This window comes from Hemiscyllium ocellatum, chromosome 13, assembly GCF_020745735.1.
Source record: "Hemiscyllium ocellatum isolate sHemOce1 chromosome 13, sHemOce1.pat.X.cur, whole genome shotgun sequence".
NCBI classification, from domain to species: Eukaryota; Metazoa; Chordata; class Chondrichthyes; order Orectolobiformes; family Hemiscylliidae; genus Hemiscyllium; species Hemiscyllium ocellatum.
In genome coordinates, this window is record NC_083413.1 from 27,790,731 (window position 1) to 27,862,819 (window position 72,089).

Sequence of the window (72,089 nt, forward strand, 5' to 3'; positions counted from 1 at the left end):
CTTGAAAGGGTTCGGGAGGGCAGAGCTATGGAGAGAGGCTGAATATGCTGGGGCTGTTTTCCCTGGAGCATCAAAGGCTGAAGGGTGATCTTATAGAGTTTTATAAAATCATGAAGAGCATGGATAGGATAGACATAGGCACAAATAGACAGGTCTTTTCTGTGAGGTATGGTAGTCCAGATCTAGAGGGCATAGGTTTAGGTTAAGAGAGGAAAGATTTAGAAAGAACCTCAGGGTCTACTTTTTCACACAGAGGGTGATGCATGGGTAGAAGATGCATGGGTAGAATGTGCTGCTAAAGGAAGTGGTGGAGGCTGGTACAATTATAGTATTTAAAAGGCATCTGGCTGGATATGAATTTAGAGGGATATGTGTCAAGTGCTGGCAAATGGAACTAGATTAATTCAGGATATCCGGGCAGCATGGATGAGTTTGTCCAAAGGGTCTGTTTCCGCGCTGTACATCTCTATGACTCTATGTCCTTTCTTACCGAATACTCGTATTGGAATGATAGAATCCCTCCTGCTCAAATAGAGGATATTCAGCTGATCAGGTCTGTACTGAACCTCCGATTAGCAACCCACACCAGGACCCAACCATCCTCCTCCCTTACCATGGCTAATCCACCAAGCCTGCACAAAACTGGACGCCATGGACAACTTTACCTAGGCCAATCTACCTCACCTGCACATCTTTGGTCTGTGGGAGGAAACTGGAGCACCCCACAGAAATCCACGCAGAAACGGGGAGAACATGCAAACTCCACCCAGACAGTCACCCCTGGGTGGAATCGAACCTGAGTGTCTGTGAGGCAGCGGAACTAACCACTGAGCCACCAAGACGCCTCCTCTGAAGTTCTCATTAAGGGTCACCAGACTCGGCTTTCTTTCCACTAACGCTGCCGGACCTGCTGAGCTTCCCCAACAACTGCTATTTTTTTTATTTATTGCCCATCCCTAGTTATCATGGTGGAGGTGGTGATGAACTGCTGCAGTCCGTGCAGACCTACGATGCCATTAGGAAGGGAACTTCAGAACCTGTTGACACGATAGGAATGGCAATATATTTTCAAGTCCAGAAAAGTGAGTGATGGGGCAAGACATGAATTATTTGTCTGGTGGCTTATTTTTCTTTATTTTTTATTTTTCCACTTTAATTTTTCAAGATAACAGTACTCAAGAAGGATGTGGAACACATTGTCCACCGATTCATATTTTTGTCTCTGTGCATAAATACTAAAATGCAGCTTACCTCTTAGAGAATCATACACATGGATCGTATGCTACATCTTAATTCTACACTCAGCAACAAAAGGGTTTTTGCCATTATATTCATGAATTCCAGAAACAGCTAGATCAGGTTTCATGCTGTCCCTGTCAACAAAACAAACCTTCTGCTCCACAGACCCAGATGCTACATAATACGGAAATACCCAGGGGACAGAGGCAGAAATATGTCAACAAATACATTACTTTCCACATGAAATTTTCTTTAAGGGAGCAATCCCCTGTAGTTCCTTTTTTTTTTGTAAATATATTTATTATCAAATTTTTTTCACTTTACAAACATATAAAATTATTGAAAAATGCAATCAATATAATCAGTATCATAAAAAGAAAAAAAACACAAATTACAATACAACTACTGTCTACTAACTACTAACCTACCCTATAATACAAAACAAACCCTAACACTGTGCAAAGCAACACCAAAAAAAGAAAGAAAAGCAAAAAAGAAAACACAAAATACAGAACAGCTATGCTCAGCACAAAGCTCCCAAACAAAGGAACGGGAGCATTGTATATTCCCATATGAACTCAGGAACCCCCTCCAGGGCCCAGGGCTTGACAAATCTAACCATCCTAGTTAACCAAATGCCCTAGTTAAGATAGCTGACAAATCTATATCCAAATAACTCAAGTAGGGCTGCCATGACTTATAAAAATGGTCTGTTGTGTGGTGCACCATGTTTGTAAAAAAGTCCAAGGGAATGTGCTCCATAATTAATTTCTGCCATCCCAGCAAGCCCAGTGGGTTCTCAGACACCCAATTCATCAGAATATTCTTCCGTGCACAGTATGCAAGAATATTAAATAGTTCCTTCCCATGCCCGTCTAAAGATGGTAAGTTTCGTAGACTTAAGAGGAGAGATATTGGGTTTACTTTGACTTCAGTCCTCAATACCTCCCTCTTTCTCCCACCACAGCGCTCCAATAAACATGGAGCCTGTGGCATGTCCAGAAGCAATGGGTAAGAGTTGTTTTACATTTGGGGCAAACTGAAGATGACCCTTTTTTAAACTTCGCTAGATGGTCTGGGGTCAGATGAGCCCTGTGCAGAACTTTTAACTGCGTAGCGCATGTCCTATTACAGATTGTGATCTTTCAAGTATTCTCCCAAATGTTCTCCCATGTTTCAGAAGAGATCTCCACTCCTAGCTCTTGCTCCCAGACCTCACATTAACTGGTTAATATCCTGCAAGGCCCTGTCACCCAGCCAGCAATAGAGGGGACTAACTGAAAGGGTGCTTGTGGAACATAGCAACAACCCCTCTGTATCGGGCTTATTGAGCTTAGTGAGAAGCGTAGTCTTCTTCTGGACAAAATCCCTAACCTGAAAAAAATGTAAAGGTCTCTACTAGGCAACCCATATTTGTGGCTCAGTTGCTCAAAAGACATCATAGCCTCCCCCTCAAACAAGTCTCCCAATCTAGAAACTCCTCTCGGTGCCTATAGTTTGAACCCTGAGTCCATCATCCTTGGTCGGAACCCTGGCATGCCAACTATAGATGTAAGTGGCGAAGTCTTGGATAAACAACTCTCACTCTGACGCATCGCCCTCCATGCCTTGACTGTACTAATGACAATGGGGTTCCGGCAGTGGTCCACAACTGTCCTCATCTTATCCATGGACAACAGGTTAATAAGAGGCCACTTTGCCTGGGAGGCCTCAATATCCAGCCATATTGAGTTTGGATCGTTACCTACCCAATCGCAGACAAAGGACAGCAGGGAACTCAACTGCTACCTCCTGATGTCTGGGAAATCAACTCCTCCCCTTCCTTGAAGCAACTGCAATTTAGTAAGTTTGATGAGGGGCCGCCCACGATGCCAGACAAAGGAACCAAACCATCCCATAAGCTTCTGCAGTGTTGACCTGGGAAACATTATAGGGAGCATGCGCATGGGATAAAGCAAGTGAGGAAGAACACTCACCTTAATGAGAGATATTTGGTCCAACCATGAAATTGGAAGAGCCTCCCATCTCTGGAGATCCCGCCTAATACTCGTCGAGCAAGTGAATGAAGTTAGTCCGAAATAACAGATCAAACTTGGGGGTAATAAAAATGCCTATGTATCAGAACCCTGCCCATGACCACTTAAAAGGGAACTTAAGGATACCTTCAAGTTCTGGCACATCCTTAAGGTTCCCCAAAGGCATAGCCTCCGATTTTGCAAAGTTAATTTTTTATTCTGAAATAGCCCCAAATGAATTGATACGTTGTACCAAATGGGGTACTGAGGTCATTGGGTTCGCTAAAGACAGAAGGACATCATCTGCATACAATATAATCTTGTGTGCACTCGATCCCACTTCTGGAGCGTTTTTGTGGACGTTCTGACGAATGGCCTCTGCCAGCGGTTCTATCACCAACATAAACAACACCGGTAAGAGGGGCAGCCTTGCCACTACCCCTACCAATCCTAAAATTCCCAGACTTCACCCTGGTGGTAATGACCGCTGTCAGAGGGTGGCGTAATAAAACCTCCACCCACCTAGTAAAGACTCCACCCAACACAAACTGTTCTCAGACATAAAAAAGATATGGCCATTCCACCCGGTCAAATGCTTTCTCTGCATCTAGGGAAATCACCAACCCCTGAATCAATCGTTGCTGACAAACTTGGACCATATTCAGCAACCTTCTAGTATTATTAGAGGACCCACGGTCCCTTATAAAGCCTATCTGATCCTCTTTAACAATATGGGGCAACACCTTTTCCAATCTTAGCGCCAGGATTTTGGACTGAATCTTGAAATCTGAATTTAATAGAGAGATGGGCCTGTATGAGGCACAATCCTCAGGAACCTTCCCCTTCTTATGAATAAGGAAATATTTGCTTCTCTCAAAGATGATGGTAAGCATTCATGTATGTAGGAATGATTGTACATCTCCAACATCAGCCCTGACAGAATCCCGATAAACTCCTTATAAAACTCACCGGGAAGACCATCAGGGCCAAGCACTTTCCCACTCTGAAGTTGCCTAGCTGCCTCTTGTATTTGCTGAACTGAGAGAGGCCTGTTCCAAGATTCCCCTGAGAGGTCCAGGTTCTTAAAAAAGGTCTCCATTTTAGCCCTCCTGTCCTCCCAACCTTCAGCCTGATACAATGCAGAGTAAAAGCTCCAAAAAGCCTCATTAATCTTTTTAGCATTGTATGTAAGACCCTGGCACTGTCCCTGATTGCAATAATGGATTGGGGAGCACGCTTTTGCCTAGTCAGGTACGCTAAATACTTCCCTGGCCTATGTCTGTATTCGAACAGCCTTTGTCAAGCAAAAGCAAGTTCTTTCTTTGCGTTTTGTGTCAGTATTAAATTCAAGGCAGCCCAGAGGACCGTGATCCGCTGGAGCTTAGTCACCAAAGGCTGTATAAAATATGCCGCCTCGGCAGCTTCCAACCGCGTCTCAAGTAGACACTGCTGTTCCTCCTACTGTCATTTCTGGCTCGCCGAATAGGAAATAATTAATCCCCTAGCAAAGACTTTAGCAGTCTCCCCTAACATAAATGGACTAGCCGTGTCTGAGTTGATAGTCAAGAATTCCTGAAACCCCTTCAAAAGGTATTCCACAAATTTGGAATCCTTAAGGAGAAAAGGGTAAAATGCCAGTGCCACAAATCTAGCTCTTCACTCTTGGCCTTAAATTCCAAATATACTGCCGCATGATCAGAGATAGCTATATTCCCAATTTTACAAACCATAATCGAATCCAGAAGGGGCAAGGGAGCCAGAAAGAGATCAATCCTCATCTAACATATATGTGAATTTGAAAGAAAGGTGAAGTCCCTGCCGGTAGGTTGAAGACATCTTCAAATATCCACCAGCCCCAACTCCTCGCATAAGCCAACCACCTGCTTGGCCTGTGAAAAAATATTTGGGGGCCCACAAGGCATCCTGTCCACTGTAGGATCCAAGAGACAAATAAAGCCCCCCCCCCCCCACAAATAACGTGCCGTGTTCCAAAAGCACTCAACTTCGAGAAAGCACTAATTACAAATTTGAGGGGAGGAGCCGGAGGACAGTAGACATTTAAAATGCCATATTCCTCCCCATGTATCAGGGCTTTAAGTATCACAAACCTTCCCTGCTCATCCTTCACCTGCTCTAATAATGTGAACAGAAGATTTTTCTGGATAAGTACTGTCACTCCCCTACTTTTTGTAGTAAAGGATGAAAAGAATACCCGGTCATAAATCCCCTGTTGTAATTTCAGAGGTTGCTCATCATCAAGATGAGTTTCCTGACCCTTTCCCTCTTAAGGCTATAAAGCACTTTTTTCCTTTTAATAGGTGAATGACTTCCATTAATGTTCCAGGTGCACCATTTAACAAGACATTCAGCCATATCCCCTTTCAGAGACCCTTGAATCCCTAAGAGGGAGAACCCTGCTTACAAAGTACGAAGCATAATTAAATAAAGACTCATAGAGTCAAATAATTATATATACAAAAACTACTCTATCATAACTATAAACAATTATTACCACCAAAAAACTACAAAGAAAGCCAACTATAAAACTTGAATGGAAAACTCTTCCCCCTGTCCATAGGGGCACTCACCCTACGATTCCCCTCCCCACCTTCACATGTCCTTCAAATCTGGACTGTGCCCCAGCCTTAGGCCAGGAAAAGAAACAAGGAGATGATCCTTAAATCAACAGAAAAAAGACAAAGTCAGGATAAGCACTCCACCCATCCCTGGCTTCATGTCACCCTGACTTGTGACTAAAAGAGAAACAGAACAAACAAACAAAAAAAAGGGGAGAGACAACAAAGAACATCCACAAAATTTCCCATCAGAAAATCCAGTTATTAAAAAAAAGGAACAACTTATTCCAAGGTATTTTCCCCCTTTCCAAAAAGGAAATTATTAGGAAGAAAGAAAGGAATTTTAAAAAAGGAAGGGAAAACACGGGGAAACAAAGAAAAGAGAACAAACATTAATCATATTTTTCAGGCCAATCTGTCTATTTTAAAGTGTCCACAAAGATTTTAGCTTTATCCATTGAGTCAAACATATAAACTGAGTCCTCATGGCTGAAATGGACCACTGCAGGATATCTCATGGAGTACTGGATGCCCAGGTTCCTCAGCCTCTTTTTGACTTCATCGAAGGTCTTCCTCTATCGAATTACAGCTGCAGAGAAATCCTGCAAAAACATGATTTTTGACCGCATGTGCAGCAGTGCCTGTGGATCTCTTCCCCGGGATCTGGAAGCTTCTATGATTTTTTGCTTGTCCTTATATGAGTGGAAGTGCACTCGGACTGAGCTGGGGTGCTGCACTGTAACCCAATACGCCCTTTCTATCTGCAGCCTGATGGACTTGATGTGAAGGCCCAAAAACTTAGGCAGCTAGCTTTCAAAGAAGCTGACTGGCTGCCCACCTTCCTCACCTTCAGGGAGCCCAACAATTCGGAGATTTATCCTCCGACCTCGATTTTCAAGATCGTCAATATGGTCTCACAAGGCTCACACCTCTCGCTCCAGCACCTGGATCCAACTGGATGAGGACTCCATCACAGCTTCCGTGGCCTTAGTTCGACCCTCTACCTCCTCCAGCTGCTCCCCAAGACCGTGGATCTCCTGCTTATGCTTCTGCAGCATGGATGCAATAGGTTGGACCTGGGCACGAATCTCCCCATGGATCTCCTCAATCGCAGCCCCAACTTTCAAAGTAAGTATCTCCATCGCCGCAGCCAATTCCTGTGAGTTTTTCAGGTCCCCAAGGAGGTCAGGAGAGGCTGCTGTTGTTGCTGTCTTTGGTGTGCTTGGTGCGGCTGGGGAGTGTCCTCCCTGCTGCTGTTTGCTCAATCCTTTTCCCTTTGGCATCCTTCCTACTCCCAAATATTAACAAATATGTGCTCTGTCAGGTTTTAAACAAATAATTCCACCACATAAGTTGGCCAGGGATGGCAAAAAAAACATCAGCATGCCTTGGCTGTTAGGCAGAGCTGTCCACAGCAGTTCTACAGAATCACTGCCATCTTGCCAAGTCGTCCTTTAGTTTCTTTACATGTGAATATTATACTTCACTTTTGGTCTTGGTTTTGCCACATCATGCATAATCCAACAATTTATCAATCGTCTCCCAATTATACCATTCAAGCAATCAATGGACAGTATATGCAAACATACAAATTCAAGGAGGAACAGCCCACTCAGCCAGTTAAGCTTGGCCCAACATTAAATGTTATCATGGCTGAACTGGTCACTCCACATTCCTGCCTATTCTTGATAACACTTCATACTCCTGCTTCATAGAGTCATAGAGATGTACAGCACGGAAACGGACCCTTTGGTCCAACTCGTCCATGCCAACCAGATATCCCAACCCAATCTTGTCCCACCTGCAAGCACCCGGCCCATATCCCTCCAACCCTTCCTATTCATATACCCATCCAAATGCCTCTTAAATGTTGCAATTGTACTAGTCTCCACCACTTCCTCTGGCAGCTCATTCCATACACGTACCACGCTCTGTGTGAAAAAGTTGCCCCTTAGGTCTCCTTTATATTTTTCCCCTCTCACCCCAAACCTATGCCCTTTAGTTCTGGACTCCCCCACCCCAGGGAAAAGACTTTGTCCATTTATCCTATCCATGCCCCTCATAATTTTGTAAACCTCTATAAGGTCACCCCTCAGCCTCCGACGCTCCAGGGAAAACAGCCCCAGCCTTTAAATTAGATTAGATTACTTACAGTGTGGAAACAGGCCCTTCGGCCCAACAAGTCCACACCGACCCGCCGAAGCGCAACCCACCCATACCCCTACATTAACCCCTTACCTAACACTATGGACAATTTAGCATGGCCAATTCACCTGACCCGCACATCTTTGGACTGTGGGAGGAAACCGGAGCACCCGGAGGAAACCCACGCAGACACGGGGAGAACGTGCAAACTCCACACAGTCAGTCGCCTGAGTCGGGAATTGAACCCGGGTCTCAGGCGCTGTGAGGCAGCAGTGCTAACCACTGTGCCACCGTGCCGCCCACTAAAAGAGAAATTTGAGAAATCTCTATAAGGTCACCCCTCAGCCTCTGACGCTCCAGGGAAAACAGCCCCAGCCTGTTCAGCCTCTCCCTATAGCTCAAATCCTCTAACCCTGGCAACATCCTTGTAAATCTTTTCTGAACACTTTCATGTTTCGCAACATCTTTCCGATAGGAAGAAGACCAGAATTGCACGCAATATTCCAACAGTGGCCTAACCAATGTCCTGTACAGCTGCAATATGACATCCCAATTCCAGCACTCAATACTCTGACCAATAAAGGAAAGCATACCAAATGCCTTCCTCACTATCCTATCTACCTGCGATTCCACTTCCAAGGAGATGTTGCCAGGGTTAGAGGATTTGAGCTATAGAGAGAGGCTGAACAGGCTGGGGCTGTTTTCCCTGGAGCGTCAGAGGCTGAGGGGTGACCTTATAGAGATTTACAAAATTATTAGGGGTATGGATAGGATAAATAGACAAAGTCTTTTCCCTGGGGTGGAGGAGTCCAGAACTAGAGGGCATAGGTTTAGGGTGAGAGGGGAAAGACATAAAAGAGACCTAAGGGGCAACCTTTTCATGCAGAGGGTGGTATGTGAATGGAATGAGCTGCCCAGATGATGTGGCTAAGGCTGGTACAATTGCAACATTTAAGAGCCTTTTGGATGGGTATATGAATAGGAAGGGTTTGGATGGATATGGGCCGGGTGCTGGCAGGTGGGACTAGAATGGGTTGGGATATCTGGTCAGCATGGACAGGTTGGACCGAAAGGTCTGTGTCCATGCTGTACATCTCTATGACTATGACTCTATAAGATCATAGACATAGGAGCAGAAATTTGGCTATTCAGGCCATTGAGTCTGGTCCACCATTCAATTATGGCTGATAAGTTTTTCAACCCCATTTCTTCCCATAACCCTTGATGCCCTTGACAATTTGTAGCCAGGCAGGCCTCTCAAAATAATGAACTTTTGATGGAAAATGGTGAACATATCATGGAGCTATAAATGATGGACAATGATTAAAGCGTACTGGAAATAGAACCCAGTTTGATTAATGTGACTGTGCGAATAAACATTCTGCAGAATCCTGTCAGGCTGTAGCTACCAACAGGCAGTTTGTAAACGAACTTGGTAGCTGCAGACCCTACAATGCATACTCGAATTTGGGTTTGAATGAAGTCCATGGAATATCATCCTCAGGGTGATCAGAATCATGAAGATGTGTACCAGACACGGACGTGCCTTACACCTGTATTTGGAGGAGGCATTGGCTGGCTTCCACAGCCTTCTGTGGCAGTGAATCATCGATTCACCACTCTCTGGCTGAAGAATTTTCTCCTTATCTCTGTTCTAAATGGCCTATGCCCTTGAGTCCTGGTTCTGGAAGCATCACCCAACATCCACACTGTTCAGGCCATTCAGTATTCAGTAAGTTCAATTAGACTCCCCCATCCTTCTAAACTCCATTGAATTTTATTGTTAGATTAGATTAGATTACTTACAGTGTGGAAACAGGTCCTTCGGCCCAACAAGTCCACACCGACCCGCCGAAGCGCAACCCACCCATACCCCTACATTTGCCCCTTACCTAACACTACGGGCAATTTAGCATGGCCAATTCACCTGACCCGCAGGTGAATATAGTGCAATAAATGCTGGCTTGGCCAGTGATGCCCTTATCCTGTAAGTGAATAAAAAAAACCTGCTCCAGAACCAATACATCTTTCCTGGGATATGGGGCCCAAAACTGCACAATACTCTGACTGTGGTCTGACCAGAACCTTACAGAACCTCAGATGTATATCCCTGCTTTTATATTCAAGTCCCCTCAAAACAAATAACAACATTGCATTTGCCTTCTTAACTACTGACTCAAACTGCAAGTTTACCTTGAGAGAATCCTGGACTAGAACTCTTTGCACCTCATTTATTTTCTCCCCATTTAGAAAATAGTCCATGCTCTATTCTTCTTACAAAAGTGCATGACTTTACACTTTCCCACATTGTACTCCATCTGCAACTTCTTTGTTCACTCTCCTAACCTATCCAAATCCTTCTGCATTAACTCATTAGCCCCTGCAATAACTCATGTCTTAAGGTTTTAATTTGCTGTGTGCCCACTACAATCTGAAATTTTCATTAACAGAAAGTTGTGTGTTAACATCTCTTTTGCAGCAGGTCCTCAGAGTTATAATTACTTCATGAATTTTGATAAAGGAATACAAATTGGTCATTGTTAATAAAATGAAGTGAGGGTCGAGCTTTGCAATGTTTCACCCCATAAAGGGGTTAAGGTGGACCATAATTAACTAGGAGTATGACAAAAATCGTTTAGACAAGATTGCAGTCCAGAATGCATGTACTCTCTTTCAGGCTATACCTTGCACAAGAATGCATAGAATTCTTTGAAATATCATTTCAAGGTAAGTTGGATAGTACATTTATTTCAATGCAAGAGGCCTGACAGGGAGATGAACTTGTGACATGGTTGGGAATGTCATAGCTGTTACAGAAACATGATTCAGGGAGGGGCAAGACTGGCAGTTTAATGTTCCAGGTTTGGATGCTACAGGAAAGATAGAAAGCGGGGTCGGGGGACAAGAGAGGAAGGCAAGTGATGTTTTTGTTGAGTATAACACTACACTTGTACTGAGGGAGACTACACAGGAATCTCGATTATCCGGCGTATGATTAACTGAATTTCAAATTATCCAAACAAGATCGCAAAGTCCTGATGTGTGGCTAACTATGTTGTCTGGCATCGATTATCCAGCATTCAATTAACCAAACAAAATACTTTCCACCTGTGTCCTTCAGATAATCAAGGTTCCTCCCTATTCTTTGGAGAACATCCAGTGAGGTTATCTGGGTGGAACTGAGGGGAGGCTATGGCCTAATGGTATTATTACTGGACTGTTAATCCAGAAACCCAGGTAATATTCTGGGGACCCAGGTTTGAATCCCACCATGGTAGATGGTAGAATTTGCTTTCCACAAGTGCCTGGAATTAAGAGGCTAATGATGATCATGCATCCATTTTGATTGTAGCAAAGACCCATTCGTTCATGAATGTCCTTCGGGAAAGGAAATTGCCATCCTTATCTGATCTGGCCTATGTGTGACTCCAGACCCACAGTAATTGACTCTTAACTGCCCTCTGAGCAATTAGGGATGGGTAATAAATTCTGGCTTAGCCAGCAATGCCCTCACCCTGTGAATGAACACTTAAAACAGAGAAATAAGAAGGGGATGATTGCCTTATTAGAATAGTATATAGGCCCCCCAAATGTTAGCAGGAAATTGGGAAGCTAATATGTAAGGAGATCTTAGATATCTGTAAGAATAATATGATTATAACAGTAAGGGATTTTGACTTTTCAAACTTAGATTGGGACTGCCTTAATGTTAAAGGCTTGAATGGAGAGGAATTTGTCATGTACGTACAGGACAATATTCTTATTCAATATGTGAATGTACATAATAGTGAAGGAACAAAACTTGACCATCTCTTGGGAAATAAGGCAGGGCATGTGACTGAGGTGTCAGTGGGGAAGCACTTTGGGGCAAGTGATCATAATTCTATTAGTTTTAAAGTAAAGGAAAAACATCTAAAAGTTAATTTTCTAAATTGGAGTAAGGTATTAGGTAGGAACTTTCAAAAGTTCATAGGGGAAGGCTATTCACAGGTTGGTGAGAGGGAGAGCTTCAAAATGAAATTACAAGAGTTCAAAAACAATATGTTCCTGCTAGTGCGAAAGGTAAGGCTGATAGATGCAGGGAATGTTGGATGACTAGAAAAATCTAGGCTCTGGTCAAGAAAAAGGAGGATGCATGTATCAGGTGTAGACAGCTGGGATCAAGTGAATCCCTAAACGAGTAAAAGGTTAGTAGGAATATACTTAAGAGGGACATGAGATTGCCTTGGTAAGTAGGCTTAAGGTGAATCCAAAGAGATTCTACAAATATATTAAGGGCAAAAGAGTAATTAGAGAGAGAATAGAACCATTAAAGATCAACATGGACATTTATGTATGGAACCACATGAGATGGGTGAGATACTAAACAAATATTTTGGGGCAAGTATATAGGGTGAAGAAGGATATTGAAGCTAGGGAACATTGGGAAATAAGTAGTCATGTTATCAAATTTTGAGAAGATTTGTAGCTCAGGTTGAGGTTCTGGATGTAAGTTTGTTCGCTGAGCTGGAAGGTTTGTTTTCAGAGGTTTTGTTAACATACCAGGTAACATCTTCAGTGAGCCTCTGGATGAAGCACTAGTGATGTAGCCCACTTTCTACTTATATGTTTGAGTTTTCTTGAGTTGGTGATGTCATTTCCTGTTCTTTTTCTCAGGCTGTAGTAAATGGGATTCAAGTCAATGTGTTTGTTGATATAGTTCCAATTGGAATGCCAATGCTTCTAGGAATTCTTGTGCGCATCTCTGTTTGGCTTGTCTGAGGATATATGTGTTGTCCCAGTTGAAGTGGTGTCCTTGCTCATCTATATCCCATTTGCCACCCCCCTGAGTAGAGAACAGGAAATGATATCACCATAGGAAATGATGTCACCACAAGAAACGACATCACCAATCAAAGGAAACTCAAACATATAAATAGAAAGCGGGCTACACTACCAGTGCTTCATTCGGAGGCTCACTGAAGATGTTACCTAATATGGTGAGGAAACATCTGAAAACAAACCTTCCAGCTCAGCAAGCAAACCTACATCCAAAATAGTCATGTTTTCAGAAGCATCTGTATTACAGAAACGGTGGTACTGGAGGACTTAAAATGCATAAAGTTAATATTGCATTCCAGAGGCAATGGGCAAGTCAGCATGGTGAGTGGCTTGAAGGGGAGCTTGCAAGTGGCTCTATTCTCACGCATCTGCTGCCCTTGTCCTTCTAGATGTAAGTGGTCATAGGTTTGGAAAGTGCTGTCTGACAATCTTCGGTAAATTTCTGCAACGTATCTTGTAGATTATACACACTGCTGTTACTGAGCATTGGTGGTAGAAGGAGTGAATGTTTGTGGATATGAGTTCTAATCAAGAAGGCTGCTCTGCCCTGGATGTAGTCAAGTTTCCTGAGTGTTGCTGCAGCTGGACCTATCCAGGCAAGTGATGAACATTCCATCACACTCCTGACTTATGACTTGTTGATGTGTACAGGCTTTTTAGGGAGTTAGGGGACTTCATGAGACATGTCATGAGATTTGTAATTCATATCTAATAACATTCTGTGGACTTTGGTTAAAATTCCACAACAAAAGTTGGTGAAATTTAAATTCAATTAATTGGAATTGAAACCTGGTCTCAGGACAATGACCATGTAACTAACATTGATTGTCATAAAGCACATGTGGTTCACTAATGTTCTTTAGGGGAGGAAATCTGCTCTCTCTGCCTGATCAGGCCTATATGTCTCTAGACCAGTAGCAATGTGGTTGAAAAATTGAATTAACTGGAAAAGAGATTATAGAACCATACAAATTTTGTCAAGGAATATGATTCAAGATGAACAGCATTGTGGTTAACTCCTAATTGCCTTCTGAAATGGCTTATGTCTAAAAGGGCAATTAGAAATGGGTAACAAATATCAGTGGTTGCCTTTATTCCTTAATGGCAAGCATTTAACCATTTAAATAATTGCCAATTATACTGCCCTTCTCTGTGATGGGTTGCTCGGCCACATGTCTTTACAACAATCAACAATGGTTCAATGGTCACCATTCATCAAGCATTTAATTTCAGATTTTAATAACTGAATATAAGTTTCACCAAATTTGACCCCACATCCCTACAGCATGAGCCTTGACATCTGGACACCGATATTTTCATTGTCAATGTCTCTGTGACCCATATATCTAGTGAAATAATAAAGATTCTACAGAAATAGATTATGAATGAAAACAAAATAATCACAAACAGAAATTCAAAACTTCATTAGCATGCAGGCTAAATGTACACAGCCAGTCAAATGAATCAGAAGAAAGACACTACTTTAATATTTCTTTTTATTGCTGATAAAAGCACTCAGTACAACAGATTTCTGATACACTTGTACTGCACAAAGCCAAATATCTGTGTCAATGCCAAACTATTCTAAGTTCTAAGAATTGCACATGATTGATTGAATAATGTAAGAACAGCAAAGAAATAATTAGGAGATCAAACCAAGAGTGACATTAAAGGCATTTAGCTAGAAATCATATTTTCTGCTTATTTATTGCCAGTCCATGATTTTTCTATCTAATAATACAATTAGACACAAAAAATATGGATTGAAATGTCACAAGCAGAAAATTCTGGCTGAAGAATACAAAACTGGGCACCAACAGGTGACCTTTTTTCATGTTCGTTCATACTAATTAGACAGTCGCTGTGCTTAGACCAAATGTTGGTAGCATGACGTGTGATTCCAATTGTCTCGAATTTTAAGTTGCATTTATGGTCATCTAGTGATGGACCAGTCAAGATTTCATTAATGATTTGAATTTCAGATATTGACAATTGGAGGTATTTCTTCAAACTCCTGAACTTCTGATGAAGATAACTCAATTCATAGTCCATCACAGCAACTGCAGCAGATATTATATAAGTTCAGTTATGCTAACTCCAGTATAAATTACAATTGAGTAAACTAAAATAAGTATATTTTGATGCATTAAAATGTTTTATATGTTTTCTGATCGGTTCTTATGTGCAATCTTCTTGATTAATTTTCACAAAGTCATTAGTGTTAATCTTATATTTTTCCAGAACACCATGCAGGTACTGTGTGGTATTTGCTGACAGCTGTCGTTCTCTTGAAAAAGTCCAGGCATAAGGTGTGTGCATTATGCCAAGGAAAGATGCACAGGAGAATACCAGAGAGTAACTTGTATAGTCAGTGTCTAACACCCAGTAACGCAAAACATTTCCATCTGAAATGAAATAAAAGAGTACTGAACATTAATCTATGAAAGAACAAGTAGCTAGTTAACTAGTTTCTTGGCTCACTAGTTAATCAGATTAATTGCAATTTTGGAAAAGAATTCCAGACAAACTGAAACACAGCATTTCCAACAGTCATGTGATAACTATCTCCATTAGTTGATTGAGGACCATCTCACTGCTGTCAGACTGCTGGACCAATTCTTAGCACCATCCTACTACACCCGATAAGCTAGCATTATGTCTTTGGTCTTACAGAACTTATGCTGATTGATGTCCCAAGAGTTCTTCAGATCCCCTCTAAATCACCTACTCTTCACTTTAAACTCACTTCTCTCACACGTTTGTATATTTCAAACAAATCACCCCTTTACCCTCTTCTGCTTCAAGGAATATGACCCTGCCTATCTCAATCTCTCCTCCTAACGGAGATTTTCCTTTCTAGGCAACATCCAGGTGAATCTCCTCTACACCCTGTCCAATGCAATCACATTCTTCCAAAAATGTAGAGAGCAGATCTGCACACAGTATTCCATTTGTGGGTTAGCCAATGTTTTATAAAATTATAACAAGTATTCTTTGCTCCTATATTATACACTCAAGCTAATGAAGGCAAGCATCCCATATGCTTTCTACACCACTCTGTCACCTTTGCTGACACCTTCAGGTAACTATGACTTGTACATCAACATCCCTTTGTTATCCATTACTCCCTTGGGACTGACCATCCATTGTGTATAACTTCCTTTATTACAACTCTCAAAATGAATCATCTTACACTTATCAGAATTAAACTTCATTTGCCCATTGCTCTGCCGATTACCATGTGATCAATATCAGACTGGAGCCTGAGACCATCCTCGTCACAATCAACAACTCCACCAATTTCCGTCATTCAAATTTCTACTTGCACATCCAAGTCGTTAACGTATGTAACAAACAGCAGGGGTCCCAGCAACAATCCCTGTGTTATTATTACTGGTCACAGGCTTCCAGTCACAAAAATAAAACCAATAATCTTTGCCCCTTTGCCTCCTATCTGCAAGCCAATTTTATATCCGGTTGCCAAACTGCCTCAGGATCTCAAGGGCTCTTACCTTTTGGACCATCTTCGATGTGAGACCACATCAACAATACTACTCAATATACTGAGTGACCTTTTCAAAAAACTCAAATTTGTCAGACAGCATCATCAACACAGTTTGCCAGTGTTCTAAACTTAATTCTTACTACTGCATATGCAAATAGCTAGTTTGCCAAGTTGAAGAACATTTGAAAGACTACCTCAGTTGGGTTCTTGATACTGAAATTATGTGCAAAACCAGAAAGTGAAGCCTGCTCAACTGGCAAGAACATGCCACCCAACACAGACAATAGAGGTCATTCAACCCAACCGGTGGGAAGTTGTTTCGCCATAGCATTCTAATCAAAGACTCAAAGCCACAATGTTAAAACCTTATCGCAGTTCACACCTATTGTTTGCCACATCCACTGGTGGAACAGTGGCTCAGTGTTTCACATTGCTGCCCCACAGCACCAGCGATCAGGTTGAATTCCAGCCTCAGGTGACTGTGCGGACTTTGCATGTTCTCCCTGGGTGTTCTGGTTTTTCCTCATAGTTCAAAGAGGTGCAAGTTAAGTGGATTGACCATGGTAAATTGCCAATTGTATTCAGGTATGTGTAGGTTCAGTGCATCAGCCATGGAAAATACAGGGTTACAGGGAAACGGTAAGGAGATGGATCTGGGTGCGATGTTCTTTAGATGGTCAGTATGGTCTCTTTTGGCCAAATGGCCTATTTCCACACTGCGGGTATTCATTCTATTCTATCTAGTGAGCATAGATCTACATCAGTAACATCACAATGTCAAATAAAATCTCTACCTAATGTCACAAATCAATCAGAGGCAAAATAAATAAATACTGGAATTCATAGCCCTTGGAAGTTTATCATTTAAGATTCAGGAATTTGAGTGTTGCTGTAAAAGGACAGATTTTGTCAAAGCATTCGCTCTTACATGTATGGGACATTCACAAGAAGACCAATATGAATGGGAATAAAATTGTATTCTGTTTGAGAAGACAGTGCTAACTGGTTGACAAGTAGACATTGCCATTAAAATGCACGAATCAACACTCTCTTTTCACACAGCATTCAATGTTGTTTCCCTTCATATTGATTTTCATGTGAATGCTCTGATAAGTGCATAATAAGAAGTTTCAATGAAATGTGTCTTTTTCAGTAATAATCTAAACCGGTATTATTAGGGAACATTTCAAGTCTAATGACTTTTTTTTTCACACACATTAAAGAGTTAAAAAATTTCCCCCATAAACTTTGGTTTTATACTCTGCTCCATCTCATGATGTCAGTGATCCTGCATACTATACTTGTATTCATTGTTAATGGCTGGTATTACACGAGTAATATTCCACTAGTGGAAATGCTATGGTAAATATCTCATGTTAGTTATTAGCTAGCAGCAAAGTTTTATTCAGCAAGTTTGTTTTCTCAGTAAAGGTCCAACATCAATTTGTATGTTTGGAAATTCTGTTGGAAATTATTTGCCAGCTTTATCCCCAAGAAATGATGATGCCAAACTCAAAAATTAACAAAATGTTTAATCACTGTCAATGTAATGAGAAACAATCAACAGGAGTTACTAGAAAAATGTAATCAGTAGTCAAAATACTGAACATTGTATTACATTCCCAAATAGGATCAGATTTTCTTAGTTACTGTGTAACATACTTATTACTCAAGGAGTTGTACTTTTTAATACGTACGATCTAAAGGATCTTGGACTCCGTGTTCATCTGCTGAGTGAAGAAAATAAAAAATAATCACAAGTTACAAATATTGCATTCATTTTCAAAGAACAACAAAATGGAAGTTTGCACTCTACCACTTAAATTAAAATATTTCACAATAGACAAACAACAAGTTTTATTTATCCATCACCTTTAACAGAATAAAAAGTGTCCCCAAGGTGAATCACAGGAAGAAAAGATTATGAAGTCATAAAGTCTCTAATAATACAGGAAGAAGTTATTTAAAACTTTGAGTCCATGTTGATTGTTCCAAAACAATCTAGTCAATCCTGGGTCTTGGTTCAATTCCTGTAGATCTACAAGTTTGCTTCCTTGAAATGCTAATCCAATTTCCTTTTTGAAATTATTGATTATTCCCATTTCCACCACCTTCACAGACAGTGAATCCCAGGTCTGTACAAATCACTGCATACAAAGGCTCTTTATTATACTTCCCTGTACCTCTTGATGAGATGTCCGTCTGTGTCACTGAGAAACACAGTTTGTCATTGACTATCTGATTTTGGTCTGACATAATCTTACACACTTCGAACATATCTTCCCACAATTTCCATTGTCCAATGACAACACCACCAGATTTTCTAACCTAACCTTGTAACTAAATTCCCCCATGTCTGGGACTATTGAGGGTAAAATCTCCTTAATATTCATATCCTCTCTTAACTGTAAGCTTTATTATCCATTTCCTGAACATGTCCTAGCACCTTCAAAGATCAATAGATTTTAACCCACAGCACCCCTGCACCTGTAAACTCTTTAGAATACTGCTGTTAAGTCTATCTTGCCTCTCCCTCCTCTCTGTGCCAAAATATATCATTTCACACTTCTCTGCTCTAAATTCCACCTGCAACCTGTCCACCCATTCTGTTAACCTAACTATATTCTATTGCAAGTAATTTGTATCATTTTCACTTTTTGACACTCATTCAAATTTCATAAAATGGCAAATTTTGAAATTTCCCTCCATTCCAAGATCCAAAGCATTTCTTCACAACAACATAGAGAGTGGTGGTACTAGCACTGGCTGATGGGAAACACCACTTCCTGTTCTTCCTGCCTGAAAAATAACTATTCATCACAACTTACTGCTTAAATCTCAAAGCCAATTTTTTTAAAATCCCACTGGATACTGACCCTTTAATTTAATGATCCTTTTTTTTTAAACCAGCCTTTTAGGTGTTATCTTTTCAAATGCATTTTAAATACAGAAATGCTCTTTCAAAACAAAAACTATAACCTCTAGAGAATGAAACCCTCTGTACAAACAAAATACTGTTTCTCCCATCGATGGTCCTATTTACTGGAAGTGAAAAGCCTCAATATTCTGCAAAGGATGAAGCAGTGGGGTTATGGTAATGTGAGTGGTGTAGATCGATTCTCTGTGAAGAAAGGTTCAAGTCCCATCATTCCACCATGGAATTTAAACTCAATTAGCAAGTCTGGAATATAAAGCAACTGATCCACAACCCCTCCCTCCAATTATATTGTTTACGGCCCTAATTTTGTGCTTCAACAGGATTCTGGTGCCAGCATGAATCAGATCGAGCCCATCCCATTGGAACAGTTCCCTTTTTCCTCCAGGTGCCAATGTCTTATGATTTTGAACCTATTTCTCCCACACCAATCTTGGAGCCATGCATTTACCTTGTACATCTTGTTAAACTTGTGCCAATTAGCTCATGACTCAGGTGACGCTTTCCTTGTATAGTTTTAGCAGGACCTCCCTATTTTTACCCTCTATTCCCTTTGAAATAAAAGCCAATATTCCATTTGCCGTTCCTATTACTGTTGAAATTGGGTCCTAGATTTGTGTGATACATGCATGCAGATTTTTAAAACCTTCCCTGTTGTAACTCTATGTAGCCTTTAACCCATTTAAATAATAGTTAACCTTTCTCATCTTTGTGCCAAAGTGCAGAACATCATGCTTTCGTAATTTACATTCCAACTGTCAAATTTCTGTACATTCACTGGACCAGTCTATACACCTCTATATACTACTTGTGTCATCCTCACAAGTTCACATATTTATGGGTCACCTTCAAATTTAGCAATCGTATATTTACTTCTAACAGTCAATAATAAATATTGTTAATAATTGTGGCACTGATCCTGTAGCACTCCACTCATTACAGCTGCCATCCTGAAAACTCCCCCTTTATCACAAAATTCTGATTTCCGTTAGTTTACTACTGACATTACCATAATCCCACTGACTTATCCTTTGCAGAATATTGAAGCTGTTCACTTCCAATAAATAGGATCATCAACAGAAGAAACAATATTATTTCATCCTCTATCCATGATAACATTCTACCTTCAAAGTTCTTATCTTATGAAATAGTCTTGTGTTGTATCATATCAAATGCTTTTATGGAAATCCAAATATACTACATCTACTGCTTCCCCTTTACATATCTTCCTTGTTAATTTAATCTCCATTGTTTTTCCTAGTACTTTTTCTCTCAATAGTGTTTTTTTGTTTATTTCCGGTCAGTTTGACATTTGTTTGCTTGAGCATTCAGTGTTATTTTTGGAATGCTATTAGTGTCTTCTATTGTGAAGACTGACAGAAGTATTTCTTCAGCCATTCTCTGGGTTCCTTTGTTATTTCTCAGCTTTGGTCTCTGAGGGACCTGTGTTCACATTGTCCTTTCTTTTGTTTTTCATATATAAAAATAACATTTTATTGACCATTCTAGCTCATTCTTATATTATTGCTAGTTTGCCTTTATAGTTTTAAAAGCTGAAAAAAAACAGAAACAAAAGATGGAGAAAATAAACTATCTTACATTCTCTGGTTTGTCACTAATCTTTGCAACATTGTAAGTTTTTACTTCCAATTTGGTACTATCCTTAACTTCCTTGTTTAGCATTGTTAGTTTAACACTTTACTAGAACCCTTCTTCCTGACTAGGAAATATCCTTACCATGAATCTGAATGATTTTCTTAAATATCTGCCATTGATCCTCAACCATCCTTTCTACTGAATTTGTTTGCTAGTCCAGTCCAACCAACTCTGCCCTCAAACCTATGTAATAATCTCTATTTAAATTTAGTACTGTTAGTCCTGACCCAGGTTTCTCACACTAAGCTGCATGCTGTATCCCATATTGTGGGGACTGTTCCCGAGGGGACCTTTTACTGTGAGATCTATGATTCCTGGTTGGATCCACAACATAATTTTTCAGTGAAACTGCCAAAAATAGTCTATTAATTATTCCTTGCCAATTAGCTTTTCCCAAAATACGTGAAGATTATTTTCTGCCCTTTTTACATGCCCTCCTGTTCTGATTTATTCACTGCCCTTTATTTATATTATTTAAGAGACATTTTATCCCATCGATCATACTTGCTTGTTTGTTCTGCTCATTCCAATTCCACTCTGAGTACCATTATAAAAATTATTGCTGCAGTGCTGTCATTTCCTTTTGCATTATAAACCAACATATCTTCCCTCCTGAAACTTTCCCCTCTAACTAAAAGCCCTCCAAACCCTCAACTTCTGCCAAATAGAAGGACAAGGCCTGTGGATACTTGCGAACACTTATCTGCAAGTTCAGCTTCAAGCCACACACCATCCCATCTTGGAACAATATCACAATTCCTTCACTGCCACTATATCAAAACCCTGGAACTCTCTTTCTAACAGCACAGTGGATCTATCTACACTCCATGACTAGATCAAGAAGGCAATTCACCACCACAGTGTTTACAGCAATTAAAGGTGCGTAATAAATGCTGTCCAAACCTCATGAAAAGGTAAATAATTTTTAAAAACTTACTAAGTCTGAAGATTAGTTTTGCTTGATCTTTGGCTGTCTCGTCAGGTGGAATTAATTCTGCAGTGCGTTCAGTCACCTCATTACCCTTCCTGCAAACAACAGAAAAGCTGTGTATATATAAAGATGAATCCTGTACTTCCACCTTGTCATGAATTCACCTGAGGTAAAGAAGTGGAGTGATGGGGCAGACTCACCTCTTCAAGGCAGATTTCCAGTGGGATGGATTTCCATTATACCCCTTCACATCAACCACAGGAAAGGATTGATGTAAATAGGGAGGGGATACTGACTTATTGTGGATGGAGATGAATGATTAAGAGTGGTCTCTCCATTTTATGAGGAGGAAATTTGCTCCCAGTTTTGAGAGACATGTTGGAAAGTCATTTTTTCTGGGACTTTTTAAATATCTACTTAGTGATCGCAATAGAGGATATTTGGTATTTGCATGAAGACATTGCTAAGTCCAACAATAAACAATGAAAGAAATCAGATGGATGAATAAAACAGAGCAAGCAGAATGTGAGTAGAGTCCACTGTCCAGTTAAGGTCAAAGGAGAAAGAGGAAATGCAAGTACAAACACCAGAGCACTACATTCAATTCAAGTTTGCGCAAAACCAATAGGTTTGCGCTGGGGACTATTGAGCATTGAGTTCTAAGCTGAATTTTTAGATTAGGCTCAATGGCCTAATTCCATTTATTACTTCTGTGAATTTTCATGTGTAAGTCCAGCTTAATTCCTTGGGTTCATTTCATATGAGGGAAACCACAATGAGGAAATGTGGGAATGCCACAGTGAAGAACATCACAAGTGGTAGAAAAGTGAGGAGTCCCCTCAGACCAATACATATAATTGTACCATAAAGATTGAAGTCTTCAGCCACAAGATCTGGGCCTGATACAAGAGAAGAGCTGGCCAATACAATCTTGTTTCCTCCTTTCAAGGAGCCTAGATCTCTTACATTACTTTCTAATGTATAGTGTGATCTTTCACATGGCAGTGCAAAGATGCCATGGGCATGAGCGAACTCTGCTGGGAAACCCCTCCCTCTTCACAATTTAGATTGTGACAGGCAAGGAAGGAGCCTCCAATGGCATTTGAGCTTATCAGGAATGTAAAGAGTCCAGTTTTGATTCGGTAACAAGATTTTTGATAAACTAGGGAAACAATGATTACAGCATACAAACAGGAGAGTGGAGCTGAGACTACAACCAGATCAGATTTGATCGTATTGAATAGTGAAGCAGGACCGAAGGGGAAGATGGCCTACTCTTGCTCCTCTGTCCTACATATGTATTTAAGTTGAAGAATCCATGAGCTGAATTCTCAAAAACAAATGAGCTGGAGTCATTTCAGAGGTTAGAACAGAAAACAAGTATGAAACACTGCAGGGAGGAGAATGGTTTATGACTCAATAACACTATCCCAGCCTCACTGGTCACAAACAAGCTCAAAGTGAGACTGTTGCCTCTTGGTGGAAGGGGCAAAATCCACTTGCAAAAACTAAATGGATACTAGACATGCGTATATCAGGGCTTTTTTAGGTAATGATCAAGCACCCTAGGGAGGAACAGGAGAGGAATGGGGAGGGAAGATGGTGTTTTCATTTCAGGGTGGTGCCCTGATGAACTTAGGGTATCCTAAAGGCAGTTATCCCTCGACTTTCTAACTTTTTTCCAGTGTAGTGTAAGTGTGGGCTGTCCACATTTGCCTAACCTTCTCTGCCAAACACTATATGGTATGGGTGGTGAAACATTCCAGTCAATTGGCTTGCGGCAAGCTCATTTATTCTAAAATTATTTTCCTTTGGCCCATGCCAAATTCCAAGTGCATTTTAACATCGGGTTTGCAACATCACGCTGTATTTGAAACATTCACTATCTTGATTTCCAAATGTTACATCCCAATCACTTAAGTCTTTTAATGAGACTGCAGCTTTCATTTACATCCATGTTCTTTTTAAGGCAGTTGAGTTTCCAAGGACACAAGTAACTCTGCAACTTAAAAGAAGCAAGGCTTGCTCAGTTCATATGGCAGGTGCCTTGGCAATTTGCTCGCCTTGGCAGCAGGAGTGTGCCATGACCTGTCTGTTTTCCATATCACTTCCAGAGCCATTCAAACACCATCTGCTCCCCTGGGTCTGCATCTACCAGAGGGCCCTCGCTGATACTCCAGGAGTGCTATTCGATCCAACATAACCCTACCCTCTCCACAATTAAGACCCCTATGACATTTTTCACACCCTTTACTGAAAGATGTTCTGCTTGTCGATTAGACTAACTTATGGGTGAGAACTGCAGAGAATCTAGAGCCATGTCATTTTTCAACAACAGTTAGATTAGATTAGATTACTTACAGTGTGGAAACAGGCCCTTCGGCCCAACAAGTCCACACCGACCCGCCGAAGCGCAACCCACCCATACCCCTACATTTACCCCTTATCTAACACTACGGGCAATTTAGCATGGCCAATTCACCTGACCCACACATCTTTGGACTGTGGGAGGAAACCGGAGCACCCGGAGGAAACCCACGCAGACACGGGGAGATAGATGACTAAAAGAAATAGAAACAAATGGGATTAAGATGGTGGATGAAGTCCCTCACAGATTGGTTTGGCCAGGCAACGTCCTTCCTTGTTATAATTTGATGTAATTTAAGACATTTCAGTTCCTGAGTAAGAGATTACTTATGTAACTATCACATTGGATACAGGAAAATGTTATTTAACTGATGGATGTTTGGTCTGTTGAGCCAAGGTTGTGATGCTGATTTTTACATTCAATGAAAGTAATTAGCACCATTGGTCTAATACATATCAAGGATTACTTAATGGAATCATCATTTACTGGGATCAGTATCAGTGATGCTCCACTAAAACCTCTTTCATGCCGGCCACAGTGAAGTGCAGGCCAGTTACAAAATGCCAACTTATCCGCATCTGAGAGAGGATGATCAGGCTGGCGCAGCAGAAACAGCAGCAGCAGTGCTGTACAGGCCCAGTTTGTTGTCACAGATATTGCTTCATCTTTTTAATCTTTCTCCTTAGCAATTTGGAAGAAGACTTTTAAGTATGCAATTGAGTCCTCAGTTGGGAGAAGAAAATTATGTACTACTTTCCCATTTTTCTGCAGTTCAATCCTTTCAAACTTGTTCAATTTTGGCTCCCCTGAGCCATTCTACACTTGGCACCATTCCAAATTTTCATTGCTCTAATCAATGTTGGAGCTTGTTGTTTTCATTTTGGTGTATCACACTGCCCTTTGGAAAGCTGCAGTGACACCCTGTACTGCTGTACCAAAATAGTTTTTGCTGTCCCTTTATTATGGTAGCTAAATTTTAATAAGGAAGCCATGACAATCATTTTGGTGTCTTGTGTGTACACAAACAGAATATACACAAACCTGCAGATACACACATACACACACACTCCATTTATAGTCGAACTTACGTGATCAAAGTGATAACCTCATATACGTTTCTTAGCCCATTGTATGATGAGGATATTGTTTCAGAAATACATCTGAGGTCTTCAGTGACATTATAAAATCGTTCAATTTCATACCATGTTCCCATATACTGCAAAATAAAGCCAAATGTATTTGCTTGAAATCAATACTTGAATGCAACAAGTCAAAAAATCTACACAAGATCCCCTTGAAGTTAAACACTTGGGATCATATATAACATGGTTCTGTAAACATGATTCTCCATGCACCAGTGACCAAATCTAGATTCATCAGATTTATCAGTCCTTTCAGAAAATAAACATGTACTTATTGTTCCTATTAATCCCTCCTGAGAGATAAATGCAAAGCTTTAATAGCAGAAAAGTGCAAATAGATCTTGATTTCACTTATTTCTTGTCGCATGTATTTTGTTACAAAACTCAGTGAAAAGTGTTGTACAGTGTATCCATTCACTAGCACTATCTAAAAGCAGAAAAATAAATAAAAATATCGAGTAAAGAAATAAAGAAGAAGTGTACCACTTAACAGTGCTTCTTGTCAAGTGCTCCGTCATGGAGTAGGGACTTGGTGACTAGGTAAGAGCTTGGCCATGCCACTGGAATGGAAATTACCACTCTTCGGTGGCATCTCACTTCCGCTGATGCTCTCGCCACTATGAATCATAACACCATAAAACATGGGAGCAGAAGTTAGGCCAATCAGCCCATCGAGTCTGCACTGCCATTTAATCATGGCTGATCAGTTTCTCAGCTCCATTCTCCTGCTTTCTCCTCATAAACCTTGATCCCCTTGACAATCAAGGACCTATCTATCTCTATCTTAACTATACTCAATGACCTGGTCACCACAGCCTTCTGTGGCAATGAATTCCATCGACTCACCACTCTCTGGCTGAAGAAGTTTCTCTTTATCTCTGTCCTAAAAAGGTATTCCTTTTACTCTGAGGCTCTACCCTCAGGTCTTAGTCACTCTTACCAATGGAAATGTCTTCCCAACATCTACTCTGTCCAGGCCATCCAGTATTCTGTTCAATCCAATTAAAATCTCTCCCATCCTTCTAAACTCCATCAAGAACAAATCCAGAGTCCTCAAATGTTAAGTTTTTCATTCCTGGGATCATTCTTGTGAACCTCCTCTGAACACACGCCAGGACTAGTACATCCTTCCTGAGATATGGGACCCAAACAGACACACAATACTCCAATCATCACTGGAACTCACCAATGCCAACGCCACCAATGTCATACCGCTGTCTCTTCAATATTAGAAAAGCACCCAATTAGGGTTCTCTTTCATAAAAAACGGCCATAAAAATGATGGTATCAAGGAGAAAATTAACATCACGTAGGGATTCATTGGTTCCACTTGTATGGTATTTCAGTTACTGACCAGAGCAAATTAAAATGGAAGTGCTTAAATACACAGTGCAACATCAAAAAGATGTTTATGTTTTGGGTGACAATCCTTTGTCAGATTCTCAGAGGGAGGCAAAGGCACCTTTACATGAACTACTCAAAATAGAAATAATACAGAAAATGCTCGATTGAGAATACAGGAACATCTATGTCCTAATATAGCAAGTGATTTTATAAAGAAATTGCTATTGGATTTAATGGGTGGCTATGAGATTTTAAAATTATGCAATATTTTAATGTATGGAGTAGAAAAATTGAAGATAAATGACACAGTTGTCATGTAGGAAAAGGTAGTGCACATTATTTGCTGACATGATAAAAGGCTAGGAGAGAAGAAAAACCCCAAGAAGAACAGGAGAGAGGAGAGCCCAGAGACAGACAGCAGCATATAAATGAATGGAAAAGAAAAGGAGACATTTATGAATACGAGTCATATTTGATTCAAAACAAGCTACCTATGTTCCTCTCTACACAGATGCTACCAGATCTCGTAGTCACAGAGAAATATAGCACGGGAACAGACCTTCGGTCCAACTCGTCCATGCCGACCAGATATCCTAACTTGATTTAGTCCCATTTGCCAGCACTTGGCCCATGTTCCTCTAAACCCTTCATATTCATATACCCATCCAGATGTTATTGCATATGCCCCCACCACTTCCTCTGGCAGCTCACCCACTGTCTGAAAACGTTGTCCTTTGAGTCCTTTTTAAATTTTTCCCCTCTCACCCTAAACCTATGCTCTCTAGTTCTGGACTCCCACACTCCAGGGAAAATATCTTGTCCATTTACCGTATCCATGTACCTCATGATTTTATAAACCTCTTTGGTTGCCTCCCAGCCTCTGACACTCCAGGGAAAACAGCCTCAAACTATTCAGCATCTCCCTATAACTCAGATCCTCCAACCCTGGCAACATCCTTACAGATCTTTTCTGAACCGTTTAAAGTTTCATAACATCCTTCTGATAGGAGGGAGACCAGAATGCACATAATATTCCAAAGTGGCCTAACCAATGTCTTGTACAGCCTTAACATGACCTCTAGCTCCTATATCCAATGCTGTGATCAATAAAGAAAAGCATACCAAATGCTTTCTATCTACCTGCGGCTCTAATTTTAAGGAAATATATACCAACGCTCCAAGGGCTCTTTGTTCAGCAACACTCTCCAGGACCTTACCAGTAAATCTATAAGTCCTGCCCTGATTTGTCTTTCCAAAATGCAGCACCTCACATTCACCTAAATTAAAATCAAGCTGGGAGTCTTCAGCCCATTGGCACATCTAATCAAGATCCCGTTGTATCCAAAGGTAACTTTATTTGCTGTCCACTATACCTCCAATTTTGATGTCATCTGCAAACTTAGACTTCCTACGTTCACATCCTGCTGGGTTTCTCCAGCACTTTGTTTTTATTTCAGATTTCCAGATGGGCCAATGGACTGAGGACTCCCAGCTTGACTTGAACCAGAGTAGAGACGACTGATGTCCAACCACCTTCACATGTGCCAGGTATGATTCCAACCAGTGGAGAGTTTTCCCCCCAATCACCATTATCAGAATACTGTAAGCAATTCTGGTCTCCTGGCTATAGGAATTATGTTGTGAAACTTGAAAGTGTTCAGAAAAGATTTACAAGGATGTTGCCAGGGTTTGAGCTATAGTGAAAGGCTGGTTAAGCTGGCGCTATTTTCCCTGGAGCGTCGGATGATGAGGGGTGACCTTGTAGAGGTTTATAAAATCATGAGGGGCATGGATAGGGTAAATAGACAAGGTCTTTTGCCTAGGATTTGGGAGCCCAGAACTACACGGCATAGATTTACAGTAAGATTGGAAAGATTTAAAAGGGACCTAAGGGGCAACTTTTTCATGCAGAGGGTGGTGTGTGTATGGAATCTGCTGGCAGAGACAGTGGGGAGGCTGGTACAATTACAAAATTTAAAACACATCTGGATGTTAATGAACAGGAAGGGTTCAGAGGGATATGGGCCAAGTGCTGGCAAATGGTAGTAGATAATTTAGGATATCTGGTTGGCATGGACGAGTTCGATGAAAGGGTCTATTTCCAGGCGGTACATCTCTGACTCCACAACTCCAGTTTTGCTCGGGCTCCTTGCTAGGGATCCTCAGTTCAATGCGGCCTTGGTGTCAAGGGATGTGACTGTCACCTCATTAGAATATTTGGTATTTGGTTTTGACTGGCAGAGACTCAATGGGTTGAAGGGCCCTTTACGGTGCTATAGATCTCTATGTCTCTTCTGAATGAATATGAAGGCATTCTTGGAAGTGGTGCAAATTGGTTGCTGCCTTTGCGTTAGCAGTAAGTTTCAGTGGTCAGCAGAGAATGATGAAAAGAAATTTAGTTAATTCTTTTACTTTAAAAATAAGTATATTTCAAACATTATCTTCTAAATTGGAAACAGGAGTTGGCCATTCAACATGTTCCTCAATCAATACAAAAGCTGTTGATCAAACTTCAATAAATGTTTTCCCCTACCATCCCTAAGATCATTTAAATATTTAGCAATCAAAAAGTCTCTACTTTAAACATTGCCAAAGATTGAGCTTTCTCAGCTTTCTTGGACAGATAATTCCCATGATTCACAAGCCTCGAGGTAAAAATAATTCTCCTCAGTTTGGTCCTAAGTTTGGTCCCCCTTAATTTAAAACTTCTTTACTTTAGTTCTAGACTCCCACACCCAACGCCTATACACAGATTTGGAGAGACTTCTTGCTTATCTCTCCCGGACTTACACTATCCCTTTAGGTATTTAATAAGATCATCCCGCATTTTCTGAAACTGCTTTCATTGGACAGTTCCTCCATCCTCAGAACAGGTCCTGCATGGAAACATAGGAAATAGGAGCAGGAATAGGCCATTCAGCCCTTCGAGGCTCCACTCACATCCCACAAGAGAATTTTACAAATCACATTTTCCAACACTTAGCTTATTGCCTTATATGCCTTGACATTGCAAGTGCACATTTATTTTTTTTTGTAATGTAATGGGGGTTTTTGTCTACTATCCTTGCAGGCAGTGAGTTCCAGATTTCCACTAGCTTCGGAGTGAAAAGATTTTCCTCACGTCTCTTCTGAACCTCCTGCCTGTTACCTTCAATCTGTGCTCCATGGTAATTGATTCTTCAGTCAAGTGTAAAATTCTTTCCTGTCTATCCTTTCTGTGACCCTCATAACTTTATACATCTCAATCATGTCTCCCTTAGACTCTTCTGTGCCAAGGAAAACAAGCCCAGTCTATCCAATCTCTCCTCATAACCAAAACTCTCTAACATCCTGGTAAATCGTCTTTGCATTCTCTCCAGTTCAATCACATCCCTCCTATAATGTGGATTCCAGAAATGCACATGGAATTCTAACTGTAGCTGAACCAACATTTAATACAGTTTCAGCAATAAACAATGTGTGCTGCTGGAACCCACAAGACAGCACTTAACATTAATACTAATTTCCAAATGTTTGGGAAGGTGTTTCTAAATTAAATCCTTAAATTATAATACAAATTTTTCAAGAGACTTCCGCTACTCTTCTGGTCTGTAACTAACCCAATATTAGAACTACTGATATTCAACAATTAGCAATATTCCCATTACAATGCTGGTGTATTTTTAAAAGGTTCACTTGATAGTTACAATTAGTATGACATGATTGTTCTGCAGAATTATCCATTAAAATGATTTACACAAAGGAATATATTTCCTGCATTTGGGCAAGTTATCTTAACAGATATTACACTGAAATCAATTAATGTATTAGTGGCAAAACTTTCTGAAACTAAATGACCATCGACATATTTAATGTGATTATCAGGAAGTACTTGCTGTGACAAAAAGATAACTTTTTGGTTCAGCTTTAACCCTTCATCAGAAATTACAGAAGGATCATCAATGACCGAGAGGTTAAGTCTGTTTCTCTTCACAGATGCTGCCTAATCTGCTGAGTATTTCCAACATTTTCTGGTTTGATTATTGGTGGATTCAGTGGTGATTTCCCACTCTCAATTAGGTGCCACACTCAAAGACACTTGTTTTGGGGGACTAATTTTAACATATTATTAGCCCTGTTTGTGCTGAAAGAGAAACCATATGAGTTGGGGGCAAAGAACATAAACTGATTTTGCTTTGCCTCTCTGTCGCTAAAGTTGAACAGATGATGTGAAAATCCACTGAACTGTCCAATCCCTTTGGCAAAATGTTTTATTCATCCTTTAGCATCTGCAAATTTTACTTCCTACATGAAATGGAATTGCCAAGCAACTAAAGAATTAACAGGACAAACCTGATCGAGACTAAAATTCTGTTGCACATCCACATGTTCACATGATCCCCATTTGACAGCTTGAACTCTTTTGGTTAAAAAAATGGAAGTGATCAACAGCGACAGGAACGGCCCCCACATGGTAGCAGCTTGAGAGGAATCTGAAACACAAAAGAGATTTCTGAACCAAATATACTCACAAATTGACTGACTCACAAAAACACAGGCCGTTCACTTAATTTTATGGAGGCAACAGTTTGTCTGTAAATTCTCAGTCGGGGTTGCCGGTTCACTCAGTTGGCTGGATTGCAATATAGAGTGATGCCAACAGCATGGATTCAATTCTCACTCTGGCTGAAATTACCATGAAGGACTCTCCTTCTCATCTCAGTCCTCACCTAAGGTGTGGTGACCCTCAGGTTAAACCACTGTCACCAGCCATCTCACTCTGGGAGAGCAATCCTTTGGGAATTCCATTGAGGAGACACTAAGAATACTTTTTGAAAAAGTTTGCTTCACCATCAGAGAAAATTTTAACTTAACAATTCACACCAAGAGGTAATCCCTGATTATTCTTGGATTTGGAGGAGCCGGTGTTGGGCTGGGTTGGACAAAATTAAAAATCACACAACACCAGGTTATAGTCCAACAGGTTTATTTTTAAGCACTAGCTGTCAGAGCGCCACTCCTTCATGAGGTGGTTGTGAAGCAGAACCATAAGACACAGAATTTACAGTACAAGGATTACAGTGTCTTGGAGCTAAAATGATATAACAAACAAATTTAGATAACTCTTTCAGCTTTCAGGATGGGTTTGCTGGTTTCAGTTCTTTGATACATAATCCCAGAACTTCTTTTAAGTTACATTCTCAAGATACCTTCAGGTTTTCTAACAATAGGTGCCTTCGCAGCTCAGACAATACATTAAAGATGTGCAGTTAAAGTCTGTCTGTGTTCCAATCTTGAGTCAGATTGGTTGTATTTCTAAAGTGGGATTTACAGAATCATACATGGATATGTATTTTTTGAGAAAAATAAAACATAATTCTGCAAATACAAATTCACCCATGAATCTTAGCGTGTATGTGCAGGAGAGATAGAGTGACTGTGTGCATGTCAGTGTGTGCATGTGGATGTGAGAGAGAGAAACACACACACTCTCTCACATGCACTCACACCCACATGCACACACTCACTGTCTCTCTTGCATGCATTCACATATAGGTTTATGGGGTGAATTTGTATTTGCAGAATTATGTTTTATTTTGCTCGAAAATACATATCGATGTAAGATTCTGTAAATTTAGGAATAACCTAAAGACTTTAGAAATACAACCAGTCTGACTCAAGATTGTGACACAGACTTTAACCTCACACCTTTAATCCATTGCCTGAACTGAGATGAAACCTATTGTTAGAAAACCTGAATTTATCTTGAGAACATAACGTAAAAGAAGTTCTGGGATTTATGCATCAAAGAACCAAAACCATCATTTCAGCTCCATGACATTATAATCCTTGTGCTATAAATTCTGAGCCTAATACTCCTGCTTCACAACCACCTGATGAAGGAGCAGCGCTCTGAAAGTTAGTATTTCCAAATAAATATGTTGGACCATAACCTCATGTTATATGATTTTTAACTTTGATTATTCTTTTGCAAAATGCTTCTATATTTCTGTTGTTTCTTAAATCTACCTTCCTTACAATGCCAACAATCATTATAGATTTGTAAGATTACAGCGTTGTAACCCAATGAATTCTTCTGTCACTTTGACAAAACAGTGTTCAGCAAAACTAATTTTATTTTTTTTAACAACCTGGTTTACAGTCAGCAGGCACCATTCCTCACCTTTTCCATCATTACATTGATGACCGTAATTGGCGCTACCTCATGCTCCCATGAGGAGGTTAAATGTTCATCAACTTTACAAATACTTTCCACCCCAGTTCACCTGGACTATCTTAGACACCTCCCTCAGCTTCCTGGAACTCTCCATATCCATTTCTGGTCATCGACTCAACATAGACATCCATTAAAAACCCATGGACTCAGCAGCTACATGACTACACTACCTCCTAACCTGCCTCCTGTAGAAATGCTATACCTTCTTCCCAGTTCCTCCGTCTCAGCCACATCTGCTCCCAGGAGGACCAATTTCATGTTGAACATCCTAGATGACCTCTTCAAAGAATGCATATGGTCAACAATGCCCTACAACACATCTCCACCACTTCCTGCAACTCCACCCTTGAACCCCACCCCTCCAATCACAACAAAGACAGAACTCCCGGTCCTCATCTTCTACCCCATCAACCGCCAGAAGCATTGCATCATCCTCCGCCATCTACAAAAAGACCCCATCACCAGAGTTATATTTCCCTCCCCACTCCTATCTGGTTTCGGAGAAACCATTCCCCCCCCAAGATTACCTTATCAGGTCCACGCTCCTCTCTCCCCACCCACCAACACACCTCTCCTTCTAGCATTCCCCCTGCCATTGCAAGAAGTGCAAAACCTGTGCCCATATCTCCCCTCTCACCTCCAGCCAAGGCCCCAAAGGATCCTTCCACATCCATCATAAATTTACCCATACTTCCAAATATGTCATCAACTTCATTCATTGCACCCAATGTGGTCTCCTCTTCACTGTGAACTTGTGGAACATTTCAGAGAACATCTCTGGGGCACCCACATTAACCAACCCCACCACCCTGTGGCTGAACACTAACTCCTGGGACATGCAAGTCCTGGGCCTCTTCAATCATCAAACCCTTACCACCTGAAGCCTGAAGGAAGAACGCCTCATTGTCTGCCTTGCAACCCTCCAACCACACGGCATCAATGTGGATTTCACCAGTTTCCCCATTTCCCTCCCCCCATTTTATCCCAGTCACAACATTCCAACCCTACACCGCTCTCTTGAATGGTCTCACCTGTCCATCTTCCTTCACAGCTATCCATTCCATCCATCACATTCCCTATTTATCGCTTTCCCAGCTACCTTCCCATCCAGCCCCATCCACCCTCCCATTTATCTCTCAGACCCCTTGGACCACAAGCCTCATTCTTGACGAAGAGATTATGCCCGAAATGATGACGCTCCTGCTCCTCTGATGCTGCCTGACTGACTGCTTTTCCAGCGCCACACTCTTCGACTCTGATCTCCAACATCTGCAGTCCACATACTTTCTCTGGTTTATAGTCAAGCTGTCCTGTATGACATTAGAGCAAGTTTCCATAACAGAACCAATTAGAAATACTCCGTATGAAGTCAGTGTTGAGTGGGTGGATGAAGCCATTGGCTTGATGTTGTGTTACACTAGTTTGTCCTGAAATATTGTTCTCGTGAAATGTCAGTTGTTCGCTTACAGACATCATCCTCCATTTGGCCTACCCAAGGAGTCGCTCTGTATTGGGATCCAGCTTGCAAGCTCTGATGTTGGCTTTCACATTGTCTAAATACATCACTGAAGCACTAAAAACCAAAACAATGTTCATATGGAGCTACTCTCAAACAGCTGCATGCATTGTAAGTACACAGGCTACCTTAAAGCAAGTAAATTGTTCAAATTGTGATTCAGTAAAGTTTCATCGATGGTAAATAATTGAATGGTTTTCAGTCATTTCCCCTTTACAGGGATGTTTGTCCTCAGTAGGCTTTCCTCTCAGAGTTCTTGGGAAAATTCTTTGACATAACCGGCCCTTCTCTCCCTTTCCAAGGTTACAGTGTATTTGCAGTACACTCTGTTCAGGCGAGTTTCCAGCACTTACTGGTGATATTTCGTCGATTCAAAATTCTCGCAAGGAAATTGGCTTCCAAGAAGAGAACTAGGAACAAGAAAACTGATCTGAAAAGTCCACTCGGATCGTTTCGCTGCTCCGTGCCTGTTTTTCAATATCAGCTCAGTAATTAGAGACGGGTGCGTGAAGGAATGAGCCCTTCACATCAACGTGGAAGGGGAAGAGAACACCAAACAACCAGAGAGCATCTCACTCTGAGAGCTGGCCGGTGTGATGCGTTGAAGGACTGAGGGAGTTCCCTCACACGTTCCTTTGCACATCTTATCCCAAAGAAGGTCTCTACCAAAAGGTAAACTTCCTTCCGGTGAAAAGCACTTCATTCACTTGGGCTGCTTGTGAAAACTGACACCAGGTCTGGAGTGAACTCCACTCACCTCGGGAACAGCGCGGCTTCCTCCTTCTCTGGACAAATCAACTCAACTCGATACAACGAGCTAATCCCAAGCACAACCCCAGCTCTCTTCATTCGGGAAGCTGCTGAGGAGCAACAGTCTCCCCGCCCGGTCTAAACACGTGTATGTGTGTGTGTATATATGTATATACGTGTGTGTGTATATGTGTGTGTGTCCAAAGCAGAGCTCCCCGTGTTCCAGTCCAGGCCAATGTTTATCCCTTGATCCTCCCCAGACGGACTGACGCTCGCTCCCTTTAGGAACAGCATCCTGGCTGTATCCAAAATGGACAGAGCCCACTGCACAAACGGAGCACCTTCAGGCGGGACAGGAGCTGTGTTCCCGAAGTTCCTGATTGTTATTATTATCACAGAATCATTCAAGTGTAGAAGGAGGCCATTCGGGCCATCGTGACTGTACGGACTCCACGATCCATCCAGGCTGGTGCTGTTATCCAACCCGGATCTAATCCGCTTCCAATATCCAGCCCGGCTTTATTATCCATACCTACCCTATTATTCATAACGGCCGAATTATCCAGCCCGGTCCTATTATCCAACCCGACCCTAAATTTCCAATCCAGCCCTATTATCCAGCCCGACCCTAGTATCCAGTACCAATGCTGCCCTCACTCGCTGTGTGAAATATGATTGTTTCCCCCTCAGATCACTTGCTTCGTGTGTACATCATTGTTATATCGCCTTTCTCTGCTCCGAGCTTCTCACAATAACTCTTCTCCCTTTCAGTCAGCCCCCTCCTCCCTCTCATTTCCCAGCAGCTTACCCTGAGCAATGTGGAGAGTGAGCGGCGGTCAGTCCCACAGCCGCTGGGTGCCAGCATCTGCCGAGCAAACTCACAGCCAGTCCTTATATTGCGAGTCCGCGCAAACCCCACAACTCCGAGATCACTGAGCGAACAGGGAGAGGGAGATTCAGAGCCGCCTCCCCCGAGGGCAGCTGCCACTCACTCACGGACACGCCCGCCCCACGGAATGAGAAAGCAGCTCAAATCTCCCGTTCTGTCCACAGCCCACTCACCCCTGGGCCATCGTCTTCAGGAATCATGTCAACAATATTAAACCCACCTTTTGTGGGCCCTTCAGTGTTGCTGGTTTGATTTTAGTTTGATTTGTTACTGTTACAGGGAATGAGGAAACTGGAGAAATCTGAGTTCATCCCTTGTGGTTGGAGGGTTCCTAGGTGGAAGATGAGGCGCTCTTCCTCCAGCCGTCATGTTGCTGTGGTATGGTGATGGAGTAGTGTTGAGCCATGGGTTGGTTGGTCCGGGTGTCCCAGAGGTGTTCTCTGAAACGTTCCGCAAGTAGGCAGCCTGTCTCCCCAATATAGAGGAGGCCACATTCAGTGCAGTGGATGCAGTAAATGATGTGTGTGGAGGTACAGGTGAATTTGTGGCGGATATGGAAGGATCCCTTGGGGCCTTGGAGAGAAGTAAGGGGGGAGGTGTGGGCACAAGTTTTGCATTTCTTGCGGTTGCAGGGGAAGGTGCCGGGAGTGGAGGTTGGGTTGTTGGGGGGTGTGGACCTAACGAGGGAGTCACGGAGGGAGTGGTCTTTTTGGGGAGGGGAGAGAAATATATCCCAACCAACCCAACCACCCCATGGCTCAACACTTCAAATCCCCCTCCCACTCCACCAAGGACATGCCAGACCATAGCAAAACAACGGCTGGAGGAAGAGCACCTCATCTTCCACCTAGGAACCCTCCAACCACAAGGGATGAACTCAGATTTCTCCACTTTCCTCATTTCCCCATCCCACACCTTGTCTCAGTCCCAACCCTTGAACTCAGCATCACCTTCCTAACCTGCAATCTTCTTCCTGACCTCTCCGCCCCCACCCCCACTCCGGCCAATCACCCTCACCTTAACCTCCTTCCACCTATCGCATTTTCAACACCCCTCCCCCAAGTCCCTCCTCCCTACCTTTCATCTTAGCCTGCTTGGCACACTTTCCTCATTCCTGAAGAAGGGCTCATGCCCGAAACATCGATTCTCCTGCTCCTTAGATGCTGCCTGATCTGCTGCGCTTTTCCAGCAACACATTTTCAGCTCTGGATGGTGTTGAGCTGCTTGAATGTTTATGTATATGAACTCATTCAGGCCAATGAAAAATAGTCTGACACACTCCTGACTTGACTCCCAAAGATGGTGGAATGGGTTTGGGGAGTCAGGATGTAAGTTGTTTGCCACAGAATACACAGCCTCTCACCTGCTCTTATGACCACGATATGCCTAGTCTAGTTCTGCTTCTGTCAATGGTAGGTACTGCAAGTATCAAACTGGGGAATCTGTTCTGTAAACTGAAACAAAGTTGTATAGAATTTGATGCACAGAAACAAATCATTTGACCTAACAAGTCTCTACACTTGGTAGAAATAAAGAAACAATTGCTGAACCAGTCAATGAAAACAATGCAGATTCTTTTTCCTTTAGGGCAAGTCCTTGTCCTGCCAAATGCTCCTATCTGAATCATAGAATCCCTACAGTGCAAACAGAGGCTACTCAGCTGATCATGTCTACAATGACACTCCGAAGAGCAACATGCCAGGATCCAAGTATCCTCCCCCCTTACCATAGTCAATCCACCTAGTGTACACAATGCTGGACATTATGGGCAATTTACCAGGTCCAATCTACCTAACTTGCACATCTTTGGACTGTAGGAGGAAACTGCAACACTCAGCAGAAATCTATGCAGACACCAGGACAACATGCAAACTCCACACAGACAGTCACCCATGGGTGGAATCGAACCTGGATCCCTGTGAGGCAGTAAAACTAACCACTGAGACACCAAAATGCCTCCTCAGGAAAAGTCACTGGACTCAAAACATTAATTCTGCTTTCTTTCCACAGATGCTGCCAAACCTGCTGAGTTTCCCCAGCAAATTGCTGTTTTTGTTATTTATTGCCCATCTCTTGAAGGTGGTGACAAGCTGCTGTCTTGAACTACAGCAATTCATGCAGATCCGCAATGCCATTAGGAAGGGAATTTCAGGACCTAATGACACAGTAGGATTGGCAATATATTTCCATATTCGGAAAAGTGAGTGCTGTGGCAAGACATGAGTTATTTATATATTGGCTTTTAAATTTTTTAATTTTTTTTTATTTTGCCACTGTACTGTTTCAAGATAACAGTAAGTGCTCAAGAGTAGTAAGGAACACATTGCCCACCAGTTCACTTTTTTTTTCTCTGTACACAAATAATTTAGTGCAGCTTATCCCATAGAGAATCATGCACATGAATTATTTGCTGCAGCGCAATTGTACACCTAAGCAACACAAGGGTTTTACGTTATATTAATGAATTCCAGAAACAGCTAGATCAGGTTTCATGCTGTCCCTGTCAACAAAACAAACCTTCTGCTCCATAGCTCCAGATGCTACATAATATGGAAATACCCAGGGGACAGAGGCAGAAATATGTCAACAAATACATTACTTTCCACATGAAATGTTCTTTAAAGGAACATTGTCCTTTAGTTTATTAACATATGAATATTATACTTCCCATTTGGTTATGGTTTTCGCACATCATGCATAATCCAACAATATCCTCATCCTGTTAATGAATACTGAAAAAATGAGCAATAAAAAAGGGATGATCGCCTTATTGTAATTGTACTATCGGCTGCCTAATAGTTAGCAGGAAATAAGGAAGCCAATATTTAAGGAGATCTTAGATATCTGTAAGAACAATATGTTCACTACAGTAAGGGCTTTTAACTTTTCAAACATAGACTGGGACTGCCATTGTGTTCAGGGCTTGGATGGAGAAGAATTTGTTATGTATGTACAAGAAAATTTCCATATTCAATATATGGATGCACATAATAAAGAAGGTACAAAACCTCATCCAACAAGTGATCATAATTCTGTTAATTTCAAAATAGTTATGGAAAAAGATCTACAAGTTAATACTCTAAATTGGAGTGAGGCCAATTTTGACAGTATTAGGCTAAACCTTTCAAAAATCAATTGGGGGAGACTATTCACAGGTTGGTGAGAGGGAGAGCTTCAGAAATAAAATTACAAGAGTTCAGAATAGTATGTTCCTGCTGGTGCGAACGGTAAAGCTGGTAGGTATAGGGAATGCCGGATTACTAGAAAAGTTGAGGCTCTGATAAAAAAAAAGCAAGATGTCAGGTGTAGACACTTGGAATCAAGTGAATCCCTAAAGGAGTTCAAGGATAGTAGGAGTATACTTAAGAAGGAAATCAGGCAAAAAGGGGACATGAGATTGCCCTGGTAAATAGGGTTAAGGAGAATCAAAATAAATTCTATAAATACATTAAGGGCAATCGAGTAACGAGAGAGAGAATAAGGCCATTAAAGATCAACATTTTCATCTATGTGTGGAACCAAGGGAGATGGGTGAGATACTAAACAAATATTTCCGGGTCAGTATTTACTGTGGAGAAGGACATTGATGCTAGGGACATTCTGGAAATAAATAGTCATGTTTTGAAAATTGTCCACAGTACAGATAGAAGGTACTGGAAGACTTGAAATGCATAAAGTAAATAAATCCCAAGGACCTGGTCAGGTGTATCCCAGAACTTTATGGGAAGCTCAGGGAAGAAATTGCTGGGTCCTTTGCTGAAATATTTGTATCATCATCAGCAACCAGTGAGGTGCCAGAAGAGTGGAGACTGGCTAATGGGGTGTCCTTATTTAAGAAAGATAGTAAAGGAAAAGTTAGGAAACTAAAGAGCAGTGAGCAGATTCTAAGAGATAGGATTCACATGCATTTGGAAAGGCAAAGACTGATTAGGGATAGTCAACATAGTTTCCCACTATTGGGATGTATATCTATACGCCTTGGGAGGGTAGACCTGTAGTTGCTGCTTGGGAAATCGGGGGGCGCTGCGGAGCTGCTGTTTGGACTGTTTACCGAAACTGCCTGTGCAGCTGGACTACCAAGGTCAGACCAATACAATGGCAGCCTTTACTCGGAGACCTTGTTTACAAGACAGGCCATCTCGTGGATACCTGCCAAGGCCGAGGCCTGTTCACAGGAAGCCTTTGTCTGTGAGAGATCACGTGTGTGAGTGATTACGTAGCGTTAGCTTAGCAAACAATATATCAAGCAGGGGTTTTTGGAAAGATTTCAGAAGGCGCTTTCTCCAGTGAGCAGTAAATATCTCACTGTATTGCGTACGTCTCTCTCTCAGTAAAAGCTTATATTTTGAATCAGATCCAGTGTCTCTCTCCTTCAAACGAACACCAGGGACGGTAGCTCCGTCCTAACACCACGCTGAAAGCTATCTCACCAACTTAATTGAGTTTTTTGCTGGTGAACTGCCTTCTTCAACTGCTGCAGCCCACCTGCTGTAGGTTGATCCATAATGCTCTTTGGATGAGAAATCCAGGATTTTAACTGAGCGACAATAAAGAAATGGCAATATATTTCTAAGTCATCAAGATGAGTGGCTTGGAGGGAATTGCAGGTGGTGGCGTTCCCATGCATCTGTTGCCCTTGTCCTTTTAGAAGGAGGTGGTCATGGGTTTGGAAGATGCTGTCTGAGAACCCTTGATAAATTTCTGCAATGCATCTTGTAGATTGTACACACTGCTACTATTGCACGGTGATGGTAGAGGGAATGGATGCTTGTGGTTGTCATTCCCAATCAAGTGGGCTGCATTGCCCTGGGTGGAGTAAAGCTTCTTGAGTTTTGTTGGAGCTGCACCCATCCAGGCAAGTGAGGAACATTCCATCACACTCCTGACTTGTGGCTTGTCAACGTGGATAGGCTTCAGGAGAGTCAGGAGACTTCATGAGACATTTAATGCATATCTAACATCATTCTGTGGACTTTGGTTAAAATTCCACAACAAAAGTTGGTGAAGTTTGAATTTAATTAATAAAATCTGGAATTGAAACTTAGTCTCAGTATGATGACCATGTAACTACCAAAATTGTCATAAAACACTTGTAGTTCATTAATGTTCTTTCAGGCATGAAGTCCACTATCCCTGCCTGATCAGGCCAATGTGACAACAGACCAATCGTGGGGAAAAGAGATTATGGAAGAGATTATGTTGTATAGGAATATAATTTAAGATGAACAGCAATGTGGGAAACTCTTAATTGCCCTCTGAAATGGCTTACATCTAAAAGGGCAATTAGGAATGGGTAACAAATGTTTGTGCTAGCCTGTACTCCTTAATGGCAAGCATTTAACCGTTCAATTTAATGCCATTTAAATTGACAGTATCTGCGATGGATTGCGAGGCCACTAAGTTTACAACAATCATAATGGTTCAATGGTCACCATTCATCAAGCATTTAATTCCAGATTTTAATAATTGAATTTTAATCCCCAGAGTATTAGCCTTGATGTTTAGATTACTAGTAAAAAATGAGGTCTGCAGATGCTGGAGATCACAGCTGCAAATGTGTTGCTGGTCAAAGCACAGCAGGTTAGGCAGCATCTCAGGAATAGAGAATTCGACGTTTCGAGCATAAGCCCTTCATCAGGAATAAGAGAGAGAGAGCCAAGCAGGCTGAGATAAAAGGTAGGGAGGAGGGACTAGGGGGAGGGGCGATGGAGGTGGGATAGGTGGAAGGAGGTCAAGGTGAGGGTGATAGGCCGGAGTGGGGTGGGGGCGGAGAGGTCAGGAAGAGGATTGCAGGTTAGGAGGGCGGTGCTGAGTTGAGGGAACCGACTGAGACAAGGTGGGGGGAGGGGAAATGAGGAAGCTGGAGAAATCTGAATTCATACCTTGTGGTTGGAGGGTTCCCAGGCGGAAGATGAAGCGCTCCTCCTCCAGCCGTCGTGTAGTTGTGTTCTGCCGGTGGAGGAGTCCAAGGACCTGCATGTCCTCGGTGGAGTGGGAGGGGGAGTTAAAGTGTTGAGCCATGGGGTGATTGGGTTGGTTGGTTCGGGCGGCCCAGAGGTGTTCTCTGAAGCGTTCCGCAAGTAAGCGGCCTGTCTCACCAATATAGAGGAGGCCACATCGGGTGCAGCGGATGCAATAGATGATGTGTGTGGAGGTACAGGTGAACTTGTGGCGGATATAGAAGGATCCCTTGGGGCCTTGGAGGGAAGTGAGTGTGGAGGTGTGGGCGCAAGTTTTACATTTCCTGCGGTTGCAGGGGAAGGTGCCGGGGGTGGAGGTTGGGTTGGTGGGGGGTGTGGATCTGACAAGGGAGTCACGAAGGGAGTGGTCCTTGCGGAACGCTGATAGGGGAGTGGAGGGAAATATTTCCCTCCACTCCCCTATCAGCGTTCCGCAAGGACCACTCCCTTCGTGACTCCCTTGTCAGATCCACACCCCCCACCAACCCAACCTCCACCCCGGCACCTTCCCCTGCAACCGCAGGAAATGTAAAACTTGCGCCCACACCTCCACACTCACTTCCCTCCAAGGCCCCAAGGGATCCTTCCATATCCGCCACAAGTTCACACACATCATCTATTGCATCCGCTGCACCCGATGTGGCCTCCTCTATATTGGTGAGACAGGCCGCTTACTTGCGGAACGCTTCAGAGAACACCTCTGGGCCGCCCGAACCAACCAACCCAATCACCCCGTGGCTCAACACTTTAACTCCCCCTCCCACTCCACCGAGGACATGCAGGTCCTTGGACTCCTCCACCGGCAGAACACAACTACACGATGGCTGGAGGAGGAGCGCCTCATCTTCCGCCTGGGAACCCTCCAACCACAAGGTATGAATTCAGATTTCTCCAGCTTCCTCATTTCCCCTCCCCCCACCTTGTCTCAGTCGGTTCCCTCAACTCAGCACCGCCCTCCTAACCTGCAATCCTCTTCCTGACCTCTCCGCCCCCACCCCACTCCGGCCTATCACCCTCACCTTGACCTCCTTCCACCTATCCCACCTCCATCGCCCCTCCCCCTAGTCCCTCCTCCCTACCTTTTATCTCAGCCTGCTTGGCTCTCTCTCTCTTATTCCTGATGAAGGGCTTATGCTCGATACGTCGAATTCTCTATTCCTGAGATGCTGCCTAACCTGCTGTGCTTTGACCAGCAACACATTTGCAGCTGTTTAGATTACTAGCCCACTGATATTTTCTCTATGTCACTATTACCCATACTCTGTGAAAGAATAAAGATTCTAGGGAAAGGGATTATGAATGAATACAAAATTTTCACACACACAAATTCAAAGCATTGTAACTGTGTCGGCTAAATGTACACATACAATCAAATGGATTATATAGAGATGAGGATCAGAAGAAAGACACAATTTTAATTTTTCATTTTAATTGCTGAAGAAAGCACTTAGTTTAACAGATTTCTGATTCTCTTGTAGCACACAAAGCCAAATAACTGTGTCAATGCCAAACTAATCTAATTTCTGAGTATTGCACATTATTTATTTGCTGTTCTTATATTATTCAATCAAATGATTAGAAGATCAAACCATGAGTGACATTAAAGACATTTAAATAGAAATCATATTTTCTGCTTATTTACTGCCAGTCCATGATTTTTCTAGCTAATAAAATGATTGGGTGTAGAAAATATGAATTGAAATGTCACAAACAGAAAATTCAGCTGATGAGTACAAAACTGGACACCGTCTGGTGACCTCTTTCATGTTCATTAGCACTAGTCAGTCTCTGTACTTAGACCAAATGGTGGTTGCATGAAGTATGATTCCAGTTATCTCGAATTTTAAGAGGCATTTATGGTCATCGATAGATGGACCAGTCAAGATTTTATCATTGATTTGAATTTCAGAGGGGTTAGATATTGACAATTGGAGGTATTTCTTCAAACTCCTGAACTTTTGATGAAGATAACTCAATTCATAGTCCATCACAGCAACTGCAGCAGATATTATATAAGTTCAGTTATGCTAACTCCAGTATAAATTACAACGGAGTAAACTAAGTATATTTTGATGCACATTAAAATGTTTCATATGTACTCTGATCGGCTCTTATATGCAATCTTCTTGATTAAGTTTCACAAAATCTTCAGTTTTAATGTTGTATCTTTCCAGAACACCACGCAGGTTCTGTGAGATATTTGATGACAGCTGTCGTTCTCTTGAAAAAATCCAGGCATAAGGGGTGTGCATTATGCCAAAGAATGATACACAGGAGAATACCAGAGAATAACTTGTATAGTCAGTGTCTAACACCCAGTAATATAAAATATTTACATCTGAAATAAAAGAAAAAAGAGTACTGAACATTAATCTGTGATAAATCAAGCAGCTAGTTTCTTTTTGTTGGTTCACCAGTTAATCAAATTAATTGCAGTTTTGGAAAAGAAATTCAGACATACTAAAACACAGCATTTCCAACAGTCATGTAATAAATATCTCCATTAGCTGATTGAGGACTATCTCATTGCTATCAGACTGCTGGACCAATTCTTAGCACCATCTCATTGCCCCTGGCAAGGTGGCATTGATGACTTTGGTCTTACAGAACTAAGGCTGAATGCCATCCCAGGAGATCTTCAGATCCCCTCTAAAATCACCTCCCCTTCACCTTAAACTCATCCTCTGATCTTAGACACATCTGCTATGAAGAAAAGATTCTCATGATCTACTCTGTCTATTCCTCTCATAATTTTGTATTCTTCAATCAATCAATCAGTCTCCTCTGCTCCAAGGAATATGAACCTGCCCATCTCACTCTCTCCTCATAACCGAGATTTTCCTTCCCAGGCAACATCCAGGTGAAACTCCTCTGCACCCTGTCCAATGCAATTCATATTCTTCTAATAGTGTAGCGAGCAGAACTGCACACTGTATTCGATTTGGGGATTACCCCAAATTCTTCCTTGCTCTTATATTACACACCCAAATTAATGAAGGCAATCATCCCATATGCCTTCTTCATCGCTGTCACCTTTGCTGATACCTTCAGGGATCTGTGACTTGTACACCAATGTCCCTTTGTTATCCATTACTCCCTTGGGACCGACCACGTATTGTGCAATCCTTCCCTTATTACAACTCCCAAAATGCATCATCTCGCACTTATCAGAATTAAACTTCATCTGTCCATTGCTCTGCCGATTACCAGGTGATCAATATCAGACTGGAGCCTGAGACCATATCCTCCTTACAATCAAAAACACGGTGGCACAGTGGTTAGCACTGCTGCCTCACAGCACCAGAGACCCAGGTTCAATTCCCAACTCAAGCGACCGACTGTGTGGAGTTTGCACATTCTCCCCGTGTTTGCGTGGGTTTCCTCCCACAGTCCAAAGAATTGCAGGTCAAGTGAATTGGCGATGCTAAATTGCCCATAGTGTTAGGTAAAGGGGTAAATGTAGGTTGTGGGTCGGTGTGGACTTGTTGGGCAGAAGGGCTTGTTTCCACACTGTAAGTAATCTAATCTAAACACCACCAATTTCTGTCATTCAAATTTCTACTTGCACATCCAAGTCATTAAGGTTCAGAATAAACAGCAAATGTCCCAGCAATAATCCCTGTGGTATTACCACTGGTCACAAATAAAACCCTTCACCATCGCTCTTTTGCCTTCTGTCTGCAAGCCAACTTTGGATCCAGTTTGCCAAATTGCCTTGGATCCCATGGGCTCTTAACCTTTGGACCTGCCTTCCGTGTAGGATTTTGTCAAAAGCCTTAGTGAGGTCTAATTAGATCACATTAACTACACTACCCACATCAATATATTCAGTTAACTTTTCAAACAACTCAATTAAAGTTGTCAGACGGGACCATCAACACAGTTTGCCAGTGTTCTGAACTTAATTCTTCTATTGTGGACGCAATTAACTAGTTTGCTGAGATGAAAAATATTTGAAAGACCACCTCAATTTGCCGGTTACTAAAATTATGTTCAAAACCAGCAAGTGAGGACATTCTACCCTTCCAGTGGGAGGTAGTGTTGCAACAGCATTCTCATGAAAGACTCACGGCCACAACGTTAAAACCCTATCTGAGTTTGCACGTATTGTTTGCAACACCTATGTGGGTGGCACTGTGGTTCAGTAGTTAGCGCTACTGCCTCACAGCACCAGCTCGTTTGATTCCAGCCTCAAGACTATCTCTGTGTGGAGCTTGCATGTTCTCCCCGTGTCTGCATGGGTTTCCACGTGTGCTTCAGTTTCTTCCCACAAGTTAAGTGGATTGGTATGGTAAATGGTCCTTAGTGGAATAGGTTAGGTCTGTTAGCCACGGGAAATGCAGGGTTACAGGAATAAGGTTGGGGATGGGTCTGGGTGGCATGCTCTTCAGATGGTTAGTGCAAGCTTGTTGAAATGAATGGCCTGTTTCCACACTGTGGGGATTCTATACTATTTTCTCCATTCTATTCTATCCAGTGAGCACATATTTACACCAATAATGTCAATATACCAAATAAAATTTCTACCCAATGTCACAATCAATCAATTAGAGGCAAAATAAGTCAATACTGGAGTTCACGCCCCTTGGAGGATTTTAATTTATGATTCAAGAGTTTGAGTGTTGCTGTAAACGGACATATTTTGTCAAGGTTTTCTGTTTTAGATTTACTGGATATTCACAGGAACACCAACATGAATGGGAATAAGATAATATTTCGTTTGAGAAGACAGTGCTAACTGGTTGACAAGTAGACATTGCAATTAAATGCACCAATCAGCACTGTCTTCCCACACAGCATTCAATATTGTTCCCCTTCATATTGATTTTCATGTGAATGTCCTGATTATTGCATCTTAAAAAGTTTTGATAAAATGTATCTATTTTCAGCAATATTCTAAACCTGTATAACCAAATGACTATTCGAGAGTCTCATGGCTTGTTTTGCACCCATATTAATGTATTAAAAAATCTCTCCCATATGCCTCTGGGTTATACACTTCTCCATCTCATGATGTCAGTGATCCTGCACACCATACTTATGTTCATTGTTAATGGCTGTTGTTACATGAGCTACGTTCCACCACTGGAAATGCTATGGTAAATATCTCATGTTAGTTATTAGCTAGCAGTAGAGTTTTCTTCAGGAAGTTTGTTTTCTCAGTAAAGGCCCAACATCAATTTGTACATTTGGAAATTCTGGTGGAAGTTACTTGCCAGCTTAATCCCCAACAAATGATGATGCCAACTCAAAAATGAACTATTTTTTAAAAATTACTGCCTATTTAATGATAAGCGTTAATGAGAAACAGTAATGAGGAAAATGTAATCAGTAGTCAAAATACTGAACACTGAACATTCTCAAATAGGATCGGATTTTGTTTGTTTATTAATCAAGGAGTTGTAATTTTTAATACATACCATCGAAATGCTCTTGCCCTATTTTCTGATCTGTTGAGTGAAGAAAATAAAAATTAATCACAAGCCACAAACTTTGCATTGATTTTTAAAGTAGAACAAAATGGAAGTTTGCACTTTACCACTGAAATTAAAATCTTTCACAATAAACAACCAACAACAAATTGTATTTATTCATCATCTTTAACAGAGTAAAGTGCCCCCAAGGTGAATCACAGGAAGAAAAGATTAAAAAGTCATAAAGTCACTAATTACACAGGAGGAGACTATTAGAACCATCATGATTATTCCTAAGCAATCCAGGAAGTCCTGGGTCTTGGTTCAATTCCTGTAGATCTAGAACTTTATTTCCTTCAAATGCCAACCCAATTTCCTTTTTGAAATCATTGATTGTTCCCCTTCACAGGTAGTGAATTCCAGGTCTGTACAACTCACTGCATACAAAGATTCTTTCTTATATTGCCTTGCACCTCTTGATCAGGTGTCCATCCGTGTCACCTAGGAATAATTTAGCATTGACTACTTTATTTTGGACTGTTATAGTCTTGCACACTTCAAAAAAATCTTTCCAGAATTTCCATTGTCCAATGAGAACCACACCATATTTTCCAACCTAACCTTATAACTAAATTCCCCCATGTCTGGAACTATTGAGGGTAAATCCCCTTCATATTCATCTTCTCTTTAATTGTAAACTTTGTTATCCATTCCCTGAATATATGCTGACATCTTTAAAGATCAATTGACTTGAACCCGTAGCACCCTTGCATCTGTAAACTCTTTAGAACACTGTTACTAAGTCTATATTGCCTCTCCCTCCTCACTCTGCCAAAATACATCACCTCACATTTCTCTGCACTAAATTCCACCTGCACCTTGTCCATCCATTCTGTTAACCTATCTGTATTCCGCTGCAAGCAATTTGTATCATTTTCACTTTTTGACACTCCTTCAAATTTCATAACATTGGCAAATTTTGAAATTTCCTTCCATTCCAAGATCCAAGGCATTTCTTCACAACCACTTAGAATGCTGGTACTAACACTGGCTGATGGGAAACACCACTATCTGTTCTTCTTGCCTGAAAAATACCCATTCATCACAACTTGCTGCTTAAGTCCCTGAGTCCAGAGTGTGGCTCTGGAAAAGCACAGCAGATCAGGCAGAATCTGAGGAGCAGGAGACTCGACATCTCGGATATAAGCCCTTCATCGAGAATGAAGCTTGGGGGCCAGAGGCCTGAGAGACAAATGAGAGAAGATGGGGCTCGGGGGAAGGTAGCTGGGAGCGTACTAGTAGATGAAGGTGCAGGTGGAAGCAGTAGGTCGGGGGGGGGGGGGGGGGGGGTGGGGGGGAAGGTGGAGTGGATGGGTCGGAAGGAAGGAAGATGGACAGGTAGGACTGGTCAAGGAAGCGGTGCCGTATTGGAGGCTTGGGACTGGGATAAGGTGGGGGGAGGGGAAATGAGGAAACTGAAGAAATCCACATTGATCCTATATGGTTGCATCTCTGAGCCAATGTTTTATCTAACAGGATATTGACCCTTTAATTTCATGAGCCACAATTTTGTTAACCAGCCTTCTAAGTGCTATCTTCTTGAATGCTTTTTAAATGCAAAAATCTTTTGTAAAATAAAAGCTATAACTTCTAGAGAACGAAACCCTCTGTACAAACAAAACAGTGTTTCTCCAGTTAATGATCCTATTTATTGAAAGTGAAAAGCTTCAGTATTATTGCAAAGGATGAGGCAGTGGGGATGTGGTAATGTCAGTGGTGTTTGCTTGAGTATTTAGTATTATTTTGGAGTGTTATTAGTGTCTTCTATTGTGAAGACAGACAAAAATATTTCTTCTGCCATTCTCTGGATCCCTTGTCATTTTTCAGTTTTGTTCTCTGAGGGACCTGTGTTCACATCATCCTCTCTCTTCTTTTTCATATATAAAAATAATTTTTTATTGACCATTCTTATGTTATTGCTAGTTTGCCTTCATAGATTATTTTCTCCATCTTTTTGTTTCTGGTTTTCCTTTTTGGCTTTTGAAACTTCCTTACATTATCTGGTTTGCCGCAAATCTTTTCCAGTACCAGTCTAACCCAGGATCAATGCACTGCTTTTTTTACATGCCCTCCTATTCTGATTTATTCATTGCCCTTTATTTGTGATGGCAACATTTAAGAGACATTTGGACAGATACATAAACAGGCCGGGAATAGATGGCTATGGACTATGTGTAGGCCAATGGATTAGTTTAGAATGGCATCATGGTCAGCAAAAACATGATGGGCTGAATGGCAGATTTTTGCGGTATATTATTCTATGTCCTAACAGTCACTATTGGGGTGGGGCTGTAAACTATTCCCACCAATATCTTCTTCCTCTTGTTATTTTCTACTACCACCCCTATGGATGTTACATCATTCAATGCAAAGTCATTTCTTGCTATCATACTTATTTCAGTTTGTGCGAACAAACCTTCCTCTTTCTAACCATGTTTTCATAAATGCTAAAAGATTGCTACCAGTAATCCCTATTGTGCTGTTAATTTGTTTATTTTGTTATGAATACTGTGTACAATCAAGTAAAGAGCCATTAATTTTTAAAAAAAATCAATTTCACCCCTTCAATCATATTGGATTGTATGCTCTGCTCTTTCCTATTCCACTCTTAGAATCATTATAAAAATAATTGCCTGCAGTGGTGTCATTTCTTTTTGCTTTGTAAGCCAACATATCTTCCCTCCTGAGACCTTCCCCCTCTAATTAAACCCACAACTTCTGCCAAATAGAAGGACAAGGGCTGTGGATACTTGCGAACACTGTTATCTGCAAGTTCAGCTTCAAGCCACACACCATCCCAACTTGGAACAATATCACAATTCCTTCACTGCCACTATATCAAAACCCTGGAACTCCCTTTCTAACAGCACAGTGGATCTATCTACACTCCATGACTAGATCAAGAAGGCAATTCACCACCACAGTGTTTAGAGCAATTAAAGGTGAGTAATAAATGCTGTCCAAACCTCATGAAAGATAAATAATCAAAAAAAAACTTACCAAGTCTATACTTTAGTTTTGCTTGATCTTCGGCGTTCTTGTCTTTTGGAAATAATTCTCCAGTGTATGCAATCACATCATTACCCTTCCTGCAAAAAGCAGAAAAGCTATGTATCTATAAAGATGAACCCAGTACTTCCACATTGTCATGAATTCACCTGAGGTAAAGAAGTGGAGTGTTGGGGCAGACGCACCTCTTCAAGGCGAATCTTGAAACCACAAACCATTTTTCCTCCTTTCAAGGAGCCCAGGTCCCTTACATTACTTTCTACTGTATGGTGTGATCTTTCACATGGCCGTCCAAAGATGCAAGCTGAGCATGAGGGAACTCTGCTGGGAAACCCTCCCACTCCACAATTTGGATTGTCACAGGCAAGGAAGGAGTCTCCAAAGGCAGCTCCAATGGCATTCATGCTTATCAGGAATGTAACCTTTGAAGAGTCCAGTTTTGATTCTCGTACAATGTTTTTGATAAACAAGGGAGACAATGATTACTGCACACAACCAGGAGAGTGGAGCTGAGACTACAACCAGATCAGACATGATTGTATTGATTAGTGAAGCAGGACCGAAGGGGCAGATGGCCTACTCTTGCTCCTACAGCCTACATTCGTATCTAAGTTGAGGAATCCATGGGCTGAATTCTCAAAATCAAATGAGCTGGTGTCATTTCACAGGTTCAAATAGAAAACAAATATGAAATATTGAGGGTAGGAGAATGGTTTATGACTCAATAACACTATCCCAGCCTCACTGGTCACAAACAAGCTCAATGTGAGATTGTTGCCCCTTGGTGGAAGGGGCAAAATCCATTTGCAAAAACTAAATGGATACTAGACATGCGTATGTCAGGGCTTTAGGTAATGATCAAGCACCCTAGGGAATAACAGGAGGGGAATGTGTAGGGAAGATGGTGTTTTCATTTCAGAGTGGTGCCCTGATGAACATAGGGTATCCTAAAAGCAATTACCCCTCGACCTAATATTTTCACCAGTGTAGATTGTTCAGACTTGTCCTGTGTCCTCTGCCAAACACCATATGGTATGAATGATGAAACATTCCAGTCAATTGGCTTGCAGCAACATCATTTATTCTAAAATTATTTTCTTTTGGCCCATGCTTAATTCCATGTGCATTTTAACATCAGGTTTGCAATATCACACTGTTTGAAGCATTCACAGATTGGTAGCTGTCTTGATTTCCAAATGTAACATTCCAATCACTTAAGTCTTTTAATGAGACTGCAGCCTTCATTTACACTCACATTCTTTTTAACTACAATTAGCTCTGTTTCCAAGGCCACAAATAACTCTGCAACTTAAGAGTCACAAATGATTAGAATGGATGGCCTGGAAATATGCAGGGAAGAGGTTCTGGGAATATTGGAAAGGATGAAAATAGATAAGTCTCCTGGGCCTGATGGCATTTACCCTAGGATCCTATGGGAAGCTAGGGAGGAGATAGCAGAGCCATTGGCCTGGATTTTTATGTCGTCATTGTCAACGGGAATAGTACCAGAGGACTGGAGGATAGCGAATGTGGTCCCCTTGTTCAAGAAAGGGAGTAGGGATAGCCCTAGTAACTATAGGCCAGTGAGTCTGACGTCAGTGGTGGGCAAAGTCTTAGAGAGAATGGTAAGGGATAAGATTTATGAACATCTGGATAGGAATAACGTGATCAAGGATAGCCAGCATGGTTTTGTGAAGGGCAGGTCGTACCTCACAAACCTTATTGAGTTCTTTGAGAAGGTGACTAAGGAAGTGGACGAGGGTAAAGCAGTAGATGTTGTGTATATGGATTTTAGTAAGGCGTTCGATAAGGTTCCCCATGGTAGGCTAATGCTAAAACTACGGAGGTATGGCATTGAGGATACATTAGAGGTTTGGATTAGGAATTGGCTGGCTGGAAGGAGACAGAGGGTAGTAGTTGATGGACTATGTTCATCTTGGAGTGCAGTTACTAGCGGTGTACCACAAGGATCTGTTTTGGGACCATTGCTTTTTGTTATCTTTATAAATGATCTAGAGGAAGGGCTTGAAAGCTGGGTAAGCAAGTTTGCGGATGACACAAAAGTCGGTGGAGTTGTGGATAGTGAGGAAGAAAGTGGTAGGTTACAGCGGGATATAGATAAGTTGCAGAGCTGGGCAGAAATGTGGCAAATGGAATTCAATGTAGCTAAGTGTGAAGTCATTCACTTTGGTAGGAGTAACAAGAAGATGGATTACTGGGCTAATGGTAGGCTACTTGGTAGTGTGGATGAGCAGAGGGATCTTGGTGTCCATGTACACAGATCTCTGAAAGTTGCCACCCAGGTAAATAGTGCTGTGAGGAAGGCATATGGTGTACTGGGCTTTATTGGTAGAGGAATTGAGTTCCGGAGTCCTGAGGTCATGTTGCAACTGTATAAGACTCTGGTGCGGCCTCATCTGGAGTATTGTGTGCAGTTTTGGTCGCCATACTATAGGAAGGATGTGGAGGCATTGGAACGAGTGCAGAGGAGGTTTACCAGGATGTTGCCTGGAATGGTAGGAAAATCTTATGAGGAAAGGCTGAGGCACTTGGAGCTGTTCTCATTGGAGAAGAGAAGGTTTAGGGGAGATTTGATAGAGGTGTATAAGATGATTAGGGGTTTAGATAGGGTCGACACTGAGAACCTTTTACCGCTAATGGAGTCAGGTGTTACTAGGGGACACAGCTTTAAATTAAGGGGTGGTAGGTATAGGACAGATGTTAGGGGTAGATTCTTTACACAGCGGGTTGTGAGTTCATGGAATGCCCTGCCAGTAGCAGTGGTGAACTCTCCTTCTTTATGGTCATTTAAGCGGGCATTGGATAGGCATTTGGAAGTTATTGGGCTAGTGTAGGTTAGGTAGGATTTGGTCGGCGCAACATTGAGGGCCGAAGGGCCTGTACTGCGCTGTATCTTTCTATGTTCTATGCAAGGCTTGTTCAGTTCATATGGCAGGTGCCTTGGCAATTGATCGCAGGCCAATAGGAGTGTCCCATGATCTGTCTGTTTTCCATATCACTTCCACAGACCCTCAAACATCATCTGCTCCCCTGGGTCTGCATCCACCAGAGGGCCCTCGCTGATACTCCAGAACTGCTACTCGATCCAACATAACCCTACCCTCTCCACAATCAAGACCCCTATGACATCTTTCACACCCTTTACTGAAAGATGTTCAGCTTGTCAATCAGGCTGACTTAAGGGTGGGAACTGCAGAGAATCTAGATCCATGTCACTTTTCAACAACAGTTGAGATAGATGACTGAAAGAAATAGAAACAGATGGGAACTCAGATGGCAATAAGTATGGTGGATGAAGTCCCTCATGGGTTTGTTTTGCCAGGTAACTTCCTTCCTTGTTATAACTTAAGTCATTTCAGTTCCTGAGTAAGAGCTTACTTATACAACTGCTTATCATTATTGGATACAGGAAAATGTTTAACTAACTGGTTGGCCATTTGGTCCACTGGACTAATATTGTGGTGCTGATTTTTACATTGAGTGAAAGCAGTTCACACAGTTGGTCAAAGGGGTGTCAGGGATTACTTGGTGGGATTATCATTTTCTGGGATCAGCATCTAGTGATGCTCCACTATAACCTCTTTCATGGTGGCTGCAGTGAAGTAAAGGCCAGGTACAAAGTGCCAACTTATCCACACCTGAGGCAGGAAGATCAGGCTGGTGCAGCAGAAACAGCAGCAGCAGCAGTGCTGTACAGACCCAGTTTGTTGTCACAGATATTGCTACATCTTCTTAATCTTTCTCCTTAGCAACATGGAAGAAGACTTTTAAGTATGCATTTGGGTCCTCAATTCGGAGAAGAAAATTAGGTACTCCTTTCCCACCTTTCTGCAGTTCAATCTTATCAAACTTGTTCAATTTTAGCACTGTTCCAAATTTTCGTTGCTCTAATCAATGTTGGAGCTCGTGGTTTTCATTTTGGTGTATCACACTGTCCTTTGGAAAACTGCAGTAAAGCCCTGTACTGCTGTACCAAAATAGTTTTTGCAGTCTCTTTATTTGGAGCATTATGGTAGCTAAATTTTAATAAGGAGGTCATGACAATCATTTTGGTGTCTTGCATGTACACAAACAGAACATACACAAACCTGCATACACACACACACACACACACACACACACACAATTCATTCACAGTCGAACTTACGTAATCAAAGTGGTAACGTCATATATGGTACTTCTCCCATTGAAGGCTGAGGATATTGTTTCAGAAACACATCGGAGGTCTTCAGTGAAATTGTAAAATCGTTCAATTTCATACCATGTACCCAAATACTGTAAAATAAAATCAAGTGTATTAGCTTATTAATAATGTGCATAATTCATTGAGGACCAAATGCTGCAGATGGGAATTAAATCAATACTTGCAATGCAACAAGTCAAAAATATCTTCACAAGATCCTCTTGAAGTTAAATCCTGCTGTGGTGGTGTATATCATGGTTCTGTAAACACGATTCTCCATGCACCAGTGACCAAATCACAATTCCTCAGATTTACCAGAAAATAAACATGTACTGCATGTTCCTATTAATTCCTCCTGTGATATTGATGCAAAGCTTTAATAGTAGAAAAGTGTGAATAGATCTTGATTTCAGTTATTTATTGTCACATGTATTTTGTTACAAAACACAGTGAAAAGTGTTGTTGCACAGTGCAGCCATTTTCTGACACTATCTAAAAGCAGAAAAATGAACAAAAATATCGAGTAAAGAAATTTTAAAAAGCATAGAACTTTACAGGCCTTCTTGTTAAGTGCTCCGTCATGGAGTAGGGGCCTGGTGACAAGGTAAGAGTCCCTTGGCCACGCCACTGAAATGAAAGTTGCCACTCTTCCGTGCCATCGCACTTCTACCGATGCTCTCGCCACTATGAATCATAAGACCATAAGACCATAAAACATGGGAGCAGAATTCAGGCCATTCAGCCCATCAGGTCTGCTCTGCTACTCAGTCATGGCTGGATAGGTTTCTCAACTCCATTTTCCCGCTTTCTCCTTGCAACCCTTGATCCCCTTGGCCATCAAGAACCTATCTATCTCTGCCTTAAATATACTCAATGACCTGGCCACCACAGCCTTCTGTGGCAATGAGCTCCACAGAGTCACCACTGTCTGGATGAAGAAGTTTCTCTTTGTCTCTGTTCAAAAAGGTCTTTCCTTTACTCTAAGGTTATGCCCTTGGCTCTTAGTCTCTCCCACCAATGGATACATCTTCCCAACATCCACTCTTCCAGGCCATTCAGTATGTTTCAATTAGATCCTCCCTCATCCTTCTAAACTCCATCAATTACAAACTCAGAGTCCTCAAATGTTCCTCACATGTTAAGCTTTTCATTCCTAGGACCATTCTCAAGAACCTCCTCTGAACACGCTCCAGAGCTAGTATATCCTTCTTGAGATATGGGAACCAAAACTGTGCACATACTCCAATCATCACTGGAACTCACCAATGCCATTCCACTGTCTCTTAATATTAAAGAACAACATGGGATGATTCTTTCATAATTAACATAGGGATTCATTGGCTTCCATTTCAATGGAATTTCCATTACTGATCAGAGCAAACTAAAATAGAAATGCTTGAATACGTAGCGTAACACCTGAAGAAGAGTCGGCAATTTATATTTTGGGTGACAATCCTTTATCAGATTCTCAGAGGGAGGCAAATGCGCCTTTACATGAACTACTCAAAATAGGGACAGCACAGAAAACTATAAATTGAGAATATAGGAACATCTATGTCCTAATATAGCAAATGATTTTATAAAGAAATTGTTATTGTATTTAATAGGCAGCCATGAGATTTTAAATTCATGGAATATTTTTATGCATGGAGTAGTAAAAATTGAAGATAAATGAAACAGTTGCCATGTAGGGAAAGGTAGTGAATATTATTTGGTTGACATTATAAAAGGCGAGAAGAGAAGAGGACCCCAAGAAGAACAGGAGAGAGGAGAACCCGGAGACAGACAGCAGCATATAAAAGAATGGGTAAGAACAGGAGACATTTTAGAATATGAGTCATATTTGATTCAAAACAAACTAGCCCTGCTCTTCTCTACACAGATACTGCCAGACCTCGGAGTCATAGAGTCATAGACATACACAGTACAGAAACAGAACTTCAGTCCAACTCGTCCATGCCGACCAGATATCCTAACTTAATCTAATTCCATTTGCCAGCACTTGGCCCATGTCCCTCAAAACCCTTCATATACCCATCCATATGTTAATGTATCAGCCTCCACCACTTGGAGGGTTTGGGCTAAAGGGAGAGGCTGGGGTTGTTTTCCCTGGAGCATCGGGGGCTGAGCAGTGACCTTATAGAGGCTTATAAAATCATGAGGGCATGGATAGGTTGAATAAACAAGGTCTTTTCACTGGGGTGGGGGAGACCAAAATTAGACGGCATTAATTTAAAGTGAGCTGGGAAAGATTTAAAAGGGACCTAAGGGGCAAATGTTTCACACAGAGGGTGGTGCGTGTATGGAATATACTGCCAGAGACAGTGGGGAGGTTGGTACAATTATAACATTTAAAAGGCATCTGGATGGGTGTATGAATACAAAGGGTTCAGAGGGATATGAGCCAAATGCTGGCAAATGGGACTAGATTAATTTAGGATATCTGGTTGGCAGGAACGAGTTGGATTGAAGGGTCTGTTTCAATGCTGTACATCTCTGTGACTCCACAATTCCAGTTTTGCTCGGGCTCCTTGCTAGGGGTTCTCAGTCCAATGCGGCCTTGGTGTCAAGGGCTGTCACTGTCACCTCATTAGAATAGTTAGGTATTTGATTTTGACTGGCATAGACTCGATGGACTGTAGAGTCCTTTCCGGTGCCGTAGATCTCAGAGTCTCTTCTGAAAGAATACGAAGGCATTCATGGGAGTGGTGCAGATTGGTAGCTGCCTTTGCATTAGCAGCAAGTTAGCTTGATCAGCAGAATATGAAAGAAGAGGTTTAGTTCATTCTTCTATTTTAAAAGTAAGTATATTTTAAACATTACATTCTAAATTGGAAACAGGAGTTGGCCATTCAATCCATTGAACATGCTCCGCAATCAATACAAAAACTCAAGCACTTCAATAAATGTTTCCCATACCACCTCCAAGATCATTTAAATATTTAGCAATCAAAAAGTCTTTACCCTAAAAGTCATCTGAGGTTTACCAGCTTTCTTGGATAGAGAATTCCAATGATTCAGAATCCTCCAGATAAATACAATTCTCCTCAGTTTGGTCCCCCTTAATTTGAAACTTTTTTCCTTTGGTTCTAGATTCCCACACCCAACACCCATACACAGATTTGGAGAGACTTCTTGCCCACATCTCCTAGACTTACACTATCCCTTTAGGTATTCTGTAGGTTTTAATAAGATCATCTCTCATTTTCTGAAATTCTTCAGAAAACAGGCCCTGTTTCCCCAAACTCTCTTCATTGGACAGTACCTCCATCCTTGGAACAGATCCTGCATGGAAACCTAGGAAATACAAGCAGGAGGAGGCCATTCAGCCCTTCAAGCCTAAACCTGCATCCCACGAGAAAATTTTACAAATCACATTTTCCAACACTTAGCCTATCGTCATGTATGCCTTGACATTGCAAGTGCACATCTAAATATTTTGTAAATGTTATGAGGGTTTCTGTCTCTACCATCCTTACAGGCAGTGAGTTCCAGATTCCCAATACTTTCAGAATGAAAAGATTTTCCTCACATCTCTTTTGAACCTCCTGCCTGTTACCATCAATCTGTGCTCCATGTCATTGATTCTTCAGTCAAATGTAAATTTCTGTCTTGTCTACCTTATCTGTGACCCTCATAATTTTATGCATCTCCATAAAGCCCCCCCCCACCCCTCCCCAGTCTCCTCTGTGCCAAGGAAAACCAAGCCCAGTCTATGCAATCTCACTTCATAACCAAAACTCCCCAGCCCAGACAAAATCCTGGTAAATCTTCTTTGCACTCTGTCCAGTGCAATCACATCCCTCCTATAATGTGAATTCCAGAACTGTCCATGAGATTCTAACTGTGGCTGAAACAACATTTAATACAGTTTCAGCAATAAACAGTGTGCACTGCTGAAACCCACAAGACAGCACTTAACATCAATTCTAATTTCCAAATGCTTGGGAAGGTGTTTCTAAATTAAATCCTGAAATTATAATCCAAATGGTTCAATATTTACCAAAGCAAAACAAAGAGAGATTTCCTCTTCTCCTTTGGTCTGTATCTAACCCAACATTAACAATACTGGTATTCAACTATGAACAATGTCTCCATTAAAATGCTGGTGCATTTTTAACAAGTTCACTTGATAGTTACAATTTGTATAACATGATTGTTCAGCAGAATTATCCATGCAAATGATTTGCACAAATGAATATATTTCCTGTATTTGGGCAAATTATCTTAACATATTACACTGAAATAAATTATTAGTGTCAACACTTTCTGCAACTAAATCACCACAGATATATATTTAATGTGATTATCAGCAAGTACTTGTTGAGACAAAAAGGTAACTTTTTGGACCAGTGTTAACTCTTCATCAGAAATTTCAGAAGGATAACAATGGCCAAGAGGTTAACTCTGTTTCTCTTCACAGATGCTGCCTAACCCGCTGACTATTTCCAACATTTTCTGCTTTGATTATTGATGAGTTCAGTAGTGACTTTCCACTCTCAATAAGGGACCACGCTCAAAGACGCTTGTTTTGGGGGACTAATTTGTGCTGAATAAGAAACCATATAATTTGGGGTGTAAGAACATAAATTGATTTTGCTTTCATCTCTGTTGCTAAAGTTGAGCAGATGGTGTGAAAATCCACTGAACTGTCCAATCCCTTTGGCAAAAGATGTTTTATTGGTCCTTTGGCATCTGCAAAATGTATTTCGTTACACAAAAAGGAATTGCCAGGCAACTGAAAAATTAACAGGACAAACCTGATCGAGACTAAAATTCTGTTGCACTTCAACATGCTCACATCCACCCCACAGCGCAGTCTGAACTCTGTTGGTTAAACAAATGGAAGTGATCAACAGCGACAGGAATGGCCCCCACATGGTAGCAGCTTGAGAGGAATCTGAAACACAAAAGAGATTTCTGAACCAAATATACTCACAAATTGACTGACTCACAAAAACACAGGCCGTTCACTTAATTTTATGGAGGCAACAGTTTGTCTGTAAATTCTCGGTCGGGGTTGCCGGTTCACTCAGTTGGCTGGACTGCAATATAGAGTGATGCCAACAGCATGGATTCAATTCTCACTCTGGCTGAAATTATCATGAAGGACTCTCCTTCTCATCTCAGTCCTCAGGTGTGGTGACCCTCAGGTTAAACCACTGTCACCGGCCATCTCACTCTGGGAGAGCAATCCTTTGGGAATTCCATAGAGGGTGCACTAAGAATATTTTTTTGAAAAGCTTGCTTCACCATAGAGAGAATTTTAACTTAACAATCCACATCAAGAGGTAATCCCTGATTATTCCGATTTGAAGGAGCAGGTGTTGGACTGGAGTGGACAAAGTTAAAAACCACACAACACCAGTTTATAGTCCAACAGGTTTATTTGGAAGCACTAGCTTTCAGAGCACCACTCCTTCATCAGGTGGTTGTGAAGCAGAACCATAAGAAACAGAATTTATAGCACGAGGAATACAGTGTCATGGAGCTGAAATGATATAATAAACAAATTTATTAAGTCTTTAAGATTAAGTCTTTCATCTTTCAGAATGGGTTTGCTGGTTTCGGTTCTTTGATGCATAAATCTCAGAACTTTTTTTAAGTTACATTCTCAAGATACTTTCAGGTTTTCTAATAGGTGCCATCATCGCTCAGACACTGCATTAAAGGTGCGTGATTAAAGTCTATCAGTGTCCCAATCTTGAGTCAGACTGGTTGTATTTCTGAAGTGGGATTTATAGAATCTTAAGTGGATTTTTTTGAGCAAAATCAAACATAATTCTGCAAATACGAATTCAGGAGAGACAGAGTGATTGTGTGCGTGTGGGTGTGAGTGCATGCGAGAGACACACGCATACACACTCTGACACCAAGCACCAGCCCCAGCTCTCTTCATTCGGGAAGCTGCTGTGGCCGCTTCAGAGGAGCACCAGTCTCCCCGCCCGGTCTAAACACGTGTGTGTGTGTATATGTGTGTGTGTGTGTGTGTCCAAAGCAGAGCTCCCCGTGTTCCAGTCCAGGCCAATGTTTATCCCTTGATCCTCCCCAGACGGACTGACGCTCGCTCCCTTTAGGAACAGCATCCTGGCTGTATCCAAAATGGACAGAGCCCATTGCACAAACGGAGCACCTTCAGGCGGGACAGGAGCTGTGTTCCCGAAGTTCCTGATTGTTATTACTATCACAGAATCATTCAAGTGTGGAAGGAGGCCATTCGGGCCATCGTGACTGCACCGACCCTACTATCCATCCAGGCGGGTGCTGTTATCCAAGCCGGATCTAATCCGCTACAAATAACTAAACCGGCTCCGTTATCCAGCCCCGTTTTATTATCCAGCCCGACCCTATTATCCAGCCCGACCCTATTAACCAACCCGACCCTAGTATCCAGTACCAATGCTGCCCTCACTCGCTGTGTAAAATATGATTGTTTCCCCCTCAGATCACTTGCTTCGTGTGTACATCATTGTTATATCGCCTTTCTCTGCTCCGAGCTTCTCACAATAACTCTTCTCCCTTTCAGTCAGCCCCCTCCTCCCTCTCATTTCCCAGCAGCTTACCCTGAGCAATGTGGAGAGTGAGCGGCGGTCAGTCCCACAGCCGCTGGGTGCCAGCATCTGCCGAGCAAACTCACAGCCAGTCCTTATATTGCGAGTCCGCGCAAACCCCACAACTCCGAGATCACTGAGCGAACAGGGAGAGGGAGATTCAGAGCCGCCTCCCCCGAGGGCAGCTGCCACTCACTCACGGACACGCCCGCCCCACGGAATGAGAAAGCAGCTCAAATCTCCCGTTCTGTCCACAGCCCACTCACCCCTGGGCCATCGTCTTCAGGAATCATGTCAACAATATTAAACCCACCTTTTGTGGGCTCTGTCAGTGCTGCTGGTTTGATTTTAGTTTGATTTGTTACTGTTACAGGGAATAGCATTGTACTGTGTGCTATCCAAACTAATCATACAATCCACAAGTGCATCAGGCTCATGGGATGCAGAATATGGTCTTCCAGCTGCAAAGGAAGTGCCAGGCCACAGGAGCAATGCCCTGGACTGGTTTAAATAGCCAGGATGTAGCTGACCTTCACAGTGGGACTTGCCACTTAAAGGACTGAACCCCTGACATTACCTCACTTCCTTATCTTCCTCACTGCTTCACTGAATGCCAGGATGTGGAGATGCTGGTGTTACACTGAAGTGACCTTCTGACTTATTTCCGTGAACTATCATGTTCCAGTATCAGGAAAGGAGTTAAATCCCACAATCTGATCCTTCTGAAACAAAAACAGAGATTGCTGGAAAAGCTCAGCAGGTCTCAGCAATGACCCGAAATGATTTCTCTCCACAGATGCTGCCAGACCTGATGAGCTTTTCCGGCAATCAATATTTTTGTTCATGATTTACAGAATCTGCAGTTCTTCTGATTTTTACCTGATTCTTCTGGTTTTCTGAATCTTTATTTAGAAAGTCTGAACAATGGGAAGCCCCACGTTATGTCCATTCAACTAAGGGCCAATTCAATTATAGCTAACTCACACTGTCTCGATTTGGAGATGCTGGTGTTGGACTGGGGTGTACGCAGTTTAAAATCACACAACACCAGGTTATAGTCCAACAGTTTAATTGGAAGCACACTAGCTTTCGGAGCGACGCTCCTTCATCAGGTGATTGTGGAGGGCTCAATCGTAACACAGAATTTATAGCAAAAATTTGCAAAAAATATTGTCTAGCTATCACCATTGTTCGCAGCTAACCCGAGAATGCAACTTTAAAAAGAAGTGTTTTGTGATTTATACATGAAAGAAGTGGAACTATCACTGTATTCTAACAGATGAAAGGCTTAACTGACAATCAATTTTTCAATGTATAATTTCAGTTACATCACACTGCAAATTAAACCTGTTGGACTATAACCTGGTGTTGTGTGATTTTTAACTGTGACACTGTCTCAGAAGGCTTTCAGTTTTAAAAAAACACATGTACAATGAAATGGAAGTGGCCAGTTCTCCCAGCTCAGCTTTGCTTTGGCTTGGTTTGGTTTTTAGCAGTAGTCTTGAAAAAGCCGCTGGACCCAAAGAAGCAGGTCCAGGCTGGTACTCTCTCTCTCTGGTGTCACTCCTGTAAGACCCTGGATTTGATTTTACCTTTGTGTGCCAAGGAGTGTTTGTGAGGATTGTTGCAAGTATTTGGAACAGCAGCATTACGTTGGGATAATCTGTTGGGTTTTCCGATAGGCTGTTATTCTGCATTCTGTTCTCTTTTGTTTGTGTTTCATTTGGTAATCTTGTAAATAAATTCTGTTTTGTTTAAAACTAAATGGTTTGGCCAGCTGCATCACTCCTGGAATATCCGTGTTACACCTGCTTCAAGCAACGAGCAAAGTTAGGGTCTGGGCTGCTTTCTTGAAATGTTTTGAGGGTGTCTGGCATGGTCCATAACACAGATCAGTGGAAAAAAGTCTGACACATTCCTGACTTGACTTACACAGATGTTGGAATGGGTTTGGGGAGTCAGGATGTAAGACATTTGCCACAGAGTACACAGCCTCTCACCTGCTCTTGTAGCCACAATATTGCCGAGTCTAGTTCAGCTTCTGATCACTAGTAGGAATTGCAAGTTTCAAAGTGGGGAATCAGTTCTGTAAACTGAAACAAAGTCATGTAGAGTTTGCTGCACAGAAACAAATCACTTGACCTAATAGTTCTCTGCACTTGGTAGACATGAAGTTGCTGAACCAGTTAATGAAAACAATGCAGATTCTTTTTCCTTCAGAGCAAATCCTTGACTTACCAAACGCTCATATCTGAATCAAAGAATTCCTTACTGGGCAAATAGAGACTATTCAGCTGATCAAGTTTGCACTGACCCTCCAAAGAGCATTCCACCAAGATCCAACCACGCCTCCCCCTTAACATGGCTAAACTACCATGCCTGCACAAAACTGGACACTATGGGGCAATTTACCATGACCAATCCACTAAACCTGCACATCTTTGGCCTGTGAGAGAAAACTGGAGCACCCAGCAGAAACCTACACAGACAGGTGGAGAACATGCAAACTCCACACAGACAGTTGCCTGAGGGTGGAATCAAACCTGGATCCATACAAGACAGCAGAGTTAACCACTGAGCCACCGAGATGCCTCCTCAGCACTTCCCATGAAGTGACACCAGACACAATACGTTAACATTGCTTTCTTTCCACAGACCTGTTGAGTTTCCCCATTTATTGTCCATCCCTAGTTATCGTTGAGGAAGTGGTGATGAGCTGCCTTCTTGAACTGCTGCATTCATGCAGACTCACAATGCCATTAGGAAGGGAATTTCGGAACCTAATGACACTGAAGGAATGGCAATATATTTCCAAGTTTGAAACAGTGAGTGATGGGGCATGACATGAGTTATTTATATGGTGGCTTATTTATATTTTTACTTTTTATTTTGCCACTGTAATTTTTCAAACTAACAGTTATTAAATGCTCAAAAATTGTATGGAATACACTGTCCACCAGTTCACATGTTTTTCTCTGCACCTAAATATTTCAGTGCGGCTTATCCCACAGAGAATTATGCACATGGATCATTTGCTACAGCTCAATTGTACGTTAAGCAGCAAAAGGTTTCTAACCAATATATTTATGAATTCCAGAAACAGCAAGAGCAGGTTTCATGCTGTCCCTGTCAACAAAACAAACCTTCTGCTCCATAGCTTCATATGCTACATAATACGCAAGACCCCAGGGGACAGAGGCAGAAATATGTCAACAAATACATTACTTTCCACATGAAATACTCTTTAAGGGAGCATTGCCCTTTAGTTTCCTAACGTGTGAATATTATACTTTCCCTTTGGTTGTGGTTTTCCCACATCATGCATATTTCAGTAGTTTATCAATCTTCTCCTAATTATACTATTCAAGCAATCAATGGACAGAATATATAAACAAACAATTGAACAGGCAATTCATCCCCTCAAGCCTGGCCCAATGTTAATTAAAACCATGGCTGAACTGATTACTCCACATTTCTGCCTCCCCTGATAGTTCTTTATCCCCCTGCTTACAAAGGATCTGCCTTAGACTCTGCTCCACCATCTTTTGAAGAAGATTTCCAAAAAACTTGTTACCCTCTTGAGATAGAAAAATCTGCTTATCTCTATCTTAAAAGGGTAACTTCTTATTTTTACATGGTGACCTCTTTTTCTACAACAACCTGGTAATGCCTTCCTCTTCTGAACTGCTGCAGATATAAGTCTGGTCTATCCAACCTTTCCTCATTAGACAGCCAGCTAATCCAGGTATTACTCTTGTAAGCTTTCTCTGAACTGCTTCCAATTCATTTACATCCTTCCTTATATAAGGGGATTCATACTGAGCACAGTACTCTAAACACAGTCTTACCAATGCACAGTATAACTAAAGCATAACCTGCCTATTTTTATATTTAAATCCCTTCACTATAAACAAACACATTTTAATAGCTTTCTTGCTTAGTAATCTGTTGTGAATCAAGTACTTGGACATTTAGATGCTTTATAATCTGAGAGTGCTGCAATCTCTCACCATGCTATTTTGTTATCCTTCTACCCAGAATGGACAATTTCACATTTTCCTTGGTAATGTGTTACAGGTTTTGACCAATGATTTTCCTTCTCAGTCAGTGGTAAGTGGTATGTGGCTGTCTTTCTATATCAGCTTACAACATGCGAAGACTACTGATTCATTGTGTGGTGATTCTTAGACATTAACTCATGTCTTAATGTTTTAATTTGCTGTGTGCCCACTACACCCTGAAGTTTTCATTAACAGAAAGTTGTGTTTTAAATCTTTATTCTGGCAGGCCTATAGAGTTATAATTACTTCATGAATTTTGCGAAAGGAATACAAATTAGTTATTGTTAGTAAAATGAAGTGAGGGTCGATCTTTGTAATGTTTCACCCCATTAAGAGTTTTATGTTGACCATAATTAGTCAGGAATATGGCAAAAATCATTTACACAAGATCTCCAACCATAATGGGCATGTTGTCTTTCATAGTTCTAGTCAAGTGCACAGCTATCACAAGAATATGTAGAATTCTGTGAAACATTATTTCAAGGTAAGACTAATAGTGCATGTATTTCAATGCACGAGGTCCGACAGGGAGGTGAACTTAGGACATGGTTGGGAACATCAAAGTGGGACCAGGATTTCGTAGTTATTGTAGAAATGTGGCTCAAGGAGGGCAACTTAATGTTATAGGGTTTGGATGCAACAAGAAGGTAGAAAGGAAGGCAAGAGTGGAAGGGGAGTGACACACACACATACACACAGGCACTCCCACACACAGACACACACACAGACAGTCACACACACTACTACAGACAAAAACACTCTCACACTCACACATGTACCCTCTCTCAGACTTAGAGACTTTACACTCACACACAAATTTACACTCTCTCTCACAGACACTCACAATCCCCCACCCCAGAGACACACACACACACACACCCACACTCACACATGCACCCTCGCACAGACTTGGACACTTCACACTCACATACACATACACACTCTCTCTCACAGTCTCCCACAATTCTCCAGCCCACACGCACACACACTCCTACAGACACACAAACTCCCACACTCACACATGCATCCTCTCACAGACCTAGACACTTTACACTCACACACACATATACACTCTCTCTCACAGACACTCACAAACCCCACCCCAGACACACAGACACATACACACATATACATTTGTGGCGTGAATTTGTAATTGCAGAGTTACATTGTTCTTTGCTCAAAAACTGCAGGAATCCATGTAAGACTCTGTTTACTCAATTTTTAGATTAGAATCTGTCTAAAACTTGTGGCTCAGACAGGGAACGCAGAGGGCTAACACCTTCAACATCTCAACACCTTATCTGCACTAACACCAATTGTTACAGTTAACCTGAGAATGTAACGTTTTAAAAAGGTTTTGTGATTTACATATGAAAGAAGCGAAACTATCATGGTCATTCTAACAGATGAGAGACTTAACAAACAATCAAGGTATTTTTCAATGTATAATTTCAGTTACATCACACTGTAAACTTTTGCTATAACTTCTGTGTCTTACAATTGTGCACTCCACAACCCCCTGATGAAGGAGCGGTGTTCTGAAAACTAGTGCTTCCAATTAAACCTGTTGGACTATAGCCTGGTATTGTGTGATTTGTAACTGTGTCACTTTGAAACTGCCATTGTAAATGTAAACCATATTGATATTATTCACTTATTTATTTACTCTTTATTGGATTTACACAACATACAATATCTAGAATAGAATCAATCATTCATGTTATCCTGCAACATCTCAAATTTGAGGCATTAGATGTATTGAACTTTAATTTGACCACCCTTGGAATATTGTGTACCCTTTTGGTCATGACACCACCAGAAAGATATGGATGGTTTGCAGAGGGAACAGAAAAGATTTACCAGGAGTTTGCCTGTTAGGGGGATTTTAGCTATGAAGGAAGGTTGAATAAGCTGTGTTTGTTTTCACCAGAATGCAGGAGGTTGAGGTTTATGAGATTGTGAAGGGTGAGAATAGAGTGGAAAGTATAAGGCTCTTTCCCAGGGTGGAGGGGTCATTACTAGGGGATACAGGTTCAAATTGCAAGGGGTGATGTTTAGAAGAGATGTGCGAGGCACGTTTTTCCCAGGAAGGGTGGTAAGTGCTTCAAAAGCACTGCCAGAGGAGGTCATGGAAGCAAACACAATAGCAGCATTCAAGAAGCAGGTTTGTAAGGTCAAAGGACCTGTTCTTGTGCGGTATTGTTCTTTGTTCTTTGCACTGAAACATCTTTAAAACAATCATCGCTATGGGCAGAAATGTTCCAGCCCTTGTATGATGTGGACCAGGACAACAAAGTTGGGAAATTGGATGAGGAGTCCTGTGAGAGCTTTTCAACGCTGAGGACAAAAAGTCTCATTTTCAAACTACAGCTAGTTGTAATTCTCTTGACTGAGCTGCGAGTGATCTATTTGCATATGTTAGCATGTATTAACAAATGTTTTACTTAGTCTCAACTCTTAGTACACATTTTTCCATTCTCCCACCCCAACCAAAGAGCAGGTACCAGGCAAGTCGAGCTCACTGTCTGCTTTTCCAGGCCTCTCATACACTTGACAGTAATAGCACAAGGCAATGGCAGGGCCAGCAATTACAAGCCCATGTCCATGAACATTTTCATCTGATATATGCCAGCCTCACAACATCATCGTGGTCCATCACTGATCCACTTACTATTATGGCTCTGTATTTCAATTTTGTACTTGGGAGCACATTGTCGCCTTTCACTGCAATGTTGCTGCATGGGTATTTTGCACACACGCGTAGGCATCCAACCATGGATTGCATTAGGTTGCATCTCAGGATTGCTTGTCCACTCTCTCACTCACTTTTTGTTTGTTTTAATGCTCACAGCATCCCAGCCTTTCCTAGCCTTGCCTTTTGGCATTTTGTCTTCTACACCTTAAAGGCTCAGACATTTCTGCTTTGCCATACTGTTCAGCACAGATTTCAAAAGCAGGCAGCCTCTCATACATGTCAGCAGTCATCAGTCACGGGGTGGACATGCTGCTCTGTGGCATAATCCTATGTCAATCACACACCTAGAGCATGCACTAGTGGCCTACACACCATAACACACCACTCATGTTTTAACCAAAAGAGCACATCTCAAATTTCGAAGGTGGGGGGTAGTCCTTAGTGAAGTCAAGGAAGGTTATCGTCAGTTAGGGGATCCCAGTGCAGTGAGTCAAGGGCATTTTGCAATCACAGACTAAAGGTTTGGACATGCTCAGCTGACCACTTATGTCAGTCAGTAGGTCAATCTCACGACAGTCCAGAGAATAGATCACAACCAATCCTGCAGATGCAGTGCAAAAGCTTCACAGAACATCATTCAGGCAGTTGCATGGAGATTAGTCATGGGTGCGGTTAGTCATCGGTCCATTGATTCAGCCAAGGGTGTGTATCATGGTCAGTCCAGCGGATGAGCAGGGATCACTCCTGTGGTTCAGAAGTGGGAGAGTTCAATGTTGGGTATTGAATACACCACCTGTTGTCCAAGGTATTTTATGGCGTAAATTTGACATATAAGACGGGGAGGTGATCATGCATAAGAGGATGTGGGGTACTGTGGCAGGGAATATTATCTCTGGTCAACACTGTCATGATGGCCTCGATGGGAGGAGCATGGGTCATGATATGGTTGGCAGGACAGAACTATAGGTATGTGGCTCAGAGGTTAAGGATGAGAGCTGCAGGCATAATTTCACATGGTATGTGGAAACCTACGACAAATTGTAAATGGCTATCGGAAAGAAAGGGACATGAACGTTTTGGGAGGATGTTGGAGACCAGATGAGCCTGAGACTCACGGTGCCTAGGCTAGAAACTCACCATGAAACTTGACAAAAGTTATACTTGACTGAATTCTGCTGAGATTCAGCCTTATGTCTGTTATTACCCATCTCCGTAATCTGATTAAGTATCAGAGCAAAATTAAACTCATGAAGGTACAGGGAGTGTGAGCTCATGGTGGCATAGTGGTTAGCACTGCTGCCTCACAGCGCCAGAGACCCGGGTTCAGTTCCCGCCTCAGGCGACTGACTGTTTGGAGTTTGCACGTTCTCCCCGTGTCTGCGTGAGTTTCCTCCGGGTGCTCCGGTTTCCTCCCACAGTCCAAAGATGTGCGGGTCGGGTGAATTGGCCATGCTAAATTGCCCGTAGTGTTAGGTTAGGGGTATGGGTGGGCTGCGCTTCGGCGGGTCAGTGTAGACTTGTTGGGCCGAAGGGCCTGTTTCCACACTGTAAGTAATCTAATCTAAGAGTAACCTGAAAGACAGAAATCAAACAGAGAATCCAGAATTTCAAAAACTCGCTGAATAGCTTGAAGTGCTCCTCTGCAGATCCCTTCTTATTTTGCTGTTTTCAAAGAAGGAAGATGGCAGGGGTGTCAGCCATGTTATTTTAAACTAGGCATTTGCGCTCCTTATTATATCAAAGGAAAATATGTGCCCACTGGAAATAGTTCACAAATGGTGAAAAACAGGTATGCCTCAGTGAAGCTACACCAGGCAGAGAGGAATTGGTTTAGCTCAGTTGGCTGAATTGTCGGCTTACAAAACAGTGTGATGCCAACAGTATGGGTTCAATTCCCACCACCAGTTTGAGGTTATTATGAAGGGCTCTCCTTCTCAACCTCTTCCCTTGCCTGAGGTCTGGTGGCCCTCAGGTTAAATCACGACCAGTTGCTTCTCTCTAATAAGAAAGCAGCCCAATGATCTGGCAAAATGATGGTGACACAACAGCAGCAGGCTGTACAAGGTCATCTCAAATTGAACTCCTGTTCCTTCAATCCATTCCAGAGTGCCTCAGAGGATCTCAGTAAAAACACAGAGAGCAGATGTGTCAATCAGATGACTTACCTGTTTTCCACAGCTAATGACATCATTACTTTCCCCACGGGGATCTGGCAATAGCATAGCAGGCTATTGGATTTATTTCAGTTTATATGCCTCTCCCATCTTATCTAGCCTCACAGTTCATTGATATTAATTCATAAATTACACAATTTATTATTCTAACAATACACAAATGATAAATGATCATCTGCATAGAATCATGCATGTCAGTAATCATTTCCAAGACAGTAGTCATCATGAGTTTATTTCAGGCATTCTACAGTGCAAGTGCCACACTTGCTATCACCTACAAGAGGTTAAACAGCACTGCAATGATTGCAGTTACTTTCAGGTTTGGAAAACAAATCTCTGGTGTCTGATTCTGGTCCTCCAAAACTGAGGAGAGACATAACCTAACTCTCCAGAGAGAAACTTCTCAGTCACCATGTGTTACCACCACCTGGTGCTCCTTATTTCTGTTTATCAGCCATTGCAGTTTGCTTCAACTTTATTTTCTAAACCTCTAGGGTGTTGAAAGTGGTACTTGGAGTGAGGGATCATGTGTGCAATTATCTGGAAATGTGCCATAAATCTTTTAGTTTGATTTGCTTTCACATGAAACACCCAGAGAAAAAGAAGAAAGTATGTCTTGCTGTGAACTTCCTGCTGCATTTTTACTTGTTCTCAGAATGTGGGAGACATTATCAAGGCATCATTTATTTGCCATATTTAGTTACCTTGACGGTGTAGCACACGTCCACCTACAAGCCTCAATTCTGGAGTGTGACAGAATATTCTTCAATTATTTGAATGGGTATTATTCCAATAGCACAGAAGAAGCTCAGCACCATAACAGTTGCTGGGTCAAAATCCTTACGTACAACACAGAAAGATGGACAGCATTTGTCAGCACTGAAGTCTGGAGGAGGTTGAAGACATTGGGCTTTGATGTTCATTCAGGTGGAGCAGTTTGATATTAAAGGGAAAGAGGCTGAAAGTAGATTTTCTAAAACAATGGAGATGTGGCTGCAGGGAAGTGCAAGGAAGATTCAGGAATTTTTCTATTAAATCAAAGAAAAAAATACAGGAGAAAGAAAGATGGAGTATGAATGTTCATCAGGAGGAGGAGGGGTTACAAGGCACATTAGGATGGCATGCTGGCTAGGTGATTAGCATTGCTGCCTCACTGCCCAGTGACCCAGGTTTGATTCCAGTCTTTGGCAACAGTCCATGCGGAGTTTGCACATTCTGCCTGTGTCTGTTCAGGTTTCCTCCGAGTGCTCCTAAATCCCTCCTACAGTCCAAACATGTGCAGGTGAGGTGGATTGGCCATGCTGAATTGCCCATAGTATCTAGGGATGTGCAGACTATGTGGATCTGCCATGGGAAATTCAGAGTTACAGGGATAAGTTGGGGGAGTGCATCTGGGTGGAATGCTCTTCAGAGGGACAGTGTGGACTCGATGGGCTGAATGGCCTGGTTCCACTCTTGAGGGATTCTATGATTATATGCCTTTCATGCACTGGCCCGGGCCAAAAGGTACAATTTATTTGCTATCTTTGAGGATAAGAATGTGGAGTGAACAAATAGAATGTTAACTGTGGTGTCATGAAACTGGAGACAGTCAAACTATTGAGGGAATGCTAGAAGAGCAGAACAGGAAGACTGCAATAAAAAGGAAATTCAGTAATCAAAGGAACAGGTAGTGTCCTCTGCAATCTGGTTTAAGATTGCAGAAAACTATGTTATTTTATCTGATGTAAAGATATTTGGACAGGAACTTGGGAAGTGCAATGGGAAATGGGATATGTGTTTGAATGGAGTGGGAACTAATTGTAGGCAAGTGGGAACGGCGTTGCAGTTGTGATGATGATGAGCAGAGGATCCAGTTGTCACAGTTCACAAGTAAGAAACAAAAGTCACATAAACCTTCATGGAATGAAAA

The 72,089-nt window shown here is 41.7% G+C and overlaps 1 protein-coding gene across 2 annotated transcripts; it reads right to left on the reverse strand.

The window, feature by feature from the left end:
- Positions 1–14,946: 14,946 nt before the first annotated feature.
- LOC132821488 (apolipoprotein D-like) lies at positions 14,947–36,097 on the reverse strand. 2 transcript variants are annotated; one of them, XM_060834087.1, is made up of 6 exons: positions 35,969–36,097; positions 31,010–31,149; positions 25,280–25,407; positions 21,830–21,918; positions 17,999–18,028; positions 14,947–15,201 (listed from the first exon to the last, which is right to left on the reverse strand). In XM_060834087.1, exons 2-6 carry the CDS (start codon positions 31,127–31,129, stop codon positions 14,975–14,977), a joined length of 594 nt encoding a protein of 197 aa, XP_060690070.1. In that variant the 5' UTR covers positions 31,130–31,149; positions 35,969–36,097; the 3' UTR covers positions 14,947–14,974. The 2 variants fall into 2 exon arrangements, with proteins under 2 accessions (XP_060690070.1, XP_060690068.1); XM_060834085.1 differs by having other exon boundaries at positions 17,999–18,031.
- Positions 36,098–72,089: the final 35,992 nt, after the last annotated feature.

Bases quoted from the DNA above. Each gene is read 5' to 3' on its own strand.
- LOC132821488 (XM_060834085.1), bottom strand. From the start codon at position 31,129: ATGTGGGGGCCGTTCCTGTCGCTGTTGATCACTTCCATTTTTTTAACC. The intron at 25,408-31,009 runs GTTTGTCCTGTT...TTTATTTTGCAG, and splicing joins AGAATTTTAGTCTCGATCAG to TATATGGGAACATGGTATGA. The intron at 21,919-25,279 runs GTAAGTTCGACT...TGTTGTTTGCAG, and splicing joins GAGGTTATCACTTTGATCAC to GAAGGGTAATGAGGTGACTG.